Source organism: Oryctolagus cuniculus, chromosome 12, assembly GCF_051225735.1.
Source record: "Oryctolagus cuniculus isolate XC-2025 breed Fujian yellow rabbit chromosome 12, ASM5122573v1, whole genome shotgun sequence".
Lineage (NCBI taxonomy): Eukaryota > Metazoa > Chordata > Mammalia > Lagomorpha > Leporidae > Oryctolagus > Oryctolagus cuniculus.
Window position 1 is genome coordinate 5,285,376 of NC_142878.1, and position 72,089 is coordinate 5,357,464.

At 40.1% G+C, this 72,089-nt stretch overlaps 1 long non-coding RNA gene across 3 annotated transcripts; it reads left to right on the forward strand.

Annotated features, from left to right (window-relative positions):
- Positions 1-6,418: 6,418 nt before the first annotated feature.
- LOC108178853 (uncharacterized) lies at positions 6,419-41,407 on the forward strand. 3 transcript variants are annotated; one of them, XR_011380414.2, is made up of 4 exons: positions 6,426-6,555; positions 10,074-10,242; positions 11,741-11,838; positions 15,057-18,865. It is a non-coding gene; the product is annotated as an uncharacterized LOC108178853 (long non-coding RNA). The 3 variants fall into 3 exon arrangements; XR_016218679.1 differs by lacking the exons at positions 10,074-10,242; positions 11,741-11,838; positions 15,057-18,865 and adding exons at positions 39,150-39,267; positions 40,946-41,407 and having other exon boundaries at positions 6,419-6,555; XR_016218680.1 differs by lacking the exons at positions 11,741-11,838; positions 15,057-18,865 and adding an exon at positions 11,088-11,141.
- Positions 41,408-72,089: the final 30,682 nt, after the last annotated feature.

Sequence of the window (72,089 nt, forward strand, 5' to 3'; positions counted from 1 at the left end):
CCCACGTACACCCCTGTCCTGCCCTTCACTGTCTAATTCCCAAAACCCTCTGCCATGGTGTCTCAGGCTTCACTGCTTCTTTTTTTCTTTCCTTTTCATTTTGTTTCTCTTGTTTATACTTTTATTTTACTGTGATAAAAACACTAAACTTGAAATTTATCCTCTTCACAGATTTTTAAGTGTACGATTCAGTGTTGTGAACTCTAGGGAAAATGTTAAACACTAGCTCTCTAAAAATTACTCCTCTTAGGCCGGCGCCGCGGCTCACTAGGCTAATCCTCCGCCTAGCGGCGCCGGCACACCGGGTTCTAGTCCCGGTCGGGGCACCGGATTCTGTCCCGGTTGCCCCTCTTCCAGGCCAGCCCTCTGCTGTGGCCAGGGAGTGCAGTGGAGGATGGCCCAGGTGCTTGGGCCCTGCACCCCATGGGAGACCAGGAAAAGCACCTGACTCCTGGCTCCTGCCATCGGATCAGCGCGGTGCGCCGGCCGCAGCGCGCCGGCCGCGGCGGCCATTGGAGGGTGAACCAACGGCAAAGGAAGACCTTTCTCTCTGTCTCTCTCTCACTGTCCACTCTGCCTGTCAAAAAAAAAAAAAAAAAAAAAAAAAAAAAAAGAAAAAAAAATTACTCCTCTTACATAACTGGAACCTTCCATTCATCCATTAGAAACTCTCATTTCTCTCTCCTCTTGTCCCAGGCAAATACTATTCTACCCTGTATAATGGAATCATGTCATTTTGTCCTTCTGTGACCAGATTATCTCATTCAGCATAAAGTTCTCATTTCTACCAACACTGCATTAGGGCTCTGGTTTCTCCATATACTTGCCAACGTTCACTACATTGTTCTACAATAGTTATTCTTTTTTTTTTGTACAATTTTTTATTTATTTGTTTGAAAGGTAGAGTTACAGACAATGAAGATGGGCAGAGAGAAAGGTCTTCTATCTGTTGGTTCACTCCCCAAATGGCCACAATGGTCAGAGCTAGGCCAATCCGAAGCAAGGATCCAGGAGCTTCTTCTGGGTCTCCCACATGGGTGCAGGGGCCCAAGCACTTGAGCCGTCTTCTACTGCTTTCCCAGGCCATAGCCAAGAGCTGGATTGGAAGAGTAGCAGCCGAGACTAGAACTAGCACCCATATAGGATGCCGGCACCGCAGGTGGAGGTTTAACCTACTGGGCCACATTGCCTACCCCTACAATAGCTATTCTAATGAACATGAACCTATAACCATCAATGAGCTGAAATCTCACTGAAGTTTTATTGTTAAATTTTCTCAAAATTTTATTTGAAGTGAAGAGAGAGAGAAGAGAAGAGAAGAGAGATCTTCCATCTGCTAGTTCACTCCCCAAATGCCTGCAACAGACAAGAACTATGCCAGGCTGCAGCCCAGAGTCTGAAAAATCAGTACAGGATTCCTACATGAACTGCAGGAACCCGAGTACTTGAGTCATCACTTGCTGTGTCCCAGGATGTACATGAACAGGAAGCTGGATCAGAAGTGGAGTGGCTGCTCTATTGGAGTTATAATTTGCCTTTACCTAATGATTTGTGACACTAACTTCAGGAACCTTGTGGTCACTTGTATGTTTTCAGAAAATGTCTACTCATGTCCTTAGCCCACTGCTATTGTCTTGACTGCATCCCCCAAGGGTTTATGTCTTGAAATTTCATCTCCATTGTGAGGTATTAAGAGGGTGAAAACTTAGTCTGATTGGGTGGAGCCTTTAGGAGGCGATTAGGATTAGATAAATTCATCAGGGTGATGCTTTATGATTGAATACCAGCGACTCTATGTGGAGGTGGAGGTGGAGGTGGAGGTGGAGGTGGAGGTGGAGGTGGAGGTGGAGGTGGAGGTGGGGTGGAGAGAGAGAGAGAGAGACGGCAGGAATATAGACACATACTTGCTGGGCCTCACCTTGGGGTGCCCCGCACTGCTGCAGTGCCTGGGAACTCTACCAGCAAGAGGCCCATTGCCAGATGTAGCCCCTCAGTCCTGGAGTTCCACAACTGTGAACTAAATGAACTTCTTTTCTTTATAAGTATCCAGCCTCAAGTATTTAATTATGATAACAAAAAAAATGGACTAGTACAACCATGTTTGGAAATTTGGTCATTAGTATTTGCTATTGTGTTGTAGGGGCACCTTACACAATTTGGAAATTAATCCCTTATTTGGTCCACAGCTTATAAATATTTTCTCCTATTCCCTGGGTTCCCTTTTAACTCAGTTGATCACTTACTTTGCGGAACTTAAGCTTTTGATTTTGTTGCAGTCTCAGTTTTCTATTGTTGCTTTTGTTGCCTATGCTTTTGGATTCTTGTCCAAAATACTTGCCTACACCAATGTCATAACATTTTCCCTTACCTTTTCTTCTAGGAATTTTAGAGTTTCTGGCCTTACCTTTAAGTCTTTAACTCATTCTAAGTTGATTTTTGTGCATGGTGTAAGATGGAGGTCCTATATAATTCTTTTGCATGTAGATATCCAGTTTTGCTCCATGTATCTGCTTTCTTATGAACTATTACTGGGCTACTCCTTGTCAATTTTCTGAAAATTTTAAGTACTACCAAGACCTTTTCCTGTCTTGTTGCGTGATTAAATTTGTCACTGGGATACAATTACATTTCAAACTCTTTCTGGAAGAATATTTCTCAGGTTGCCAGTGGTACTTTGCATTTGACTTCTATTTCCCAGGATTTGAGCTTATGTACAGTTGTCTTAAAAAAAGGTGGTACTAAGTTCTTAGGCTCCACCTTAACTTGCTTGTCACCATTTTGAACAGTGGAGAAGGTGGGATGTAGCTTCACAAGCCCCAAGAGCAAGATCACCCTTTACATAGGCTCATTTTTTTAGAAGTAAAAAGTCTACATGTGTGTGTATAAAAATACACACAGGTGTGTGATTGTGTCTATGTATTAATGTACACACAGTTAAACATCTAATATTTGTACAAATAGGTTTATATACATGGATATATATGAATACATAAATGTAGTATGTATGTTGACATTGGAAAACTTCAAAAAATTCATGGAAAAATAGAATTAAAGGATAACCTCATTTTGGCACTAAAATTTTTTAAACCACACATAGTTTTTCTATAATACACATTTTCCATGAAAGTTTTGAAGAGTGTATAACTTTGAAGTGCTTCCTGAGTTACCTTTTGATTAAAATCTAAAATCACTGCTATCTTAATTTTTGTGCTGTTTGTCTGCAAAGCAAATAAGAAGTGACAACACTAGTAACAATTTCTTTAAAAAATAAAATCCATCTACCATTTATTCTAAAACACCTCATTGATTTATCACCAATTTGACAGTCTCAAACTCCGTAGCATCTTCTCTGGTTGCCTCTCAGTAGGCTATTTCCTTTACATTTGCAAAGAATCAGAGTCTCCAGCCAGATTGCACTGTGGTACCTGGCGTTCAGCTTCCAGACCATGCCCTACAGACCCGAGCAAGTGTGTGACGAGAAGACATCTCCATTTGTCTCTGTCCTTAAGAACATGAGTGGCTGTCTCTTCCCTTGCCTATTTCCTCCATGGAGAATTTACTGGCCCAAATTTTTATAAAAGCTCCTTCCACACTCCCATTTTCTGTAAGTGCAATTAGTTGCAGGTACAAAATTTGGAGCAAAGAGGCCTCTTGTGGCCTGTTGTGCCTGCAGTTATCCAACTGTGGCTGCAGTTTTTCAGTGCACAACTGATTGCACCCACAAAAGGAAGGACTAAACTTTGAAAATGGGTCCCTTTAAGACAGTTGAGGGATTGCATACCTCCGGTTGGAAAATTGCAATCTTTTATGGAGGCACAGCCAACACTTCGGCTTGCGCTGTGAGTCTGAAATCCAGGTTAGGCAACTCAGTTGAGGAAGAAGCTTGGCAGGAAAGCAGGTGCAGAGTCTCTCCACTTCACCTCTCCCCACTGGTTTCCCCTTGAGCTGCTGGTGGAAGACGCATCAGTATTCAGCATTTCTGACTCCGTCTCCTGCTTAGTTCACCAGTCACTTGCCAAAAAGGTGTGCAGAAAGAAGCTCGGTCACACTGTCAATATAACACATTTAACCGTCTCTAAATTTGCTTTAAAGAGACAGCTATGAAGATTGACTTTTGCAAAGTGACTCACTCCACCGTGCAGCAAAGGTGTCGGTTTGCTCCCTACTGTTATTAACTGTGTCACTGAGTACATAAGAAAGGGTTTTGAAGGAATTCCAGTGTGACTTCACTAATTCAATAATCCAATAACATAAATTCAAGTAATGGATATTAATACTATGTTCAAAAGATGCTCACAACTTTTCTACCTCTCTTTCTCCAACAGACAGAGCATGCATCCTGAGAGGCTCCTGGTGAAATAATAAAACCCAATTCTCATCTAGAAAAAAGAATCATTATAGGAGGATGGTAATTTACTTTATATGACCTTCAATTGATTATTCTGTGGCTGCTACACAAATATCACAGGAGCTATTGATCGTAAAACCTACCAAATAGATCTCTAATAGCTTTTACTGGGCAAAAATAATTATGCTTGCACTGTGGTCAAACACACATAAGCCAATGTGGAGGTATTAATGTATGGTATTATTACCCATCTGTCTGCGAGGGATGCAGGACTCTTCACGGGAACACACTATGTCTCAGCCCCATGAAGGCTCAATATCCAAGCCAACAATTACAGCCAGTTACACTGAAAAATTGATTACTGTAACTAAAAGCTAGGGCTGGAAAGCAGAGGCTGCAGCTTGCTTAATAAAAGTAAAATAATAACGAGAGAAGCCCTAATTGAGAAGGAATCCGGCAGCAGCGGCTGCGATGACTCAGAAATTGAATTTCCCTGCAGTGTCGGCAGCAGAGGAACTTTTCAGAGTCAAGCGCTTCCCATCCAGCCCAGATGGAGATCAATGATCAACACCCGTAAAAGGTCAGGATGTCTGATCAAAGGACAGATCATCCATCTCTCAAGGAAAAGTGTACAGCATGAGCCAGAAACACGGTGCTGCTGGCCACGCAGAGTGAGGAAACCGAGGGAGAGAGCAACCCCGGTTCCGCTTTGGCGAGCAGCAAGAGTACGCTGCGCTGCTATGAAATGTGTGCGGTGCTTCTGCCTTCATCCACGGCCACTCAGGTGCACCCGAAGTGGGTGGATGAAAGCCACCTGCTGAAGGGAGAATGTCTCCACCACGGTGGGTGCCTCCGTTCACTCTCAGAAGAACATTTAGACTTCCAAGTTCCCCAGCAAGTCTACCAAATAATAATACAAAGAGAAATCCATCAATAGCAAAAAGAATAATTTACAAAAAGACAAATTGCTATCAAAGTGCTTAAAAGAGGAATGGTGAATTTTTATGAGTCAGAAAACAGATGAGGATGAGTGAGTCACAGAAGAGAAGAGATAATTTGCTTACCAACGTGGGATCCCTGTCTACGAGTGAGGGGGAAGGAGAGAGGGTGTATGTGGGGGTCGTAATCATAGCTCATGCCACACATAAGACAAATATCCCATGAATCCCGTTCACGTATCCCATGAAACAGAACAAAATTGGAATGTGCAGCTGGAGGGCTGTACATTCCAGTGCCTGGAAAGGTTTTCCAAAGTCCTGAGGTCCAGGCCACACCCCGGGCGATGGAGTCGGAGAAGTGGTCTAGCCTCAGTGTCCCTTTCAGAAGCACCGGGTGGGTCTTTGAGGAAGTTCGGTCCCACAGCCACCAAGTCAGAGGAGCACCTTCTCAGCCATGGGAGGTCCTAACCCCGCAGGGACCTTGAACTTCCCACGGCCTCCCTCCCCCTGCGGCTGTAGGAACACAGCTCACTTGTTTGTTTCTCTTCTCTTAAGCTTTATCAGTTCCAGTTGTAAAGGCAGGAAAGCCTTTTTCATGATTTATGATTCAGAAGCAAAGCAGGGACTGGGGGGTGGTGGAGGAGTGGGTGAAGGTTGCTGCTGCGGTTTCTCTTGTTATTAATATTATTATTTTAAAAGAAATAGGCTTTAAGCTGCTCGCAGGTCTGTTTTCCAAGGTCTGGTTCCACCATAATCAACATCTACGCAGACGCAGCATATAGGGGGTTTATACTTGTCCTCAGTTGTCCTCAAATTACATGATAAAGTGGATGTTTTGAATCCTTTAGGCCACAGGGAGTTACGGGGCCCAGCTACAAAATCCATAACATGTTGTCAGGACTTACGGTTGCTGCCCTTGGAGCAGCTGCAGAACACAGCGCTTGCTACCCCTAGCGCCGCCAAGCAAGGGTTGCGCTGCAGATGGTTTGCCTGTTTGTAAAGCGAAGGTGTGCTTGTGATCTGGGGGTCCCTTGCCATTTTTGAATTGTTGCACTCTGTCTTTCCGGCCCTTGAGTTCCACCACAGGCTTTCATTTGGGGTCGTTCTCATAGCCAGAGGAGACCGTGTAATCGTCAGCCGTGTGTTAATATCTAGGTCTTGGGGGCGGGATGGTTGGCTGAAGCATGCAAGGACCTGTTCTGCAGACTCCACCAGAGGCACCGCGTGCTGTCCCTTCAAAGTGTCCCCAGTTATTCTTCCCCGCCAAAGGTAAGCACTGTAATTCTCCAACATCTTTTTATTCCAAGTGCTTGACGCATCTTAGCGTCTGCACATTTTAATGGGGTGGAGGCCAAAGCCAAGCCAGGCAGGCACCCAGCAGTAGGTGCTTCTTGTACCGCCCCGCTGCGGGGAGCCCACAAGCTCCCCTCCCCCAGTCCTCCACACGGTGTCTACCGCGTCGTTGCGAACCGCAGGCGACCCTGGGGCTGTGGAGCAGGAATTCTTCAGCTTCCAATACGCTCCACCCGGAAGGGAGCCCCGCGTGTCCGCAAGCAGAGAGGGCAGGCCCGGGCACCCAGGGAGGACACGGCGGCTCCGCGGGCACAGCCAGCCCGCCGGGCGCACAGTGGAGAGCGGAGGGAAGCGGCCAGGCGCCTGCAGGTGGCAGGTGCAGCCCCACCTGCCCCGCGATTGGCCGCGCGCGCCCGGGCGGGGCCCAAGCCGCCGGCACGCAGGACCGGGAGGGTCGCTCTTTTCCCGGGACACCGGGCAACGCCGCGCGGGACGTGGACGGAAGACGCCCGCGGCTTTCCGGGCGGACGTTTGCGCCGTCCCAGCAAGCCGGCTTTGCAGTCTTATCTATCATTTATGCGAATGATGCCCGTCCGTGTCTGAGAAATAAGATGATGTCAGACCGGAGCAGTTGCGTTTCCTTTTCTCAGGGAACAGTGAAACCGCGGAAAACAGGTTTAAAAAAAATTGGGCGGGGAAGGGGGAGAAGGCGGAGAATAAGTCTTGGATGCTCTATGCAGGATGGAAATCTAAGGCGGTCGGCTTTTAAATCCAAAAGAACTTTTTTTTTTTTTTTTCCAAAATAAAATGGAAGGCTATGTTCTGATACCCAGTTTGCACGTCGGACTGTGGGACATTTCAGAATTTATTTGGTTTTTACGTGTTTGAAAGTGCTGTGCAATTCCAACACGTTTGGTTTGACCTTGGGACAAGATGAGGGCGCACGGTTGTAGGCAGTTTGGTTCCAGAAACTCATTCGGTAGAGAGCGGGGATTGCAGCAGGGGAAACACACTCGGCACCACCCAGAGGTGGGGCGGGGAAGCGGATTATTGTCCCCAAGGCAGGCCGCGGCTGCAGGTGCTTCCCGGTGCCTCGCGGACGTCTCGCCTGCCAGGAGTGGGGTGCCGCCTGCAGCTGCGCCGACCCACAGCAGCACAGAGCACACAGCCGTGTTTCCCACAAGAACTCGCTTTAGAATACCCGCGACCACCGCCCCCACCACGACCCGTGCTGTAAGACAGGGCGCCCCGTGTTTCCAACAGCGGAGAGCCAGGGCGGCACAGCGCAGGTGTGCGTCACCTGACTGTGGCTCAGAGTGGCAGCTCGAGTGTGTGTATTTCTCCTTCAAATGCCACATTGAGAAAAAAGAAAAAATGTAAAGAAACCCAATAACCTCGAAAGGGCAACATAGCACATACCAAAATAAATAAATAAATAAATAAAAACACGTAGAGAAAATTCATTCATGCCCCAACACGTACATACTAATCAATTTTAAAAGCTTAATCTTCCATTCAGTGTATATGTATACAATGTTGGACATTTAGATTGCTTCTAGGTGTCAGTAAATAATACAGCTAGGAACATCTTAAGGCAAGATTTTCACATTTTGAATTACTGATTTCAAAGAATGTTTAAACCAGAATGAATGGGCCATGCTTTATGACATTTTGATAGTCTCTGCGATGGCTTTCAAGCAATTTGGCAAAAAAGTTGTATGATCCCATTCTGCCAATAGAAAAGTATTTTATCACATTTTTTAGCTTTAGTTGACAAAGACTGAAATTGGACAAGTGATGTTTTGATACAAGTCTGCATTGTGATATGTATCACATATTCTACAGTATGTTATAATAATCTCAGACTTTTAGGGATTAGGAAAAAATATTTGGTAAGGAAGCAGGTAGAAATTATTTCTTTCTTACTCATTTTTTTTTTTTTGGCCATTAATGATGTTGTCTCTCAGTTCTCTTTATTTAACATTAGTTTTCCTTTCAATCTTTTGAATGTGTGGCTACTTTTTAATTTAATTATTGAGACAGTTCTGATGTCAATATGTAAAAATAAAACTCAGCTTTCTCACGAATCAGGCTTCCATGGTGTTCATTTTGAACTAGGGTGGTAAAACTGGTTAAGATGGTTAAAGATTTGCACAGCAAGAAATCCTGAAAAAAAAAAAAAAAGAAGAAGAAGAAAAGGGGAGTTGCAGTTTGAATGATCCATTGGATTTACGTTCCCAGGAATCCTTGGCATTCCCTCCATGGTGGTACCTAAAATGAGCTAATGTGTGAAAGTCGCTGGTCTGAAAATGTGTGTTGTTTTCTTAAGTTGTGATGCCATCATTTAAGGATGCCTGCCTGAGTTCCGGCACCTTCCAAGTGCACCAATGCCCAGTAAATAAAGTAGCAGCCCGTGTCCCTTTTAGCAAAAGCTATATATCTGCTCAGACTTGTAATTTGCTCCGTTTATATCTTTTGCCCTTGAACTCTGGTTATTAACGCAATGTTTCTCCAAATGATGCCATATAACTCTGCTCAGAGCACATTCACCGTGACACCACGAAAACATTTCGAGGGCCATGGCCAGCTAAGGAAGGGAAAAATTGACTGCTGGATTGTGGGAGTTGCACCGCATTTCTCAAAGTGGAGCGGCTGTAAAACTATGACTGTTAATATTCAAATGGCGACAAAGCCAGCAATAGACTTTGCTAATATTCTCAGGTCTTCATGGAAACCAATTCAGCAAAGTAGCTTTGATTAACAAAGAAACAGAATCCTTCTACCAAGAAATGAACTAAAAAGGCATCAAAGGATTTAAGGCAGGCAGCCTGATTACGCTTCTTTAAAAACATATTTGGGGTGGGTTTCAGGGTAGAATTTTTGTCCTATTACAAAATGTAGATTGTACGTGTAATTGAACTATGGACCAGATTCTTTTGTGCCAAGTGAAATATACCAACTTTTGTTGTAAATAGCTTGCACCATATAGTATGTCTCCTGTAAGACATTTACACAAAGATATGATTTAATTCCTTTTTTATTTAAAAAAATAAAAATTTTACTGCTTAATAATGAGTGAAATTTTGGAAATGGACTAGGATTATTTGTGAAGAGAATGCACTGATTAACCAGTTTTATACTTCAGGGAATTTCACAGAGAATCTGTGCAACCTCCTTTGTGACAGAAATTGTTCTTCCACATTTTAGGAAAGGATGTTTGTAAAGCAGTCCCTTTCCCATGAAATGATAATGTCAGACATTTGGAATAATATGTCTAGGAAAGGGCTTGTGCATGTTCAGCTATTTCAAAATATTGTCTCTGTTTTAAAATAATGTCTTTTTAAAAAGTTTATTTTCTCAAAGAGCTATCCTATCATATATTCACATTAAAATGACTTTACATAAAAATCTAGTCTTTCTAAAAAAAATTACCTTGAATCAAGTCATCCATAATAATGGGATTTAATGTATATCCCTTGTTCCCTAACTCCTAGGCTTCACATATTGCAGTTCACGCAAAAATGTTGATGGGAATGAGAACGTAATACGCCATCAAATACTGAATTTCATGCTGAAACAAAAGCTACCATGAACCCTTTGGGCACACGTCTATATTTTTAGTACTTTGACTGTGTGCCTTTAGAAAGCAATAAAGGAACACTGGTAAGTACGCCACTTGACAACACAACTTTTTAATCACACAAAACATGATCTGCGTACATTTGCATGAGCAGATATACCCATGTAGGTATTGCCAACAGAACTCAAGGAGGCCAAGAATCCTAAGAATCTCAAACACACTTAAAATGTTAGCTGTTCTGATTTGAGTATTATTTCTGGAGGAAAACGAATTCTAGGCTCCAAGTAAGATGCATTAAGAATATTTTGGAGAGCAGTCATTTCATGAATATGGAACTGCTTATCTTCTTCTTACCATCTTGCTAATGAATTGCACCTAAATTAAAGGAGGTTTTTCCACTTTTAATCAATGAGACAGATCATATGATCTGAATCTGAGGACACTGTTTGGTTAAAGAAGATAAAATATGGGTAAGGGAATTTTTAAATTTTTTTCCGAGGATTCTAAGAATGTGTACTTACTGGATGAGCAGACTCCTGATGCAGACAAGTTGACTTGCACAACCCATCTATGAATTCCCACATGGTGGGCATCTGCCAAATGCCTCCAGTCTATTTATTGAATTGATGCATAAATGGGTGGGTGGGGGACAGCCAAGTGCTTAGGGCATCCCATATCATAGGTATTGAACCCAGTTTGAGCTCCCAACTCCAGCTTCCTGTTAAAGCAGGCTCTGGGAGGGCAGTGGTGATGGCACAGATAATCAGGTTCCTTCTACCCACATGCAATCCCAGATTGAATTCCTGGCTCCAGGCTTCGGCCCCAGTGACTGCTGAGGACATCTGTTGGGTGAAGGGGACTCTGAATTCTCTCTCTCTCTCTATTTCTCTCTCTCTGCCACTCAAATGAATTTTTTTTTTAATTCAAGAAATGCACAAACGGATGCAGTTGATGGCTTATTGTCATGTCATTTGATTGAAAGGTAAGAAAATTATGGGCTTTATAATAAGTATTAGGTGGTTTTAATTAAGGTAGATCATATGCTTTGACTTCTTACTCCCCAAACTGCAAAATGGTTCTTTTTCCATATCTCATTCACAAAATCATGATCCCATTGAGATAGTAAAACTCAGTTTGAGACCCTGGACCCTGTGTTCTCTTCCATTGTCACTGCTAAATAATTGTTAACATGCTTATGAGAACAAAACTTGGTGCTGTTAGATACGTATTTTCTACAATTTGGAAATGGTGTTATATTATTTGCAAGAGACTATGTATTAGTAGTTGATGAAAGAATAGCAGCGTTTATTAACAATTCTGAATTCTCCTCACTAAAAGCATTTATATACGTTGCAGATTGTTTATGGTATAATTATACCAACCATAGTTGCAGAACTAAGTTCCAAGAAACTATGAATAATATGGATCTCTGATTCTGTCTTTCATCTTACTATTTTTTCATTTAAAGATAATCGCTTCAACTATTTTAAGTGTATTCTCTCAGAATTCACTTCTCTATTTCTAAGTTTTGTGCTAGTCTTCCTCCTCCTTCTCTCCTCCTTCATAATGTTGTTATTTCAGTTTTAGGAATTGTTTATTGGCTTTCACTAAAGAAGCGGATTTCCCTCTTCCTTTACGAACCCAGCCCCCAACTGTGCCTGTGTCCTGGTTTTCTGAAGGTAGTTATGTTGTACTTCTCAAATTTCTAACATTTCTTTGTGGTGAAACCATTCAAGACTCTTTCTTTTAGTTTTTGCTTAGGGAAATCTACAGGACACTCTCATCTTTATAACACCTTTTACAGTTGGAGGTGGTAGCATCTTCTAATGTCTCCCCAAGGATACTAATGATGGCTATGAAGCATTTCTTCTTGCACATTCTCTTTCTTCAAGGATTATACGCACATTTTTCTCTGTGTTTGTTTTAGTCTAGTATTCATGCAAAATGTCAGGTGATTATCGGATTAAAAATGTAAGTGACAGCTCTAGCCCTATGTGTGGAGTTTGTGCTTCATTTTAGGGCCAGGTCTAGCAGAGCCATTGCATTGATGAGCTCACTATCAACCCCTTGTATATTGACCTCACAAGGGAAGACGCTGGAGATAAAGGCCCAGTTCCCGAGTTCTGCTTTCCAACGGGAGAAGGCACTCATGTGTTCTGTATCCAGCCTATTAGTGGTCACGTGAGCCCCTCTCCTCTTTCTTCTCTTTGTTCCAGACCAGGTAAACAGACATCTCCTGGATCCTCTGCTCTAGCCAGGAGTTTTCAGTGTTTTCTTGGGGTGTCAAAGGCGAGTTACCAAGCACCCTCAGTGAAAGAGGGTCTGCAGGGCTCACTGCCTCGCTAACAGTTTCCAACTGAGCTTCTGCAGTTCAGTGCCTGCATTCAGCCTGTGCCTCCAGAGGCACCTGGTGCCATCAGCTCCCCTTGCTGTTTGATCCGCTCGGGGTAGTGTTTTCAGCCTCACTAAGTCACTCAGCACTCTTGCTTCTGTCTACCACTTACAGCTTTCTGCTTGGTAGTTTTGTTGTCTTTTCTCTGCTTTATTTGCTCCTGAGAAATACTGTTGATCAAAACAAAGCAAACCAACAGAATCTTTAGATGTATTTTAATAATTTTCAGATGGCAGTGATTTTATATGTATGTGTTCAAGTCACACATCATCTTCATCCTGAAACCAGTTGTATCTTTTCTTGTTACAAATAGGTGATAATGTACTTTGTTTAATCTTTTACAATGGAAAGAAAAAGACATTTTTCAAGAGAAGAATCTGATTATTTGAGATTAAAAAGCACTGAAGTATTGAAATAGTCAGTTATACTGAAGTACTGTGATTTATAATTTTCTACCTTCTTGAAAGATTTTGAGTTTGCATATTACATGTCCTGGTGTTTTCTTAAGATTATCTTAATATTTATACTTTGAATGCTTGTTTTTGAAGTAACATGTAATTAATTATTTCAGCAATCGATTATTTCTAACATGGGCAAAGAAGAACTGAAAATAAAGCAAAATAGGCAGAATGAGTGATGCAGAGTTCAGTTCTGCACTGGCCAACAAAGTAAAAAGCATCACACATTAAAGAAGATTAATTTCTATTACGAGATTATTGAAGGGTGAAAATTGAAACAGGAAAAATAGATTGTAGAAGAATTATATTCAAAGATGTAAGATTTAATTAAATCAGTTATGCCAAATTCAGATTGTGTATACAAACTATAATACACTGAGACCTAGACCTAAAAAACACATAAAAGATTAACATAAAGTCACTATTCAGTGTCAAATATGGAGGCAACTGTTCTTCTGGATATGATTTTTTATATTCTATTTGAGTAAGCCTTCTAACTTTAGAGTGACTTATTGAATTAAACTCAATAAATTCTAATTAACAAGAAAAGTAGTAGGTATCTAAGAATGTTCCCTAATATCATTGCTTTCATGAGTTGTACATAGTGGAGTAAAAATTGAAGTGGATATAAAATAAGATTTTGAAAATATTACCAACTTTAATATCATTCTCATAAGCTTCACAAGTCCAGTGCAATATATTTTAAGCCTGTGAAGGTCAATACAAAATGACAGATTGAAATACTGTACGTGACTTGCAAAAGTCATTTTTGGGCAAGCTGCTTCCCAAGACTTAAATTAAATTAAAGTCTACCTTGCATCAGACAATTTTTTTAAAGCTAGATTGTGGCCTCGTTTTCAAAGGAATGTCACTTCTATCCCTGGTTGTCAAATAGATATTACCATCCTGAGAATGAGGCAGGTGGCATGCAGCAAATACTGATTAAGTGCTGGCTCTGTTCCTTGAAGAAATGATTTTTTATCATTGGAAATTAAATGCCAACATTTTTTTCTCACACAGTTTGAAACTTCTTCCTGAGGTTGTGGTTAAGAGAAGGGGTATGCCCTGGTGTTTATCAACCCAAAGATCTGAGCTGGGCACGGTTGGGTTCAAATCCCAGGTCTTCTACTTTCAGCAAGTGACTCAGCCTGTCTGTGGTCACCAGTCACCTTCTTTCTGAGAGGGAGATGCTAACTGGCCTTGGCCAGAAGTCACTGAGGCATGTGTCGCTATCCTGAGCTATGAGAGAGCACATACATAACCAGAGAAGCTTGTCCTATTGACAGTTTCACCGGGAAGTATTCTACCAGATAAGATTAAGAATGGTATTCAAAAGTTCATGGAAGAGTAGACATGTGGTGCAACAGTGAAGACACCCCACACACCAAACCAGGGTGTCTGGGTTGGAGTCCTGGGGTCATTCCTGACTGCAGCTTCCTACTAATGCAAACCCTGGGAGGCAGCAGGTGATGGCTCAAGCACTTGGATCCTTACCCCCATGTGGGAGATTCAGATGGAGTTATATGCTCCTTTGGCCTATCCCAGCCCTCTGTTTCAGGCATTTGTGGTAAACCAGTAGATGAAGGTGTTCTCTCTCTTCTCTCTCTCTCTCTCTCTCTCTGCCTTTCAAGTAGATAAAATTAAAAGCAAAACCTTAAAGTTCATAGAGTCCTGGGGCATTTCCCATAGGAAATGCATATTGCAAAAAAACTATGCATGAATTTCACATATTTTTGTATCAAAGATAATTTCATCTTTCATTTCCATTTTCCAAAAACTTTTTAAAGTACCTTCATAGAACTTTGGTGTCATGGGTTTCATAGACTAAAAGTGTTAGAGATGAAGAGCCCAAATGACATATTTTGTGAACATCAAAGTAGTTCTTGGAGCATGATTCCAGTATTTTGCCTCATCTAGGACCCTCATTGCCTGATGGGAACTGCCAAAATATGCAAATCTCTCTCTTCTGAGCTTTCTCAGAATAGATCTGATCTAGAGTTGAGTTCTTGCCTTTCACCTCTGTCAGTTCATTCTGTTTCCCTTCCAGTAGTGGCGCCTACTGAGGAGAAGCTGAACTCCGGTGGTCTGCCTGGCCCTCACGGCTCACTAATCAGCCTCTGGTGCTGGAGGAAGTCATAAGGAGATGGATGGGCTGAATCTGAGCCTTAAGGTGTGCCTGTTTCAGCAACACATCTTCAGGCTAGGTTTATTCTTATAATGCACACATAGAGGGAGATTTGGGTCACATTTTATTAAATCCTTCCTTCTTTCTTAATTTTAAAATAAAATGTACTGTTATCTCTGAAAAGGAGGAATGAGGCTGCTTGCTTAATTGCCACTATGAATGCACAGATGATATCTTCAAGAACTTTACGAAAAATGTGTATTATGAAAAAAAATCCACACATGATTTCAAAACTATTTTTCATGGAAACAAACATTTTTTAACTCAATTTTTTCACAAACTTTTGAAATTCCATCATATATTGGATGATTTTAATCTGATTTTTAGTCACTACAAGACTAACACCAACGCAAAGATATAAAGGGTCATCGCACTAACATGTGGCTTAGTCAGTTTGAAGGGACAACCCAGGTATGGAACTTTGCCATCCACCACAGATCTGCTCAAGCCCCCTACTTCCCAAGAGAAACCAAGCATTTCACTGCATTGTATTCACTTAAAAAGTAAAGTTGAAGAGTTTAGGCCTTCAAGCTTTCCGGTCCAGATACTTGAAAGTGAGCACCTCACCCATGGGTACAGTGACAGTACCTGGAGGAGCAGGTGGAGTGTCCCCTGAGGTGCTAGAGAGGCCCCTACACTGTGGAAGGGACAAGGGATTGCAGGAGAAGCTGCCCCAGTCAGAGGCCAGGGTGGGCTCCAGTACTCTGCAGCCTCTCATGTTTGAGGAGAAGAGTTCAGTGTTAGAATATCCTTGTTATTTATTAAGTAATGGTGATAGTAAAAATTGTAAGATTTTAAGTAGACTTCTTTCAAAAATAAGAATGTCAGCAATGCATTGTATTTTAATAGCTAATTTTTTTCTTCTTTGTTGTTACTGATCTATTACACCTGCAAATTTGAGACGGACTCCACAGAGGACAATAATTAGTTCATAGAAGGGTGACTTATGCTTAGCTGTTCATATGCCCACTGGGATGCCCACATACTATGTGAGGATGCCCGGCTTTGAGTTACATGTCCACTCTCACTTCCAGTTTCTTGCTAATGTGTAGCTGGGAGGCAGTGGGATGGTTCAGGTAACTGGTTCACTACTACCCTTGTGGGAAACTTGGACTGAGTGCCCAGCTATGAGCTTTAGCCATTGTGGGCATTTGACAACAGAACCAGTGTGTGTGGGCTCTCTGTGTTTCTATAAATAAATAAATATAGTTTTTCAAATCATGAAAATGTCTTATTTTAAATTATTCATGAATCTCAAAATTTTCTTCGAGATTGGTAGCAATTCTTCATATATTCAGGACACATGGTAGCACTTGGGCAATATATGTTACATTCTTCCAAATTGTCCCTTGCTCTTTGTTCTATGCCTTCTATTATCTGGAACTATGAAATCGTCATGTCATCAGTGATGATATGATCATCTCCTAAGGTTTCTGGTCACCAACATTTCAAGATTATAAAATGTTGTCCAAAATTGTATTATAGTATTTTTATGGCTTAAATATTTGTACCTCTATATACCTACCATACTTTTCTCTTCTGTGAAGCAGAAGTTTAACAATTTTTTTTAAAAAAGGATTAATAAATATTTCAATTAAAAAATTACCAGATGCTTTTCCTTTTTCTGTGAATTTAAAATGTACACTCTCCATGAATACATTATCATATATACATAGGTCTATTTCTATACATTTCTATACTTTTCTTCATTATTACATTTTCTATTATTTTGTGACTAATACAGTGTTTAAACTACAAGTTTGTGGAATTAGAGTATTTCAAATTTTTTTGGAGAGAATGGAATTAAAAAATAACACACGTTTTTCAGTTGTAGGACCCTCTATATTTTACTATCTAAAAACAAGGTGTCATTACTCTGTGGAGCTTTCCTCACTGTACTTGTTTTATAGAATCAATTTGTTACTAAATGCCCTATTGCAACTTAATTTTAATTGTATTTATAGATGCATTTTAAGAATTGTTATCTTTAAAATATTGAATTAATCTACCTGAAATAGTTTTCACATTATTGAGATTCCTCTAGTTTATTTGCTCAAACTTGCCTTTCATTGTTTTGCTCATACAGTCATTTCTTATTTCCAATTAATTTTATTCTTAGGCATATTATGTTTTTATTGCTATTATGAATGGCCTTTTTACGTACATTATATGTTCTAATTGATCACTCTTGTCTTAGGAAAGCATAATGCTTCTTCAATATTGATCTTGTATCTGGTCATCATCTCACAAACTATATTATTCTCACAGCTGAGTTTTAAGTTCTTCTCTTATAAATTCTTGGTAAATGATCATACTCTCTAAATTATAAGTCTCTGCTTTTTCCACTTTAATATTGTTTTCTGTCATGTTTTCTTCACGTACTACACAAACCATAATCTCTAATACCATGCTAAATAGCAACAAAAATAGTCAGCTGCTTTTTCTTTTTTTAGATTTATTTTACTTATTTAAAAGTCAGAGTTACAGAGAGAGGTAGAGACAGACAGAGAGGTCTTCCATCCGCTGGTTCACTCCCCAGATGGCCACAATGGCCGGAGCTGCGCTGAATCTAAGCCAGGAGCCAGGAGCTTCTTCCAAGTCTCCCACGTAGGTGCTGGGGCCCAAGGACTTGGGCCATCTTCTACTGCTTTCCCAGGCCACAGCAGAGAGCTGGATGGGAAGAGGAGCAGCCGGGGCTAGACCTGGCACCCATATGGGATGCCGGCGCTTCAGACCAGGGCTTTAATCCACTGCACCACAGTGCTGGCCCCAGAGAGTCAGCTTCTTTTTGTGATTTTAATGGGAATGTTTGCAATATTCCAGAGCTGACTATAATATAGACTGCGCATTTCTGGTTGATACACTCTTTCTCCTCCTTGTCCTCAGCTTCCTCCTCCTCCTTCTTCTTAGTTTATATTGTGTTGCTCTTTTTCATTGAAACCATCGAAGTCATTTCTAGAAATAACAAAATCCACTGGTTCAGAGAATGCATTTTGGAGTTAGAATTCTATATGTCTTCAATGGCTGTACCACTTCTGCCTCATTTATTTTATATGAAAAGTTGAGGAAATAGTAAGATCACTTCCACTGGGTTATTTCAAAAATTAAATGAGCTCACAATGAAAGTGCTTAAAATGGTGCTGAGTATATGATATTCAATAAAAATTACTATTTCTATTATTATTATTATCATTATTATTGTTACCACTATTATAACAATGATCATATACTTTTCACTGATGCTTAATGTAGTGACTTTTATGAATGTATTTCCTATTGTTAGGCCATTTTTACATTTCTGATGCAAAACTGTTTGGACATGATTCATTTAATTCTCTGCTGTACTTCATGATTTTATATGTTTTGTAATAGATCTTTTGGTCTTCGGTTTTCTTTTTTGTGAATGAGTGAGTTTTCATATGTGTGTGTGATCTTTATACAAGTTTGCAATCAAGACAATACTAAAATTATTTAATGAATTGGGAAATTCTTGTATCTTTTTATGCCTCTGGGCACTTCCTGTTGCATCGATCCTTATATTAAAGTTCTATAGAATCACATTTAGGGACATTTAGATGGCAATCTCTTTAGGCATCTTCAGTTATTATTGGTGTGTTCAGATATTCTTGTCTTGATACTTTGCATTTTTTAATAAATCAATCACTTTTTCTGTAATTTTTATTTTTGCCATGACGGGGTACATAATGACCTCATGTAATCTAACTTATGCCTTTATCATTGTTGATTCATTCTTTCTCCAGTTTAAAAGTTTGAGTTACTGTATTGTAGTGTTTAGATCATATAAGTTTAACCCTGTTTAGATCATGTATGTTTAAACTTTCTTTGCTTCTCATGTTTCATCATTTCTCTGATTCACTTATGAGTGAATGAGCAATGATAGATGAACGTAAAGTACATGCCCAGAAGTAGAGCACTGAAATTGTTTTTCCAAGGATGGAAATACAGATTTCTCCCTTCTAGTAACTCACACTCTGGCAAAGAAGTCAGCTTTAGAAAAGAGAGATTCATGTAAGAAAGTTGCAGGTAAGTTGGGGAGGCAAGGAAACGGAAGGGAGGGAGGAAAGGAGGGAAGATGGGGAGGAAGAGAGGGAGGGAGGGAGAAACAAGGGAGCGAGGAAGGGTAGGGACACAGGAAGAAAGAAGAAAGAAAAGTTAATGCTAGAATAAAACAGAGATGGAGTTACTACAAGTTTGAACAAGCTTCCATGAAATGACACATCTGTTACTGAGGGACAATAATGATTGTTCTACTTACTTCGAAGTATTGTCATAAGAAAGAAATGAATTAATGTATGATAAAAATTTTGAAAAACAGTACAGTAAGATTAAATACAATAGGCCAGGTGGGTGGGATAAATCTTAAATTTCCACATGCAATCAAGAACACTGCCACTCTCAATGTCAGCTTCATCCCTAATTGTGTCAGATCCTTTTAAAATAGTAAATACCAGAGTGCTCATGTCAACCAAGCTAGACCCAAAAGATAGATTTCCCCCAGAATTTCTAAGACATAGCTGGTAAGCAAAATAAACGGCTGGGGATGTGTGAGCTTGGAACTGCCAGGGGACCTATGAGAAAGATGGTTTACAAGAATGAGCTGACAAAAGCAGAAATGAGGGCTAGAGAAGTCTAAAGTCAGTCTTATGCTCCCCACAGCTGAGTCACACAGGACTATGCACTTTGAAGGACACAGGGCTGCTGACTGTAGAGGAGAGATTTCCCCGAGACACAGCTCTAGAATGAATGGGGAGATGACACAGCTCAGAGCACTTCTAAGCCAATATCACCTGTTTATGGTCATGACAGTTGCTAAAGCTGGACTAGTGCATGACACATAACCTATCTACAGAAAATGAACAGAAACTTAAGAGTATAACTTGTGTAACAAAACTGAGTCTCAGCCAATCACAAGCAGCCAAGCTTCAACCAGTTGCAAGCAAACACTTACCTGTGGCCAATCAAGCTTCTCCTATGCTTTTCTCCTCTGTGCTGCCTACGAATATAAATTATTGCCCACCGTTGTAGGGGGAGCTCACTGAACCTCTGAGTCTGGTCCTGCATGCCCCCTAGTTCATGCATTACATTGCTTTGCTCAGATAAACACTATTAAATTTAATTAATTTTTTGTATTTTTCATTCACCATATTTCCTCCTTCCTGGGAATCAGCATTATGAGTCAAACTTGCAGTTCCAGCAGGTGCAGGTTGTAATTCAGACACAGGTGTGCTACACCAAGACAGACAGAATTACTCAATTTCTTAACGAAAATGCAAGTTGCCACTTGTTTCCAAGATAAATCCTTTTTTGAAAAGATTCATTTATTTATTCGAAAGTCAGAGTTATAGAGAGATCGTCCATTTGCTGGTTCACTCCCCAGATGGCCACAAAGTCAAGGGCTGAGGCAGGCTGAAGCCAGGATCCAAGAGCTTCTGCCAGGTCTCCCACGATGAATCCTTGAAGGATAAACTGAACTGTCCTCTGGAAAACAAAAAAAGGGACAGTGGGAAGAAATTCAAAGAGAAGAACCTGCAGTAGAGTCAAATTGCAAAGGGCCATCACTGGTGCTTCTGCTGTTAATATAATGGCCAAGATAAATCAGAAACCTGAAGTTAGAGTGGCTTGACCAGAGAAGCTATCAGGCCGCCATGGAAGCAAAAAAAAAAAAAAAAACAAAAAAACTAAAGAACTCGTGAAAACGCAAAAATGGCTGCAGCTGAGGCTCCCACAGGGCAGCATCCGGGCAGAAGATCCTAAGGCTCAGGAAGATTCTGCCCTGTTAATTGGCTGGAAACGCTAAGCTGGTGCATCAGATCCTTAAATAAAGATCCACTTATGAAATAAAGTGTTCCTTTTCACATTATTGAGTAAACATTTGCAGATGACTCACGAAGCCATACACAGAACACTCCTCTGTGCAGAGCTGATGCATGTTCTTGATGTTTGCCTGTCTTGTAAACTCTTGCTCCCCCTGTTTCATGGAGGAGAAAGGAAATACATTTGAAAACCATCTGTGAGTCTCCATGCCACAGCATGCTTTGGACAGTTTCTTCTTTGATGATGCCATCATCTTGGGAATGTTCGTACTTCCAGAGATACGCCTACACCCTTTTCTCCACATTGGTGTCTGCCCATGATAGCACCACTGATTTTACAGTCAAGGCTCCAGGACAGCTGAAATCCCTGAACTAGGAGCACCTCTCTTCCCAACAAATTGCTGCCTTGGGCTGTTTTCTGATCACACAATGCCCAGCATGAGAGCAACATGCCCTCCTCCGAGTCACTGCCACATGGCTCATCTTGTCCCAGGATGGGGTTGTGCACCTGGTAGCTTCTACTTCACTCCAGGACCCTGCACATCTCCTCACAGCTGGCTGTCCCTCACTCAGTTGCCTTCTTGCACCCTCTCCAGGGCACATTGGAGCATTTCTAAGTTGGTTCTGTGGGGAGCAACTGGGAGCAACTCGGACTAGACTAAGTTACTGGAATTAAGACTTATTCTATGCATCTGCTTTCCCACAATATGGCGCTGAGAAGGGAAACAGCTTCTACACAGCTGCCTCCAGTTCAACCAATAAACTGTAGGACCTACTCCTGATTGGAGGAGAGCAGCGTACTCGGCGTGTGGGCAGCAGAGTTGGGATTGGCGGAGGAGGACTATAAAGGAGGAGAGAGACGGCATGCACGAGGAACATCTAGGGGGAACACCTGAGGAACACCTGTGCAGCCCCCGAGAGAGCCGGCCGGCGGTGTGCCGCTCCCCCGCGGAAGTGGGGAATGTGGCAGGGGGAACCGCCCTTCCACGGAGGTGGAAGGGTCGGTAGCCAACCCGGGAAGAACCAGAAGAACCAGCAGCAAACCCGGGGAGGGCCGAGCAGACGAAAGAACAGCGCAGGGTCCTGTGTCATTCCTCCATGAAGACGGGGAGCGACAGGTTCTACTCCATGTGTAACTAAAAATGGCTTGAGAAAAGTCAGCAATGCTTTTTTACTCTGTAGTTCTGCTACTATCCCAAAATGAACTGGAAGCCCTTGAGGTGGTGGTTTTTGAGCTGTGAGGTGACCGCCTTCCATTCCCAAATGCTGAGCTGCACCAGAGCACCTGTGTAATTGCATTCCCTTCAATTTATCAGATCTAGTTTTTCTTGGTATAACTTGGAAAAGGTATATTAGGGTTCCTATGGCCACCTTCCCCTTGGATCTTGCAGCTGTCTTTTCTCCCATGCACTACAGGGCTAGGACCTTCCCTCTTCTTGCTATTCTCTCCTGTTTCCTGATACCAGTCTCAGGGCTGTGGCATCACCTCTGTTGGGATGGGAGAGGGTACTACTTGAGAATGGCACACTGTTTAAAATGTTTCACTGGGGGCTGGCATTGTGGCATAGTGGATAAAGCCACTGCCACAGACACCAGCATTCAATATGGGTGTTGGTTTGAGTCCCGGATGCTTCACTTCCCATCCAGCTCTCTGCTAATCACCTGGGAAAAGCAGTGAAAGATGGCCCAAGTGCCTGAATGCCCACCACCCATGTGGAGGACCTGGAAAAAGCTCCTGGCTTCAGCCTGACCCAACCCTGCCATTGCAGCCATCTGAGGAGTGAGCGAGCCAATGGAAGATGGATCTCTCTGTTTCTCTCTATCTCTCCCTCTCTCTCTGTAACTCTGACTTTCAAATCAATCAATCAATAAATATTTTTTAAAAATATTTCACTTTGGCTGGCGCCGCGGCTCACTAGGCTAATCCTCTGCCTGTGGCACCGGCACTCCAGGTTTCAGTCCTGGTTGGGGCGCCGGATTCTGTCCCGGTTGCTCCTCTTTCAGTCCAGCTCTCTGCTGTGGCCCGGGAGGGCAGTGGAGGATGGCCCAAGTTCTTGGGCCCTGCACCCACATGGGAGACCATGGGGTGGCACCTGGCTCCTGGCTTCAGATGGGCCCAGCGCCCTGGCCATAGAGGCCACTTGTGGGGTGAACCAATAGAAAAAGAAACATCTTTCTCTCTGTATCTCTCTCTCACACTAATTCTGCCTGTCAAAAAAAATATTTCACTGGTTTTAAAATACATATTTACAGTGGTCTCTGTTTAAAGTCATAGAGGAAACTGTATTCAGTTACAATGAACACAGGACTGGAGGAAGATTATGATCCTTCTTGTAAATAGCCACAAAGCACAGCACTTAGCATTGTTGTCAGTGCTCTCTCACTGTGCTAATGTATGGCCATAGTGCTCGTCATGTGATTACAAGGTAGTCACAACAGGGTAATTAAAAGATGCTCCACTTCACTAGGGCAGAGATTCTAAGGGATATGCTAATTTTCATCTTGACTTACCATCTCAGGGAGTGGTTGGGAATATGAGAAGTTGGTTCTCAGGGGAGAATTGTGTCCCAAATGTCATCCAAACATGAAAGGGAACTGAACAATCAATCAAGACAATGATATTGCTAAAAGGAAGCTACAAAGGAAAGAAAGGGACAAAGGACTGGTGATTTGATAAGTGAGTTGGAAGTGTTCCAGAACCTACACAACTGGAGTTTAGAAACAGATGCATGAAGGACTCGATGACGTATTGGCAGGTGAACCAGCGGAGAGCCAAGTGACCATGTGATCTGTGCGTCTCAGCATGTGGGCATACAGGCATTCTGTGGGCATCTTACAGGTTAGAGGATCTGGAGCTCGGAAGGAAAAGCAAAAATAAGGGTTCTGAGGTTAACCTCTGCGTAAAGATGTTGCACAGATCTAGAAATTGTAACACATTTTCATTTTTTCTTTATTTTTTTTGACAGAGTTAGACAGTGAGAGAGAGAGAGAGAGACAGAGAGATAGGACTTCCTTCCATTGGTTCACCCCCCAAATGGCCGCCACGGCCGGAGCTATGCTGATCCGAAGCCAAGAGCCAGGTGCTTCCTCTTGGTCTCCCACACAGGTGCAGGGCCCAAGCACTTGGGCCATCCTCCACTGCCCTCCCGGGCCACAGCAGAGAGCTGGCCTGGAAGAGGAGCAACCGGGACTAGAACCTGGTGCATATATGGGATGCTGGTGCCGCAGGCGGAGGATTAAGCAAGTGAGCCACAGCACTGGCCTCCACATTTACATTTTTAAAGTTCATTTTTCTTCTCATCTTTTTCTGAGTATTTTGTATGTTATATATAACAGCAATTTGATTCCTGACACAACACTAATATTTAGTTTTGTGAATGTGGCACTGGCTTGTTTTCTTTTTTGTTGTTGTTGTTGTTGTTTGTTTTTATTTGAAAGTGCTTTCCTGGAGGCTTCGGAGATTTTATAACTCGACTGCAAGTGAACCTGCCACTCAGGTGCTCTCTTCTCCCATGGCCTGACTCAGCTCCACAGGGAGCCTGTAGTCCACACCTGAGTTCTCATTTGGAGAAATTCAGAATTCACTTCATGATGGGGGCTTTGTCAGCAAAGGCCAGTGGTAGTTTTATGAAGATTTCCCCAGCAGAAGTATCTCACCTGAACAGTTCTGTTAAGAGAAGTTGGCACCTCAGTGTGCCCTGGGCATCAGTGAGTGTTAGTCCTGCAGTGCCAGTTGGAGATGTGCAGTTTGGCTGACAGCTGCAAAGCAGTGACCTGAAACAAGCAATAGAATGGGATGTGGCAAGGCAAACCAAGAAACCCAGAACCCAGACACGGCAGAGTGAGGAGAACACCAGAGATTGTTAACTGCACCCGGATTCTGCCACATGCCAACTCCATGACCAAGTTACTTGCTCCCTGCCCTGGACACCTCAATTTTCTAATCTGGAAAATGGTGAGAATAAGTTCATATTGTCAGAATTAAATGACATTACACATACATAATGTCTTAAATATGTATATATACATATATATTTCTTATAATGGAAATTTTTATAAAACCCAGTGGCAATTCTACTATTTATTACATGAACTAGTAAATGTTCCTTTGAGCTTCAATTAGGATTTCCAGATAAAATCCCATGATATTTGTTTATATTTGTAGATCAGAGAAACAATAAATTACTTTTGGTATGACTAATGTCCAATGCAATATTTGGCATATGTTTGCACAAAAATATTTTCTTCCTTTATTTGGGCATCCTGTATTATATATGGCAACCTTGAATGATGAAAGACTGCAGATCCGTTACAGGGTGATGATGAAGAAGCCATAAACATCTACACGCAAGAGTTTGGCAAAGTGTAACCTGTAGTTCAGACATTAGGGAATGCCCTTATTATTAGCATGAGTATTGTAGCCTTCACTGATTCACAAGTTAGGGTGATGAATGTACAGTGAAAGAGAGGAGAAACTGCACGTTACAGACCAGTTAACCTGTTCGCCTCTTTGGAAGAGCAGGCACCTCTGAGTTACCTACCTCAGCTGCTTGCCTTTTCTCATTACCATGCAGGTGTAGATCTCACTGGTAAGTACTTTTTGTACTTGGAGTACGACGAGGATTGTGAAGGGGATTGCCAACCTTTATACAGGCAGGGTCATTTCCTTTTAATTAAATTTCTAGACATGCAATTTGCCTTTTCCGATATATGAAGATTTTCATCAGCTTTTTCCTCATATAGTGGCAAATCACAAATAGCTTATTACAGGAACAATCATAGGAGGAGCCGTTTGGGTGCCCACTCATGCCAAACCTGCATTTTAAGCACAAATATTCTTTCAACAGGGAATTACAACTAAAAAGTCAACTTGTTAAAATGACTCAAGAAATTTTTTTTTTAAATTTATTTAAGAGGTATTTAAGACAGAGAAAGGGAGAGACAGAGAGAAAGGTCTTTCATCTGCTGGTTCACATCGCTTCTCGGCCTTTTGGCTAAGATCAAGTGCATCTGCTGGTTCACTCCCCAAAATGGCCGCAATGGCTGAGATGAGTCGATCCAAAGCCAGGAGCCAGGAGCTTCTTCTGGATCTCCCACGTGGGTGCAGGGGCCCAAGCACTTGGGCCATCCTCTACTTCTTTCCCAGGCCGTTGCAGAGAGCTGGATCTAAAGTGGAACAGTCGGGACACAAATCAGCACCAATATGGGATGCTGGCACCACCACAGTGCCCCTGAAAAATTTTTTTTAAACTAACTTTTTTGTTTCTTTGAGAGGCAGACAGCAAGAAAGAGAGAGAGAGAGAGAGAGAGACAGACAGACAGACAGGGAGGGAGGGGGAGAGAGAGAGAGACAAGGAGGGAGAGAGAGAGAGAGAGTGAGACAGAGGGAGAAAGAATATTCTCGTCCACTGGTTCACCACCAAATGCCACAACAGTTCAAACTGGGCCGAGACCAGAGTCAGCAATCAGGAAGTCAGTCTCTATGAGTGGCAGGGACTGAATACTTGCGCCATCACAGCTGCTTCCCAGGATCTGCACTGGCAGAAACTTGGAGTCAGGAGCAGGACCTGGGAAGTGACCCAGACATTTCTATGTAGAACATGGTATCCTAACCGCTAGCCTCAATGCCAGTCCTAAAGAGATTCTGAGCTGTCACAAATCAGGTACATTAAAGGAAGAGAAAATTCTGTTATTTTCAGAGAAAAGAGCATAAGCTATTCCCATATCTTCTCCTAGCCAGAGAAATGCTACAAAAAAGTGGTCTCCTGTGTAACTCAGGCACTATCTTGCTATAAAATAATTTAGGGGAAAATACAACTTGTACTGCCACAATTTATTAGTTGATTCTGTCCCTTTAGAAAAATTAATAATGCACTGTCAAAAACAGAGAAATCCATTAGTTGGTAGGCTGTAGTTAAGGGAATTATCAACCATAAAACTATTTTTTGTTTTGTTTTGTTTTTAAACCAATTCTGTTAGCTTCACATACACCATATCTCAGAGATGGGCGATTTGCAGAGCCAATAGCTGAAGCAAGCAACTTAGCAATTTCCTAGAACATTCAGAGAAATAAATCTCTGGGCCCCCTTGGCCTTTGACTCTGAGATGTAGGAGCCGTGGGAGGAAAAAGCCTGCACTGAGCACCTGCTCCTCTGTGCACCTTGCACAGAGCTGAGCAAGTCCCACCCCTGAGTGCAGTTGGCGTTTTCTCCCTCTGGAGTGTAATTCTCAGCCGGCAGACACAGCAGAGAGGACAAAGCTCCTCCATGCATTGACACGCGGGCCATCGCATTTATGGACACATATTGAATATAAGATCTTGCTATAGAGTCTCCCGCCACAGCTTGAAGCCAGCCCATCAGTGTCAGGTTCTGTTAAGTCCCGGATGCCACCACTTTGCAGTGTTTCTGATGGAAAAAGGTCCTGGCAGGGCCAGTGTTTCCAGGGGAGTTCGCTCTCTGATTTGCCATCAACGCAGACGATGGGAAGTGTGCTGTGAGATTTTCTGACTAGTATTTAAATGGTTACAGTTTATCTCATCTTAAGGATCAAGTTGATTGAACCTGAGATGAATTGGAACTAGATGGTGTTTACAAGCCTCTTTCCTCAAAGCTAGGCTTCCAAAGAAAGAAAGGCAAGAGCTGGGATTTCCAGCTGACCTTGGAACCATGAATGGCCAATCCCAATAACAATAATAGCAAGAATAAACAATCATGAATATTGCAAATGCACTATCTCTCGTGCTGGGAAAAATTAATTTCCTATTTGAGTCCCATCTCATAAATACTCATAATGATGTATTTAAACCCAGACTCTGTTAAATCCCAAGCTCACAGTACCTGAGCCAACAGCATGAGTCTTGCATTTAATCGGTTACTGTAATAAACATATAAAATGTTTTTTTTTCATGAGAGGACAGAGCAGTGGCTACATAAAAGGACATCAAATGACACATCCTCCATCTCCCAGCAAATAAAAAAGCCATCAGCTCATAACAAGGCGGTGATAAAAGGTGCTGAGGCCAGTAAGATTAAGACTTTGTAATAAGGTTCGGGCGCCAAAACTGACAGCCATTTTCTTTTATATTTATCATGTCCTCACACTGGGGTGAGAAGCCATGGCTCTGTCCCATTGCTGGCTAGAATTTATAGCATCTGCATTATTAGGAGATTGCAGTGAAATGGGGTAGAGGTATGGTTTTCTGAGAACGTTACGATAGCCTCCTACATTATACACTTGACAGGTTTGTCAGCTCTTAGTAACAAGCCTTGTAAAGTACTTTAATATCATTAGCACTATTTTCTTAATGTGTCTGCTCTCCTCGCAGCCTGAAAATATCATATATCATAGGCTGGAGGGGAGCGTGAACCTCAATCTCCCTTTTCTGGCTGCTTAAATGTGATCTTATGGTAACATGTACAGTTGATATTTTAATCAAAATAATGCAGCCATTTTCCTTTATTGATTATCAAGTAAATATGTATAAATATGTAGTTAGGGGTGGCCAACCCTTTTACAGGATATTGAAAATGCATAACATATGGCTTTCTGGGGTAATTTTGTGGCCAGCTTACTTCAGGTTATCTGTTTTGTGCCAGAAGGTTTTCCATTCTGCGCTTCTTGATGCAGCATTCTGGGGATTCCACCTGCAGGGGAGAGGAGACCCAGGCAGAACTCACACTCCAAGGATGTTTCAGGCAGGCAAATGCTAAGTTAGACGCCTTTGACATTTCTGCACATCCATGTCTCCCATTTTATAAGCTAGCATATGTTATAATCTGTTCTGTAGTTCATGGTGTATTTCTAAAGGCCTCACGTTTATTTTGGGTAAATCCTGTAGGGCTGCTTCTTGCATTCAGAGATGAGTGTATTGACTTAAAAATGCAGAGACAGAAGTCCTTTGAGTTCATTCAAGAGTACAAGAGTTTCATAAATGTTTTAAATTTCTTTTTTAGATTTATTTTATTTATTTAAAAGATAGAATTACAGAGAGAGAGAGAGAGAGAGAGAGAGAGAGGAGAGAGTGAGGTGTCTTCCATCCGCTGGTTCATTCTCCAAATGGCCGTAATGGCCTGAGCTGAGTGAATTCAAAGACAGGAGCTTCTTCGTGGTCGCCCATGTGGGTACAAAGGCCCAAGGACTTAAACAATCCTTTGCTGCTTTCCCAGATGCATTAGCAGGGAGCTGGATTGGAAATGGAGTAGCCAGGACTAAAACAATTGCCCGTATGAGTTACTGGTGCTGCAGGCCGGGTCTTTAACCTGCCATGCAACAACATTAGCCCCAAGTGCTTTAAATTTCAAAAATAAGCATTTATTGCTTTGTGGATGTAATAAAGTTATAAACTTTGTTTTTATCTCCTTAGATAGGATACACATCTTGATAACATTATAAATATTCCCATATTTATACATGGTTTCAATCATAAAAGTTCATTTATACATGGTTTCAATTATAAAAGTTCAATTATGGCCAACAATAGTATTAAATCAAATCAGAAATAATATGGATACACACACATATATAAAAATAGGATTTTATTATCATCAAAAAGCCTGAATCAACTACTTTTATAATTCAAAAGAAAGAGTCAAATGCAAGATTTAGAAGGTTGGACAAATGAATCTTTCATTTCCCCCATCTTGTATGTAGATTTCTGTCCCTGTTGCCATGTGGCCTCAAAATGAGTGTCTCTCTGAAAAACAAACAAGCGCCCCATGGGGACTAGCATGGCATCTTGATCTTAGATGTGGAAGATCTCAAGTCAGTAGCACAACACATAAGTAAATGGGCACCATGATGCAAATAAAAATGACTGTCGACAAATTATGTTATGGAGTCTACAATACTTATCATTAGCAACTTTAAATTAGTAGTTTGGGAGACAAGGAAAAAAAAGCATGAGAAGAGCTTTGACATTCATCTCCATCTATACATATGATCTTGAAATTCCTGGGTTGTGCAAATATTCGAAGGTATGTTTCACCCAATGGCATTATCAGGTGAGAGTTTTCAATTTAAGAATTTTATTTCAGTTTGGAAATATTCTCCAACATCCTTATATCTCTGCTTCTTTTGCCTAATATAGATGACAGACATGATTCATATTTTGGACCACTTCTCTACCTACCTGAAGAAGAAGACAGGAAGGAGTCAAACCCATATTTGTATCTGTTTTCTTAGTCAATACAATAATTATCTGTGATGGATTAATTATATAGTAACAGGCTGATTTTTCTTAGAACGGAAATGATTAAATCATTCAGTTTTCAGTAGGGTCTGGTCTCTACATGAGGACCTAACCTAACCTCTTTTGGACTATTTTATGCCTTTTCATCTGAAGGAAAACCATTAATTTGATGGCTGAGAAATTGTCCTGTGAACGTGCTCCTATTCACACAGTCTAGTTAACACAAATAGGTTTTTAATATCTGTCGACACATGACTGTTTTCCATTAGTCACATAGATACTCATAAAATCATTTAGCTTATTTTTTGCTAGAAATCATTATGAATTAGACTTATTTAAATCTGTAAATTTACCAAATGTTTAACATTGAATTCTATGAGAAAAAAAATACCTTTTATTAGGTCTATGTGAAACCTGAGTAACTAATTAATATCTTTGAGGATTTTTGGCCAATTGAATGTCCAAGCAGCTATATAGCTTTTCTATGCATATATTATTTTCTATATAGGATAATGTCATGACATCTCAAAAACCCCTTTGGAAAATGTGCAAATGATCGACAAGTATATGAAAAATATTCAACCACATAGGAAAGTAGAAATCAGAATAATGAGATATCATTTCACCTCACAATGGCTGTCATAAAAATATTCAAAAATAATAACAAATGCTGGTGAAGATGCAAAGAAAGAATTCATATACTGTTTGTGGAAATGTAAGTTAGGACAGTGGAAAACAGTAAAGAGATCCCTCAAAAGCTAAAAATAAAATTACTATCTGATCCAGCTTCCCTATTACTGAGTATATATCCAAACGAAATGAAATGGTATACAAAAAGAAATCTTCACTCCCATGTTTACTACAGCACTATTCACAATAACCAAGATATGGAGTCAGTCAATGTATCCATTGACGGATGGATGGATAGAGAAAATGTAGTACACATATACAATGAAATACTATTAAGTCATAAAAAAGAGTGAAATACTATCCTTTGTGGGAACATAGATCGAATTGGAGGACATTATATTCAATAAATAAATCAGGCACAGATTTACAAATCCCACACAATCTAAGTCACATGTGGAAGTTTAAGTGGTTAATTTCATAGAAATAAAGAGTAGGGTAGTTATAACTAGGGACTGGGAAATGTGATAAGGGAAGAAGAGGCAAGTTAGCTGATGGATAACAAGATAGTTGTACAGAAGGAATATTCAATGCTTATTCAATATGATATTCAACGTTCTATTCCACAGTAGTGTGACTATAGCTATTAACAGTTTATTATGTATTTTATGAGAATTAGAAGAAAAGCTGTTAAAACATTCCTGAGACAAAGATGATAAGGAAATGGATTTAAAGCATGCATTGAATTATCACATTGTATCCCATAAACATGTAAAATTATTATGTATTAATTAAAGGTTAAGATTTTTAAAGTCAGTTATGCCAATACTGTGAAAACCTGCGTTGAAGAATCACAGGTCTGCACCATCTGTTGCTACTGAATGCCTTAAACAAACGTTTTTATCTGGGGAGAGATTGCGCCTCTAGATGATAGCCAATTCTTAGAGATAGCAAAGGTCTCAGTCAGGAAAATGACTTGAGACACCAACTCAGCAATCCAGAGCCACAGCTCCTCTATCCAGTATGTGCTCATACGGCAAGGGACACTGTTCTCTGCCTTAACCATCCTAGAGTCAGGCCCAGACAACCGAAGACTGCACTAGCCTACAGCCTACCTAATTATTCAAATAAGCTAATCCCTGATGATTCCTCTTGTTCTACCTTCGAATTCCACAGAGCTCCTGGTGCAGGCTTTGGCCTAAGCCTTTCCCTTGTCTCTCCTCCTGTGACCCTTTGCAGCAGGTGCCATGCTCCCCGTCTTTAGGACCTGTGAGCATACCATTTTTGCTTTCTTGAATTTCCTCTCTGCCTCCTCTTGTGATGACACCTGGCTGATCACTACATAAAATAACATCAAATTCATGAATAAATATTCCAGAATTTAGAGATAGAAGGAAATTCTGACATTAACATGCTGCTCTTTCTGAATCATTATAACAAGGAAGAGGAAATCAGAACTTCACTGTACAACCTCCATTCCTTGGCGTTGCTCCTGGACAAGAGCTGCCAGATTCTGTTTTCCATATTCCAAATGATGCATACAGTGAGAAAAGATGGGTTCTTGTTGTCTCCCAGTCTCATGTTCTAATGCACCTCTCCGACTTCACCTTTTAAATTCCTAAGGTTGTAGGACATTCCCAATGGTTGAGATTGCTCTGGAAAAATTCCTGGTCAACTGTCCTGGCTTTGTTTAGAATATTCCACCAAAAACCCTAAAGTTAGTTAAAGACATTTTAGTTAAGTGTTACTCTAAGACTCCGAGGCAAATGATTCTATAATCAGAATGTTACTTTGATAATTTATGGCCCTAGATTTAATTATTTATTCAACAAGTATTCTCATTGTTGTTACCTGGTGAAGAAAAAGAAGGATGAGAATTCAGCATTGTACCAAATGGAGACTATGTTGATAGAGCCATCTTGTAGGACACTTAGACTTTATCTAATCACTTGGAAATGTGTGTACTTTTCAACATGGTAATTTGATTTCTAGATATATACATACAGACACTCTTATACATGTGTCCAGAACTATTCAAAACAGTTTGCAACTAGAAAACCCAAAAGTTCATCAGTGGTAGAAAGGAAATGTATATTGTACATGTTTTTTTTTTCCCCAAGGGAAAGTACACATTAGATAAAAGGAATAAATGACTATATAAATGAACATCAATGAATCCCAAAAACTTACTGTTAAATAAAATAGGAAGACAGAGAAAGATATGCATGCATGATCAATTTACATAAAATTTATAAACAAGAAAATCTAAATTTCAAACTGTTAATATGTACGAATCTGTGTTTGTGTGTCTCTGAGAGATGGAGAGGGAGAGAGAGAGGAAAAGGAGAGAAAGTAAAAAAATAATAAACAGAAGGATGAGAATTATTAACACAAAGTACAGAGTAGTGGTACTATGAATGAGCAGCCTGAGGAATGGCAGTGTGATGAGTGTATAGTAAAGGTATTCCTTAAGACACAGGCAATGAAATACTTCTTAACCTTGGGATCCAAGTATAATGATGTTTCCAAAAATACATTATTTAAAGTGTGCATAGATCATGTACATGTCTTTTTGTGAAAATTTCAAAATTTCAAAAAGTAACCTTAGGTAAATAGAGGCAGAGAGCAAAAGAAGGTAACTTTGAAGTTACATCTCTTCTTTCTCATGTTTTCACTAAAAATCCCACGAAACTTTCACAATGACCATCTCATATTCTTTGGTGTAGGAAAAAACAGACTGCCCTCTAAACTGTTCATGTCACAAGTAAATATGTATTTTGGAACATGTCAGATTTAAATTAAAGCTATGTAGACAGTATGTAATAAGTGTGAATATATATGACATTTCTTATGTTCTATGTAGTTTCAAAATATGCTCAATGGTTAACAGTATATCTGAGCATGATTGCCAATCAATGATTCAGACATAAAAGTTAGCCAAATGTAGCTCATTGTTTTCTGTTCTGGTCTTGCTGTAAGATAATTTTCAGGCTACAACCGACATGAGGCACTATCATCTCAGTGTGTCCCCAATATTACTGTAAGGTCATCATGGTTGTATAACTTTAGGATATTTAGGTAAATATTATTTTTAATTTTAGAATAGTTGAAATTATTTGAATAGCTTTTTTCTTAAACCATTTTCTTTTTTGACCAAAGGAAGTAGAAGGAGGTGTCAGGTGCTCCACGACTTGGTGCCCTGTAGTAAACACAAAAAGCATACAAAGCATAATACCTTCTAGAATCATCATTCAACAACCCTGAAAGGCTCACATAACCACTATTTCTCCCTTTCTTATAAAAAAAAAGATTGATACACAAAGAAGGTAAAGAGTTCACCCAAAATAGGTGGACAAGCTTGAGAATGAAGTGTAGCAGGCTTCCCCCTACATTCCTCACTCCCATTCTCCTGTCACACAAATGGGCAGAAGGCTGATTTTTTTTAACATTACATGTGTTATGCCTGCAAATAGGCAAAAGGCATTGCATGATATTTACCATGGTTCATGCACGTTATTAAATTATTTTGCAATTTCTCATTATGAGTAGCATTTCCTAAAGGTAAATCATGCTTACACCAAGCAAATATTATTACCGTCTCTTTTAGTGAAGACAACAAAGGGTTTTTAATAGAAACTGTAAAATATTTCCTTTAAACCACTTTTAAGCTCCTGCATTCTGGGTGAGACTGACATTTCCAGGAGATGATTGTCATGGGCTTATTTCCATTTTCCAGAGTCCTTCTTCATTGTAGTAGGCTGGTAATTAGTGAAGATAAAAATTACTATTGGATAATGCAATGCTTCAACTGTCATCTTGCTGGAGTGGGGAAAAAATGATTCCGTAAAGTGAGAGCCCAGTGGTGCAGTTGTATTGACTTTTATGTCATGTTTGTTTCAGTTTACTAGTTGCAACAAGTTCCACAGCTCCTCCTGGTCCAGAAGGTTCCGTTTGCTTTATGAAAATGAAGCTGTCTTGTTTTCTGGTTCATAAATCATTGTCAAGCGGAGCTAGATAACAGAAACAAGTTCAGATTCCAGAATGATTATCCTTAGATATGATGTATTAAATATACAGAACACAACTTGATTTTCATAAGCCAGGTTGACTTTGCAGGACAAAAGCTGCAGGGGAGAATCCTCTCCCACGGGGGTGGGGAACAGCCTGCTCCATCTCACCGGGTGTGAGATGTGTGTGGCAGGGAGTGGGAGGAAAAAAACAGCTGCCTCCCATATAAAGACACATATGCTTTCTCAGGCTTTCTCTCTTTTATTTACCTGCTGTAATCCCCTTCAGCATTGGGTGCCTTTTTATTTTATCAACAGTATAGGAAGCATCTTCAAAAGAGAAGAGACTTCCTTCTTCTTCTTTTATCTGCCATTTCCCCTCGGATGCTGTTGGGGTGGTGTGTGCTGTCTTTATAGCCTAACCTCTTCCCTCTGAAATTAGCCTGGCTTGAGTTGTAGCCTGGGAGGGTCATAGCTCATGCCAAGGGAGCTTCCTGCTGCTTCACTGAAACCCATTTAAAGACCATGGCAGCACCATCAGAAGACTCAAAAAGAGTCACGGGGATGTCCTGAGATTAGCAGTGTCCTGTGAATGACTCATGGGAGAGATCACCTGCACATCCCTTGCCCATGCTGACCTGTCTTTTGAATGAAGACTTCAGGCCTCCAAGTAAAAGCAGATGCCCTTGGCTGAGAAAGGACAAGCTACCTCTGCAAGAAATGAGTTTTGCCTCTCCCCTCGCCCACCCATGTACTGGACCGCTTAGTTACTCCTGGAGCCCCATGTCCTCTTGAAGAGATTCTCTCTCTCAGAAAAGTGCCTTCTCCCTCTCACCACTGGGATCCTGACTTTCTGGGATTCTCTGGAAACACAGCCTTCATTGGTCCCTTTTTACACCTGCTCCAATGGTAATCAGTATTAGTTTCATTAGAAGTGCTTAAAGCATTAGTCTTCCTTGGAAAGACCAAAGTTCCAAGGAAGGGTGTTCAGGTAGGCACACACAGTTGTAGGCTGGTGTACATGCACCGTAGAGTTGTATTAAGGACGTGGAGACAGAGTGTAAATACAAACAGAGAAACATGCCCAAAGTATTTGAACTTCTCAGTACATCTTATTCTTGCAAGATGTTTCGGTAGAGATCAAAGGTATAATCAATATTTAATTCCAATTGGATTGGATTTTCTTCCTTAAGATGGAAGGAGAGATCTCCATAGAACAAGGTAACACAGAAGATAAATGTACTATGTATTCCCTGCTTTATGAAAAAAAAATTCTCTGCTTACCAGGAAACCTCTTTGATTTTCTTAAGGTAATACATTGCTTGGAGAAAGGTTCTGAGCCTACAGCCATTCCACAAACACCACATGCCTTTTTCAGTTGTAGTACTTCACCCATCTAACTGATTTGCGCATCTGGGATCTTTACTCATTTATTCATCAGGAAAGCACAGTGAGCAATTGGAAAGACTTTTTATTAAACTTCGGTAAATGCAGATGCCCAGTGGGAGTCTTCATCTTGCATGGATTCTCTGAAATATCCTTGGACAGCTGTGTGCCCTGGATGATGATCACAACTTGTCATTCCTCTGTCCGGCTTTTAGATTTATAATTGTAGAGCCAAATATCTGCTTGAGCTTTGGAGTATTTTTTTAACATACATGAGATTTCCGGAACGTGGGCTAACTCATGTGGACTTGGCACCTTTCACACGTATTTAGACATTTGTAGCTGTAATTTTGTTTTCCACGCTGCTGCTGTGTAACCTTGGTTCTCCACTCTTTAAGAAGAGTGGATCCAAGGAACAATCGATAGAGAAAGCCTGCATGGTTTATTTTCTATTATGTATACCTTACAGGTCGTTGAGTCAAGTACTGTGGCAGGGTTTCTAAAAGGCTGGTGATTTTTAGGAAAGATCATCAATAACATATGTAGCCGAGCAAGCTAAAATAATTACAATCAAATTTCATGCTTCAGGGCTTAAACTGATTTCCTGCAAGGGTCATGAAGGAATTGTGCTGTTTTCTCCAATGTGCACTGCATTGGGTAGATGACCCACCTATTTCTTTTTCGCTTGGTTTTTCCCTTTGTCCTGAACCAGAAGTACTGATCATACGGTTGTTAAGAACACAGATGGATTTGTCCCATGCCTCTTCTCAGTTGCATCGCACCTGGTTTCCTTTCTTAGTTATATCCAATTCATTCTCTCTCAAACACACCATAGGAGCAGTGAAAGAAACTGCCTTTATGTATGTTTCTTCTCGGATCCACTTTTAAAGTTCCCAGATCTAGAAGAGAGAAGTAAGTTGGCTTTCAAGTGTGTAATTTTATTTTATTTTTTAAAAGATTTATTTATTTGAGAGGCAGAGGTACAGAGAGAGGGAGAGACAAAGAAAGAAATCTTCCATCCATTGGTTCACTCCCCCAAATGGCCCCAAGGGCCAGCGCTTGCCTGGGCCAAAGCCAGGAGCCAGAAGCTTCTTCCGGGACTCTCATATGGGTACAGGGACCCCGGGACTTGAGCCATCTTCTACTGCTTTCCCAGGGGCACTAGCAATGAGCTGGATTGGAAGTGGAATAGCCAGGAATCAAACCAGGGCCCATATAGGTAGCCAGCGCCACAGGAAGAGGTTTAACTTAATACACCACAGAAAAGGCCCCAGCATGTGATTTTAAAACTCACTGGAGAACATGTTTTCTCCCCAAGACCCTGTAAGCTTGTCGACTTCTGGCACTCTTTTTCACTAATCTTGTCTCCATTTCCCAGCTAACTTTTGCCACTGGCTCCCACTCATTCAAAAGCCTCAACCAAAACAAGCACCTGCTCCACTCGGGAACAGCATCAGCATCATGGACAACACGTTTTTTACCATCACAACTGATTTTTCAGAAGGGTGGGCTGCAGAGGAAGGAGTAAGATGAGCAAATGCTTCTGCTGCAAACTTCAACTAGAAAGCTTTGAGCCAATTACTTCTGCATATCTGAGCCATTCTGAAACTTGGGTACGCCTTGGCCTGATAACAATTGTGAATACTCAGGACTTACTTTAGAAAAGATCTGATGTTACCACGTGAAAGCACGTGTTTTAGAATACTCAGAGCAGTCAGAAAAATAAAACATCTCTGAGTCCAGAGCTTGGTGGTGGTGGTTCGGGGGAGGGGGAGGTGTATTTTTTAACATTTTATTTAGAGCAGGAAAATATCCCCAGTGACCAGGAAACATCTACCCATGGCTGTTGGAGGGAATGGGCAGTGCAAGAGCCTGGGGTGTTATCAGTGTTGTGACTGTAGGGTCACACCCATCTGCCAGCTGGAAGAAGGTTCTGGGGATTCTGGTCAGACTTGAGCGTGGAGAGGAGAATTTTTCTAAAGCTACCTGTGCCCACAGACCTCAGGATGAAGACTAGGAATGAGGAGATGGCATGTTCCCCAGAATCGTTGAGTGTATTGGGACACTATCTTTCGGGTGAAAGTGCAATGTGTTGACTACAACCACGTGGTTTACAAAGATATCATCCGTGACATGGGTCGGGGGGATGTTGGACAGAGCAACAGAAAGGGGAGATCACTTTCAGAGCCACTTTTGCCTAGAATGTCTGCAACAGTCAGTCTGCACTCAGCACACAAGCTCCTCCGCAAGCAATTATGCTAAAGAACACGACGTGTCCCAACAGCAATGGTCTTTCTTCTTTTTTGAGAGCTATGAAGTCGTACAGCACACTTTCACCAGGTGTATTCCTTGTCCCTTGACTATATTTTTAAAAGTGTGGCTTTTTCTTTTTTTCTTTTGTTTTTTTTTTGGTCTTCCTTCCGTTGGTTCACTCCCCTAATGGCCACCACGGCTGGCGCTGCTCAGATCTGAAGCCAGGAGCTGGGTGCTTCCTCCCAGTCTCCGATGCAGGTACAGGAACCCAAGCACTCGGGCCATCCTCTGTTGCCCTCCAAGGCCACAGCAGAGAGCTGGACTGGAAGAGGAGCAACCAGGACTAGAACCCAGCACCCCAACTGGGACTAGAACCTGGGGTGGGGGCCCCACAGGCAGTGGATCAGCCAAGTGAGCCACGGTGCTGGCCAAAGTGTGGCTTTTTAACACAATGGAATTTAACATTCTTTCTTTTCTTTAAGTATGCCGTCTACAACACAATGGCCAGATATAGTCACTGTCTTCATCTTCTAAAACCTTTCTTTAAAAGTTACCTTGAGTGATGAAAACTCTATAGTAGAGGAGAGAATATATCATGAGACATCCCAGGTACACAGTCCTCCATAGGTGACTCTTTCTGCTTGCTTTCTTCCCATAGTGTAAAAACACTCTGGGAGGAAAGGATTTAATCCCATTTGGTGGATGAGGCTACTGGGATTCTGCCTTCCATAGACACTGCCCCAAAATGCCACTTCAGTGGACACCCAAGTTCACAGGTAAGTGCCATCTATGACAAAATAAAGCATTTCAATTCCTCAAATGACCTTATAATGACTTGGCATGTCAACCTTCAAAAATAATTTTCTGTCATTCCTATATGCTCTTCTTTGAAAACTGCGTTTAGAACCCACACAAATTTTAAATCACCCTGAATTTAAAGGCACAGTGAAATGATTAAATTTATCTTTTAAAGATATATTTATTTGTTTGAAAAACAGAGTTACAGAGAGAGGGACACATACACACACACACACACACACACACACAGAGGGATTTTCGTCTGCTGGTTCACTGCCCAGATGGCCACAATGGCCAAGGCTGGGCCAGGCCAAAACAAGGCACCAGGAGCTTCTTCAGGGTCTCCCATCTGGGTGTCAACACGTGGGCCATTCCTCTGTTACTTTCTGAGGCATTAGCAGGGAGCTGGATTGGAAGTGGATCAGCTAGGAATCAAATCAGCACCCATACTGGATACTAGTGTCACAGGCAGTGGCTTTACCTGCTATAGCACACCGTGGGCCCCAGTTCACTTTATTAACAGAGGCAGCCTAATCTAACGTGAATGCAGTAACCCTTTTAGATGTCGTCTCTTGCATAAATGGCTATTCAATAGACCTACAATGCTTGCTTTTCTGCGGCTTGCATGGCATGTCTCCCAATTGATTCTCTTACAGAAAAACGTAAACGTAGATTTCTTTGAATGTAATTAATGTCTTTGGAGAGTGTGCTTTGCAGTTCACTGCGAATCCTGTGCACTCTGCTCAGAGGTCTCCTCTCTAGAAGACAAAATACCCCTTTTTGTTACAGTGTCCGGAGGTTCTGTTTGTTGACTTGTGGGAGGAAACGTGGGTTTCTCTCGAAAGCTGGCTCCTGTGTTCTCAGGGGTTATAAAAATGGGAATCATTTTTATTGGCAATCCACTGGAATAGTGCTGAGACAAATGGAAACTTGAAGATAAGGATCCTCTGAGGTGAGAACATGCAGCTGTTGGGAATTGCGAGAGAATCGGACCAATAAAGGAAGTCACTATTTTTCCAGGCCTGAAGTGAGTTATAGGGCGAGACGGGTGTTGTATATTTATGCAAGGCAGCAGCAGGGAGTTTAAGCGGCTGTATATTGCTGAAAGAGCATCATTCACATTCAGGCTGAGACAAAAGGTGGAAATGAAGTAACATCCTGGCCGAAGGAGGCCTTGCGACAGAATAATAACATTTCAGAGAGGGGGGCTGTGTGCTAGGCTGCCGGTAGGCCTCAAAAATGAGGAAATGATCAAGATGCCTGTCGGGCCTTCAAAAAACAGTTACACACACACACACACACACACACACTTGGGATTAAGGTCTGGCCAAGCGTCCTTCGGAAGGAAGGTCATTTATCTTTCACAGAAACGCGTACACAATTACTTGCAACCTTCATCAGTGTAGTCAGCAAGATAGGTTTGCCAAAAGTACTAATACACACACACACACATCAGTTCACATGTTACAGTTGGTCCCATTTGGTATTTATTAAGACCGTGCACTGTAGCTCCATGCATCAGTGTGGACACTCATTCAGGACAGTATTTGAAGACCTCCAGTGGTTCTGCTGCTTCAGACATCCAAAGGATGGGGGTGGGCTGGGGGAAGAGACTGTCTTATCTCTTGTGTTTATTTATCGTGTCCTTTTGTTTAGAGGAAGTTGCAAGCAGAAGAAAACGGTCATGAAATTACACTCCTCTGGTGACAAATGGTGAGAGGATGAGACCAGAAAAAAAGGCCAGAAATGGAGGAAGAGAAGAGTTTCAACATTCAAAAAATATAAATAGCTAGTCTATTGGACTTTTGAAAAAAGCTGTTCTTCTGTCTAGTAGAAATACCCAGGGTACACTGCGTTGCTAATTAAGATGTCACAATCTTTAAGTGGTACAATGTAGTAAATATCTCAGAAGCTTTAATTTAAGCAAAAAAAAAATACTACAATGTAAAATAAGACTCTCCTCCACTTAACATTCAATTAGAATGGTTGAATTTTCAGGGCCATGATGAAAAATGCATTTTATTCTTAAAGTTGACTTGTCTTGGCTACGACTGTGACAATTATGGGAAAAAATAAGTGAAATTAAAAGGCTTCATATAAAAATGTTTATGTTGTGTGCCATGGATGAGATTTGTGAGTTTTCTTTATTAGAACTAAGTAAGCTAAGATGTCAACTTGATTTTATGCTGGAAAAGCACGTATTTACAACAAACAGGATATGTTGCTTAAGTTGTAAAGAAAGCAAAATCACAAAATGAGCAAACTTGCTTCCATTTTTCACTTATTTTTTTTCCTCTGCCATTTTACAGACAACACCAAATTATCATGAAAAAAACAAAAACAAAGCAAAGCAAAGACTGCTGGCCTGAAATGATTTAATTTCCTCCATGAGGCCTTCTTTAAAATTGCTACACTCACTATTTCTCTTATGCCCGAGGAGTTTTCACATCCAACCCCAATATTATCAGAACGTGGTATTTAGCAACCTTTCCGATGGCTACAGGCAAGTAAGGCTAAGAATGGACCCAGGGCCCTCGCAGTCAGAAAGCACAGTTTGCAAATGGGAGCAGTGCGTGCTGCCTTCACAGGTGAACTTATCAGGCATAGAGCTGAAGCCACAGATGTCTAGGCATGTCAGCCTCAGCACATCCGTGAAATGATCCTACTTGCCAATTTCCTATTTTTCCACGGGGGATATCTTAGGGGCTGGGGTCATGCAAATTTATTCCTGGCTTCTGAAGCATCAGGTAATGGCCACAGCCAGAGGCAGGAATCCAAAACCATCATCCCACAGCTTTGAGCATGTCTGGAAATGCCTAATGTTGTGACCACACACCCCATCTCATGGCACGCCTGCCTGGTAGTAAAAGTGCACTGGTGAGGAACATATTGTAATAGGTCACTCGCTGAAGCGTGGCCTGGAAGTGCTTTAAGAAAAATGCCATTTGCACAGAATTTGAGCTCCATTGAGAAAAATAATATCGTAAACATAGATTGTTCATGTTCTCTACTCTTGTATTCACTGTCTCTCTTCACTACACACACACACACACACACACACGCACACACTTTCCCATCAGTATGAATTTGTTAGGCTAAGAATTGCTGTAGTGATTCATATAAAAAGAAACAGAAGCAGAGAAAGGAAAGATCTTCCTGTCTTTGGCTTCTCCTTTAAATGTTTGAGTAAGAAACAATCAATTCCATTGCAGGCACCCATGTGTTGTGGTGTATTGGAAAAAAAAATCTCCACTTAAACACAGATTTTAACCTTTCCACCTTAGCCGCTTACATTTTCTTTGCTTCGACTCAAAGCATTTAGGTAAATTAGGATGAGGTCCCTCCATAAAAATGCAAGGGGATCAGTGAAACTTTCATCTCTAATTTATTCATGAAGGAGCGAGGTCTTGCCTGGCCGGGCAGTGCATCATGCTGTCAGCATGACTTTCTTTCTCGTGGAGAAACAGACGGAAAGACAGGACCCCGGGAGCTCTGGCACTCCCAGTAATTGGTGTGAGAGTAAAAACACCAGCACCTTCTTGTGTGGCTAAGTGAATGTGAGGAGAACTTTCAAAAAGGAGGGAGAGGACTGAATTAACATGTACATGTGTGTAAGTGTATACACAGAGATGTGCATTATAAATATTTATTCATTATGAATATACTATATGCACTATTTTATATGATATATGTATGCATTCCATTATCATACTGTATGAGCACACATTCAATTCAAGGTAGAAATGGATGCAAAAAAGTATAACAATGTGAGATAAACTTGAAGTAAATTTTCTAAATCAGCCTGTCTTCTGCGCTCCTGCACCATTGCTGTTCTAACTTAGTGTGCACGTGGGTCTGTGGATGGTTGGCTTTAACAACGATTGTTCCTGGGCATGAGGATTCAGCTTCTGTTTGCCCTCTGTGGCCTGGAAAACACATATGTGCACATCCATGCCTCCTTGAGCATATTCAGGTTCTAAAGATGTGTTGGCCATTTAAGCACTCCCTCATTTTCTCTTTCAAACTGGACTGTCAGTTTTTAGTATGTTTAATGTTGTCTCTTAAAAGTTCCTCATCTTTTTTTTTCCTTCCTTTTGAGCTCATTTCCTGGTTTGTTTGTTCTCCTTCCTCCACTTTTCGATGCTTTTCACATCAGACAGCTTGTGGGAGAGGAGCCTCAGCCTCACAATGCGAAAGACCGTATTCCAGTTGATGAATAGGTTGCTTGGTTTTGCCATTCCCACCCCAGCATTCAAAAATTATCATCTTTTATACATGTGAAAAAGGGAGGGGGTGGGGCCTGGCATTAGTTCTTTTAGTCGTCAGGAAATTACAAAATGTACACTTGCGAAGTAAGCAATTTTTGCAGTCTGCCTGCACATCCATCTTTTTAATGAGCCTTGTTTATAACCCGCCGCCATGTTTCCAGTCACCTACCCTGTTTACGTCTTTGGCCCCTTTAATTAAGAGAAGAACCAGTTAAAAGAAAGTAAGAAGAAATATTAATATGATCTGATTAATTCAGCTAGCAGGAGGTTATGGGGTACCAAGGTTATTATAACCTATAAAGGCAATGTGAATAAAGCTGTATCCATTTGTAATTTTATTAGGCAGAGCAAATTAGTGAGTCTGCATAGCAGTGACAAAAGACCCATTCCTGTTCTCCCTTACCCCCTACTGCAAGGGCCAGGTGCCCAAAGGTAGGCTCCATATTAGGCAAATGAGATCTGATAAATCTCAGCTGCACATCTAATGAGAGCCTCCAGAGCTGGCGCTATGGTAATTTGGAAAGATTAGCTGGGGTGTTTGTGTGTAGTGGTTAAAGTCCAGTGAAATAAAAGTGAGGTGGGTGGGAAGGGGGAGTGAAACCGAGCAAGGGTTAAACACAGAAAGAAAACTTTCCTGCAAGCAGTAAAGCAAGGAACAATAGATCTTGGGCAAATTGCAGGAAACAAATGATAGAGTACAGTTTTTTTTTTTTTTTGGGGGGGGGTTGAAGTAAATTTTTTTCAACAGAAACATCTGGGGTAACTATGCCCTTTCTAGTAAATAAAAGTGATACCATCCACCTGTGCAGCTTGGCCTCTATTCCAGCCTCTCTGATATCAGCAACTTCCCCTTGGTCCACTTTTATGGAGTTAGAGAGTTGCAAGACCTATTTGTGGCATAGATGTGGATAAAGAGAATTTGATGTCAAAGAAGGCACACCTGGGGATAGTTTTCAACAAAAATGATTTAGTACTTGTCGGGAGGAACATTCTCACAGGCTGGTCTGGGAACTTTGAAAGGGGTTTCCTTATTTCAAAATCTGGTCTAAATGAATTTTCTTGGGTTTGCAGTAAACAAACTACAGTTTCCCTTGTCCTGTTCCATCTTATCAATCCTTGTAAACTTGAATTTCAGATTTCCTGCTTATCTGCTGTTTGTTCCGTCTTGACTTCTCCTACTGGTTGTACGTGACTTTTCTACTATGAATGTGACTGAGCGCATGGGGAGCCTCCCATTCCACTGTGGAACAGGAGTAGGTCTCTATTTAGTCACAGAGAAACCCTATCCTGTCCCAATACGTGAACTTCATTGTGATACTTCTCAGCCTGATACATAACCTAAACAAGCACAAATTTTGTAAGGGCCCATCTGAGTGACTAAGTTCCAGTTAGAAAATTAATATTTTTATTATTGGTGGAGCATAACATTGAGTGTTCTGCTTGTTTTTCATCAAATTTGCTTTTAAGATTTATTATTTAGGGCTGGCGCCGCGGCTCACTAGGCTAATCCTCTGCCTTGCGGCACCTGCACACCGGGTTCTAGTCCCGGTCAGGGCTCCAGATTCTGTCCCGGTTGCCCCTCTTCCAGGCCAGCTCTCTGCTGTGGCCCGGGAGTGCAGTGGAGGATGGCCCAGGTGCTTGGGCCCTGTACCCCATGGGAGACCAGGAAAAGCACCTGGCTCCTGCCATCAGATCAGCGCGGTGCGCCGGCTGCAGCGCGCCGGCCGCGGCGGCCATTGGAGGGTGAACCAACGGCAAAAGGAAGACCTTTCTCTCTGTCTCTCTCTCTCTCACTGTCCACTCTGCCTGTCAAAAAAAAAAAAATTATTATTTATTTGAAAGGCGGAATTACAGAGAAAGAGGGACTGAGAGAGAGAGAGACAGAGACAGAGAGAGAATCTTCCACCAGCTAGTTCACTTCCCAAATGGCCACAATAGCTAGGGTTTGGTCAGGCTGAATCCAGGAGCCAGGAACTCCAGCTGGGTCTCCAACGTGGGTGACAGGGGTCCAAGCATTTGGGTGATCTGCTGCTGCTTTCCCAGGTGAATTAATAATGAACTGGATGAGAAGTGGAGCAGCTGGGACTGAAACTGATGTTGATGTGGGATGACCACCACACAGGCAGTGGCTTAACCCACTATGCTACAATGCCACCCCCCATCAAAGTTTTTAAATCAGCAAAAATGGTCATTTCCTGTTTCTAAATATTTATTCCTTTATTTTCATCTACTTGAAAGACAGACTACGACAGAGAGAGAGAGAGAGAGAGAGAGAGAGAGAGAAAGGTCTTCCATTTACTGGTTCCTGTCCCAAATACCTGTGAAAGCTGGGACTGGGCCAGAAAAAACCAGGATTCTAGAACTCAGTCCAGGTCTCATGTTAAGTGGCAGGAGCCTAAACACTTGATTTATGCCTGTTGTTTTCCAGGATGCATTAGCAAGAAAATGGATTAGAAGTGAGGCATCTAAGATGCAAACCAACATTCCAAGATGGGATGTGGCAGTCCCAAGTAGCAGTTTAACATGATGCATCACAACATGGGACCTAAATATCTTTTTGAAAAAGAAAAATCATACACTGGGTAATAGCAGCAGTATTGTTACAACAGATGCCTTCAGAACTCCAATAGGAAAATTACAAAAAATTACAAAAGCTGCAATTATTTGAATGTTTTAAGTTATATTAGGACTAAGTACAAACTATGTTAAGTAAAAAGAATAAGTACACTCTTCCTTGCTCTGCTATGGTCTGAATGTTTGTGTCTCCCAAAATTCACATGTAGGAACCGACTCCCCTGTGTAACAAGAGTGAGAAATGGGCCTTTGGGAGGTATTTAGGTCATGAGGGTACCTGGCTTGGGAATAGACCCACTTCTAAGCTAGTTTCTGTGTTATTAAACAGTGAGAATAACCAGCTCACATGAATGTGGTAAAGCTCTGTGAAATAGCATATGTAAAGAACCAGGCACTCAAGAAATGAACACTGTTGTTAGGATCATTATTTGTAGAAGATTCTACCCTAGGGTTTTCCACAAGCAGGATAGGCTGAGCAATTGTAAGTTGGTAATGGGTGCCTTACTGTTTGGTGACAGTGTTTTGTTCAGGGGGATTTGAGGTCTGAAACCACACTCAGGGGTGTGAACTTGTGACCCATGGACAGTGTGGGGCCTGTGCGCTGCAGAGAGGGGTGGCCTGGTGTTGTTCCTACTCCATACCTACTCTGGGGTAGTGGTCTTTCCGGAGGAATCTGTCCATTCCTTTGGAAATTTGACGAAGCCTATAAATGTACCTTAGAAAAAATAATTCTAAGTGAATAATGTAAAACACATGCTAAATCATAATTATTGAAATTATAAAATAGAAATCCATGATACTATAATATGTTTCTTTATTCACACATTAAATAATTAGACCTGTATCAGGTCTAATAATTGCCATCATGTCAAAAGAAGCTACATATTTATGCTTTGAAGTATCTGTGGCCATGTAAAGTAATATAAACTTTGTTGTAGCACTTGGTGACAAATCACAGGTATTGTTAGTACTGCTATAGTATGCTGTCCAAATTTATAATGAAAGGAAGTTTAAGTTAGAAATTAAAAAAAGAAGTTAAAAAAAGTTAAAAAAAGAAGTTAGTGAAAATAAAGGTGCAAATTTTGTTCAACCAATTTCATGGCCCAATTACTCTAGAATGCCAGATAAAGAATTTCTATACTAGAACTCTATGTTAAGAAATTCTGGTCTCAAACCTACAATCTTTTTTTAACTTAATCATCTTAGTATATTATAATTTTCCAAAATCACCCTCCACCTATGCCTTTCAGCAAATACTCTCAATTATTGAAGTTTATAAATTCTTCAAAAGTTAAAGTCATGGATTCCTATGGATACTTAAGTTGTCCTCCCATCAAGTATCAGACTAATATCATAATTTTCATAGGATTTATGTTTCCAGTGGATTGCAATATCTTGGCAAAATGTTAAAATTTGGCCAGCGCTGTGGCTCAATAGGCTAATCCTCCACCTAGCGGCGCCGGCACACCAGGTTCTAGTCCCGGTCGGGGCGCTGGATTCTTTCCCGGTTGCCCCTCTTCCAGTCCAGCTCTCTGCTGTGGCCCGGGAGTGCAATGGAGGATGGCGCAGGTGCTTGGGCCCTGCACCCCATGGGAGACCAGGAGAAGCACCTGGCTCCTGCCTTCGGATCAGTGTGCCAGCCGTGGCAGCCATTGGAGGGTGAACCAACGGCAAAGGAAGACCTTTCTCTCTGTCTCTTTCTCTCACTGTCCACTCTGCCTGTAAAAAAAAAAAAAAAAAAAAAAAAAAAAGTTAAAATTTAAGTGGTAGTGAAATTTGAAGGTGATCACAAGGTAATTCAGATTAAACTATGACAATATTTTAGGAAATGAAATGTGTTTTAAGAAATCATATGCGTATAGTGCCTTAAGTCTTGGGAAACCTCATATCCATTTGTGCAAGGTCAAAATAAACTTCAGCCGGACGCAGACTGGGGACACTTAATTAAACATAAACATTAAAGCTTTTTGACATTGACTCCTATTTTCTGATAAGCAAAATAAATTCATTCTCATAGATATGAAACAATTCTTCACATTGTTGCGTTACATGACCAGAGGGTTTATCCGTAGCTGGGTGTATCAAAACAACTTAAGACAGACTCATGTGTGTCTGCAATTAGGGAAATAATTTAGATTAGGAATCCATTGTAAAGACAGGATACTGTCTAAATGAGTGCTTTACAATTGTATTGAATGCTATTACTCCCCTGTGAAAGAAATACCTCCAAAGGGATAGCTTTAAAATAAAATACTGTTCACTCTCTACAAATCTTAGGGCTGATTGAGAAGGAACTGAAGATGAGATTCTGCTGAATTTGACCTTTCCTGAGTAGACACACTGGTGGCTCTCTAATGCTTGTTTATGTTTGCATTACTAAAAAGATTAATTGATTGTTCAATAAATTATCACTTTACAAATCGAGTTAGTCTCTAAAACAAACTACCAATCACCTTGTTAACATGCAGATATAAATGAATTGTTTTCAGTAGGATAACCACTATCCCCTATGTAGGTGTGGCAATTAGATTATTGATTTTAGGTAAATGTCTGGTTAATTATGCAATAGGCTTTATTCCTTCTGTTAATTAAGCTACTTCTCTCTTAAGTCAATAAGCTAGCCTCAGGAGAAAAGAGAGGATTCCCAGTGGAAGCGTCCAAGCTTGTCCTCAAAACCAGGAGCAGAATGTGAAGTCCCTTGTCTCCCTTCAAAATGAAGCTTCCAGTGGGAGAACTTAAAAGAATAAATTGTCTCTCCAGTTCACTCATTGTACAATTCTAGAATTGGAATTAAACAAAAATCTGCATCCAATATTTCTTTGAAAAGAAATTACTACCCACCCTTTTGCAAACTTGCCTAGGAAAACCCAACTGTCCAACTCTCTTTTGATTTAACACTGACAAACTTGCCCTGCCTTTTAGCAATCTGCACCCAGGACTCAGTTTCTTCCACAATGGTGTCATTTTTAGCAATATTTTAAGCATTAACCTGATCTACCAAGAAGGTGGGCTGTTTCCAAAACTGTACTGGGCACCAAACTTCAATGCAAGTCAGAGCATCCTCACTACTCATATGCTTGTCCCTTTGCTTCTGACCAAAGATGGATCCACTAATGTTGACTTTTCTCCTTTTCTATTTGGCTTTTTTTTTTCTTCTTGTTGTTTGTTTTCTTTTTGGGCATGGAGTGGAAGATGGAGAAAAAAGGACAGATCAGGGATGGAGAGTAACTGTACCTGAATACTTAGAAACTGAACTTGGTTGCATCCATTATTATAAGCGGGTGACACTTTAACACCATAATTTATTGCAGATCTGGTTTCAACATTAATGCCTCACATATTTCCACTTTTCAAAAAATTGCTGTATTTTTTTTCACATAGAAGAGGTAAAATACTGATTGAATAAATGAATGGAAGGCTGGGAGCCAAATTGAGTATTTGGGAAAAGTCCTGATTAAATTCTATGAAGAAAACTCAGAATCTCCCAACTATACTACTTTTCTTCTCTCAGGCTTTGACCTAAGAGTAGTGCACAGATACAATAGCTTCCAGGTTAGACACTAGAATTTATTCAGTGCTGTATTTCAGACACCAGTCTACAATAAATGGCATGCATTTTTTAATCCTCAGAAACACTTTTGACTACACACTTTATTTTCTTCGTTTCACAAGTGGAAACTGAGGCAGGGAACCTAATATGACACAGTGATTAAGAGATGGGACAAGGACTCAAACTCAGGGAGTATGAGCACATAATCTGCCATTTCAACAACACCCAGACAATGGTGACGACTCTGTAGGTCCCTCGACTGACCGAAGGATGAAAAGTCCAACTGTGTAACCTGATTTTTTTTGATAAAACTAACAGCCAGTGTGACCTTCTTTCCTTTGCTCAGTCTGAAGAGAACATACAGGTGGCCATTCTTTCAATCACAACCTCGCGTTGAAGAAGTGGCTGGCATTCTAAGGAAGCAGATTGGGTGCTGGCCACAGCGCCTCTTGTGAACCCATTCGTAGCGTCCCTCCTCCCACTAATGACTTTAGCACTAGAAACATAAATAACACATAAATAAAAGTTGTTTTCTTCTGAAAGAATTACTTGTTCATAGCACAGTAGTGGTTACAGAGAAAGTACATCACACTTCTATTTGGATATTTCCTAATTAGCTTACAGCAAAGTTGGACATGGTCCCATTGACCACGGAATGACTGTTGCTATTTCTTCAGAATCAGGATATTTCCTTTTATGGAAAAAGTTGTAATTATTAGCAGAATTCTGATCTGCACTTTTTAAAAATATTCCCCATAGAGGAAACCTGGTAAAAGTTGTTCTGGTGCTTGCACGAAGCCTGTTATACATAATTTTCTGAAGCTGTTTTCAATCATGCAAATGATTTTTTCCTTTGCAATATGCTAATGCAATCTGATTTATTTCAGTTGTAAAAGTTAATTACAATGTGTTTGTGAGTCCCTAAAGATGATGTATTAAATGTTTATAACCAGGATTATTAAAATGTCCTGTCTCGATTACAGAGCTTCTCTTTCAAACACTAGAACTAATTGTAGCCTTAAATCACAACAACCTCACCGTTAAAATTAACACAAGGGCAACATTGCATAATTTTAATTAATTTTAATTTGGCCAAAGCAAATTAATTTTTGTTTTCTAGAAGGACAGCTAAACTCTTTTGTAGCTTGCTTCCACCGAACATGGAGTTCATAAACTTCTTTTCTTCCTGGCATTTTCATTCTTCTGAAGATTGTGCCCTGGGATTGATCCCTGTTTATATTTTGGTTCCAATTTGCATATCTGGGTCTCCCCTCTCTACATTTCAGCAAAGACATACAAGAAGAATGGAATATGTACAGTACCGTGGTCAAGGAGTCAGTTTTTCACAGTGAGCTTCGGTATCTTTTTAGCTCAGGTCTTCATAAATGACAGCGTGCAATGCCTGGGATGGGAGGACTCTGAGACTTCTGTCTTTAGCACCCATTAAAAAGGTGCCAACACCTCTCTAAAAGATTGCAGAGCAATTTTCTAAGGTGTACATTCTTACATTTCCCTTATGTTTAACACATTCTTAGTCTAGAGCTTTCATACGAATTGCTCATCTTTCATTAACTAAACCTTCTCTTCTAAAATCAGAGTATGCTGACCTTGAAGAAGAGTGACAATAGGATAAAATCCTACTTATTCCCAAAACTAAGGCATCCTCTGAAACTCTTCACTGAAACCCTTTATTTTAATGAAAGTTGTTTTCAATAAGGGATATCCATGACAATTAAGTTTGAAAACACATCTTAGAAAGTCCATCCCTGAAGCCTAAAAGATCAGTGACAATAACAGTGCTTTAGATCAGCGCTATAACATCTCCTTGCTTCATCTGGTCAACCATAAGCTTTAAATGTTTTAAATAACTAGGCATATTGTTTAATCTCAACTTATACATGGATAATTTAGGAGGAAGTTGGTTTATATTTTGTTGATCATCTAAATTTTCATCTGCCTACCCATATCTACAGGTATTCCTTATGCACTTGATAGACCACAATCTTAAAAACAGCCTCATTACATGGCAAGTTATTAATAATCACTTAGAGACAAAAATGAACCACAGATTTAGTACAAATAAGTTTATGTAACTGAATCTTAAACATAGCAAAAAGAGTTTGTTCAAATGATTGCATAGTCTTCAAGAGTTTAAGTGGCATCGTCAGCAACTACAGAGAGCATTAGGCGTACAATAGCAATCTCCTGGAATGGAAGGTGAAAAGGCTGTGGAGGGGCTGGCAGCACTGTGGCACAGCTGGTCCAGACACCACTTGTGACACCAGCATCCCATAGCAGTGGTGGCTCGACACTGGCTATGCTGCTTCTGATGCAGCTGCCTGCTAATGTGTCTGGGAAGGCTGCAGATGAGGGCTCAAGTGATTAAGCCCCTGTCACCCATGTCGGATATGAGAATGGAATTCCTGGCTCCTGGCTTCTATCTGGAGCTGCAAGAGCCATCTGGGAAGTGAACCAGTGCTTAGATCTCTGCCTTCCACCCTCATCTTCACTTCCCTCTCTGTCCCTCTGTCTTCCATAATAAACACATACATAAAGAATTTCCTTAAAAGGCTATGGAAGGGACATTGGGGGATTGCACATTGGGGGATTAGATAGCCTATACCAAAATACAGTCATGACTGAGAAATAAGTTCTCATGTTCATCCGTATTAGGGTGACTATAATTCATAATAATTTATTAGATATTTTATAAAGAATTAGAAGAGAGGAATTTGTTCCCAATACAAAGAAATTATGCATTTTTAGGAGAAGAGAATTCTAATTTCCCTACTTTGATCATTATGCCTTGCCCATGTGTATTGAATTGTCACACTTTCCACATAGAGAAGTTAATTGTTCTGTGTCAATGAAGTAAATGAAAGGAATCTCCTAGGCAGGCTGGAAAGCTCCATCCCTGCCTTCCTTGGGGAATGAAGTCATTGTTTTCTAGCTGTGTGTTCATTTCATCACAATCCCTCCTTCCTGGTGCTCCTTTTCAGAGGTAAATCTTTAGCACCTACATCTGTCCTGCCCGATCCTACTCTGAATGTGGCTTACTGAGTGGGTAGTAGATAATTGACTAAATTAGACCTATGACATTTACCTTAATATTCTCAGTTTGGTCTTGGAAAATTGAGCTATTCTCTGCATGCGGCAAAGCTCAGAACTGTGGAAAAGCCTGTTTCAGTCCATATTGTGAATCCATTTGACATGTAATCAGGATGTGCACGTCAGTCAACCATCATTGCATAGACAATCAGATTCAATTATCTTAGTAAGAGAATTTACCTATAGGTAAAAACACTACTCTACATTTAAATATATCATTATTTATATGTAAAAATTACATCGCACCCATGAGATCATGAAATTTCAAATTGTTGCTAATTATAAAAATAGTTTGGTGAACAATATAATCTTTTTGGAAATTTAGGAATAATCTGTAAATTTTCCATTTCTATTCAGTGAATTTTTAAACAAACCTAATGGAAGATACATAATGTTTTGAAAGACCACTGAAATCATAAATTTAGCAACTGGTAAATGCCACTTTTATCTCGTTAAATGTGCACCATAACAGAGAACATGTATACTTTACTTTGTGTTTATTTTTTTAATACATGAATACGTTCAGAGAACTTGGGACCGTTTAGCAATTGCCTGCTTCTACCATTGCACTGGTGAGTGTGAGGCTGGAGGAATTACAACAGGTGAGCCTGAGAAGTTAGGTCTGCCAAGATTTGAGCACACTAAGGTTGGGAACATTGCTTTATCTTTGTCTCTAAGTGCTGACCATGATTCCAAGTGCCTTTGAGCTATTCAAAATATTGTTGTGAACAGAAACTACAAGAGAAATTTTGTAAATGAACTCAGTTACTAGAAAACTGTAAGATTACTGTTGGGAAGACATCCATTAGACTCTTAAATGCATGGAAACCCACCTGGTGGGAATTAGTATGAGTAAAAATCAATAGAGGATGCTCAGGTTCATAATAAAGCTTCAGGAAAAAATGCTATTGGTTCATTCTTTAATGTGTAGCACCGACCACTTATCCTGAGGATTATGCCGTAAACAGGAAGCATAAATACAAGAAAGTTTTGAATTTTTATATTATTTTGGCAATACCTCAGTTTTGAAGAATTGATTTCATTTTACTGCATTCTTTGTTCTTCCTAAAACTACATTTCATGGTGTGTATGTGCTGCCCCAGGTGGGCTAGCGTTATCCAGTGTTTGGGAGAATTTTCTTACTAACTTTACAGACCACACTCTCCGGCTTAGGTGTGCCAAAAGCCTAATGGTTGCCAGTTACGTGTAAGAAAACTCAGCCTACAATTGGCTGAGTTCTTTCTGCTCCTCCAGTGAAAGGATCCTGGTAAGAAGAATGAACACATTGCTTGAGGCAGACACCCATGGATTGGAGAAATAAATCTCACTTTGGCTAAATATGCCAGTGATGAGACTGCATTCTTCAAATGCTGTCAGTGCATTGACTTTCCCCCTAAGTCTTGTGGTTACTGCTGGTTCAGACCTGGGTGGTTTCACACATGGCAAGGAGAGGTGCCCTGAGACCACAAGGGTCAGCTTATCCTAGCAAATGCTTTCAGGGTCATGGAAAGGTGTCTCCTTAAAAGCAATTACATTTTGTTTGATGATGCAAATATTCACCTGATGGGCTCTAACAATAGCTGTCAAAAATTAAGGGTCAATTTTACAAAATTATTGGGTATTAAATCACCGCAGACATGCATTCTGCCTGGAAGGATCATTGATGGCAAAAAACACCACGGAGTCTTCATTTCCGGGTTCAGCTCCTCCACTGGTACACCTGGGAGGTGCACAGGACAACGCCCACTTCTCATTCCATCCTCTATGCACAGTATAGACAAATGAACAATACATTTCAACCAAATCCATTAGCCTTTTCTGGGTATAAGTGTTAAATAATTGGAATTTCAAATTAAAAACAATACGCAAAAAGAAAAAATAATGAAATGATTATGTGTAAACCTAGCAAAATTATAGAAGTTCTATATGAGGAAAAGTATAAAACTATCACGAAAGACATCAAAAAAGACCTAAATAAATAGATAATTTATGTTCATGGCTAGGAAAATTCAATATAATTAAGACATCATTTCTTTCCAACTTAATCTACAATTCAATGGATTATCAGTAAAGTCCCATTAAGCTTCTTCTATTTATGAACATTAACAACCTAGTTCTGAAGTTTAAATGCAAAGAAAAAAGACTCCAACTAATCAACAGAGTATTAAAGAAGAAGAATAAAGCTGGAGGACTGATACCACCTAGCTTCAAGGTTTACTGTACAGCTACAGTAACCTAGACACTGGTATTAAAGAAGGTACATAGACATAGTTTAGTGGAACACAATATAGAGTCCAGACATAGACTCATGAAAATATAGTCAACTGACCTCTGACAAAGTCATGATCACAAGTCAGTGAAGAAAGGATACTCATTTAAACAAACGGTGCTGGAACACTGGACATCCACAAAAAGAAACAAACAGAAAGAATGAATGAAAGTGACTCAGATTTTACATCTCACAAAAGTAGATTGAAATATAAAATGCAAAACTTTAAGGTTAATAAAAGACAGCACAAGAGAAAAACTAAGGGACACTGGATGTTTTGATCATGTTTTAGGTACAAAATCAAAAGCACACTTCATAAAAGAGAAAACACTGATAATTTAGAAATCATTAGGAAGTAAAACTGCTCAGCCAAAGACAATCTTAAGAGAATGAAATCACAAATCACAATCTGCAAAAGAATCTTTGTAAAAATATCTGATAATAGACCATTGTCCAACATATATAAATAATTCTGAAGACTCAACAACAAGAAAATAAACAGTCTAATTTTTAAAAGAGGCAAAGAAGGAAACAGGCATTTTTTCCTAGCAGCCAAGACACCGGTGTCTCGTTTGAGAATGTCTCGGTTCCATTCCCGGCTCTGGCTCCTGATTCCTGCTAATGCAGATCCTGTGGGGAAGTAGTGATGACCAAGTAATCAGGTTCCTTTCTTGTCTCTCACACAGCACCAGCATCGTGTTCCCCACTTTTGGCTCTGGCCCTAGCGGTTGCGTGCAAAGAGGGAGTGAACCACAAGATGGGAATTCTCTCTCTCTCCCTCTCAAACAAATTAAAAAGTAATTTAAAAATTTAAATTGGAAACAGACACCCCACCAAAGAGGATACACAGATGGCAAATAAACATATGAAACAATGCTCAAATAATATTTCATTAGAGAATTGCAAATCAAATTGATAATGACATGCTTCCACATTTGTATTAGAATCATTAAAATCCAAAATGCTTGACAACAAAATTGAGGGGGATGCAGAAAAAACGAACACTCATTTGTTGGTGGTGAGAATGCAAAATGAGACATCTCTTTGTAAGAGAGTTTGATAGTTTTTTTTTTTTAAAGTTTTATTTATTTATTTAAAAGGCAGAGTTACACAGAGAGGGAGAGACAGATTTTCCATCCTCTGGTTTATTCCCCAGATGGCCACTATGGCTGTGGCTGGGCCAGACCAAGCCAAAGCCAGGAGCCAGGAGCTTCTTTCAGATCTCCAGCTTGGGTGCAGCGCCCCAACCACTTAGGCATCTTCCATTGCGTTTCCAGGCTCAAAATGAGTGCCTGCATTGCAGGCAGTGGCTTAATTCACTATGCCATGATACTGGCTTGACACTTTCTTAAAATTAAACATACTTTCACTGTATGATCTAGCAATCAAGCTTTGTGGTAATTACCCACATGACTTGAAAATCTGCATCTGCATAAAAATTAGTACATGAATGTTTATGTCAGTTTTATTCAGAACTGACAATTTGGGGATTAACTACGATGTCACCAAGAGGTGAATGGATAAACTTTGTGGTATATCCATAGGGTGGGAGATTAATCAGTGATGAAATGAATTAAGCTACCCAGACATGAGAAGATATGAAGGAAGCTTGTAAGCATATTGCTAAAAGAAAGAAACCAATGGGAAAAGACTACATATTGCATAATGGTAACTATATGACATTTTGAAAATGTAAAACTTTAGAGACAGTAAAAGGTCAATGATTGTCAGGGTTGGAGAAAGGGAGAAAGAAAAGATGGAGTGTAAAGTATAGTTAAGGCAGTGAAAGTGTTCTACATACTGTAATAGGGGATATTTGCCATTATCGATTTATCAATACCTGTACAATGCATAGCACAAAGAATCCTTCTGTAATTTATGGACTTTAGTTAATAATATTGTACCCATGTTGATTTATCAATGATAATAACTATAGCACTCTACTAAAATGTAAATAGGGGAATATGGAGTTCGAGGCAGATCTATCAAGGAATTGTCTGAACTTCCTGAACAACTTTTCAGTAAACTTGAAAACGCCTTGGTGTTGCGGCAACATGTGCTTTGAATCAAGAGCTGTGCAGCTGGAGATGCCTTCGGAGCTGTGGCTGGAGGAAGGCCGCGGAGGCATGCAGCTTTGCTGAGGTCCGTTCTTCCTGGTCTTGAAATGGGACTGCCTATCTGTGTTCACATCAACAAACATTGCTGAGCATGTTTTAAATGACTGGGGCCTCTTTATCAACTTAATGCGAGATCAGGAGATTTTCCTGGTCCCAGCTTTACGAGGGGCATGTCACACTAGGTTATAAGGAACGGTGCTGTAAGTGACCAGAAAACTCTCAATTTCATAGCTAGGTTACATGGCTACAGAGATATTTTTTGTTTATATTTATAGGTATTTCCTACCAAATTCAAAATGTTTTTAAGAATATTATTGAATTGTTTCCCATAAAGAGTATACCAATCTAATTACTAGCAATTTATGTGTCTGCTGATTTCACCACATTTATGTTATCACTTCATATTATCTCATCTTCAGTCATAATGTGATGAGAATAAAGTAGTAAATTAATTTTTGGTTTGATTACCATATTGGACACTATTGTAAGTTTATTGGCTGTTGGTATTTCTTCTCTCAGCAATCTGGTTATATGCTTTATTTATTTTTCCACTGGATAAGCAATATAGTTTTATTTTCTTCTGATTGACTTAAAATACTTTGAAATGCTTAAATGCATTATTTTCAGAACTAGTTTTCACATTATTTGTCTTTTAATTCTATTACTGTGTAGGATGTTAATTGTGTTTCAAAGCATATAAAGCAAAAGCTATAGCCTTTAATGCAGAAATAGAAATTATGAAATTATTTTTGAAAAATTTACCAATCCTATCTCAATAATCAACAGGTAGACAGAAATTCAGTAAAAATATAGGATATTTTAATATCATTATCAACAAATCAACCTAGCTGAAAATTATAAATATTCCATCTAAAATAGGAAAAAGTGTTCAAGGAAATTTGGAACATTTGAAGCAAAAGAGATTATATACTGGGACACAAAATAATTCTCAACAAATTTAAAAGAATTAAAATTATGTGGTAAGTAAACTAGAAATTACTAATAGTATATATAGAAAAATGCCAATATATATATATAGTTAAAACACACTTCCTAGCCTACCCATTGGTAAATAAGGAAGTTAATATGGAAGTAAGAAAATATTATTAACTGAATAAATATGAAGCACTAACATATTAAAGATTTTAAGAAATAGTGCTTAGAGAAAGTGGTTATATAGGACTATATACTTATGTGAAAAAAACAATGATAGTAGCTTCCATCTTAATAACAATAACAGAATGACTAGATACATAGATCAATAGAACAGAGTAGAAAATAAAGAATCCAGAAATAAATTTATGCATGTGTAAAGTTTTGACAAAAATGATAATTCAACAGAAAAATAAGACACATTTTTCAACAAACAGAATGGGCCAGTTCAATATTCATCTGCAAAACAACAAACCTTTATTCATATCTTATACCATACACAAATCTAAGTATAAAGCCAAAACTTAGAAAATCTCTATAGGGAAATATGGGAGATAATCTTTCTGACTTTGAGTCAGGCCAAGATTTCTTCGATAGACCATAATGAAGCACAAACAAAGCAGACATATTGATAAAGTCCACTTTTTCAAAATTACAGACTTACAGCTTTTGATGGAGTGGGAAATTGGTCTAATAATTAAGACACTGGTTAGGACGCCTGCATTCCACATTAGAGAACAAAGCTTCAAGTCTCAGTTCCATTTCTAATTCATATCCGACTAATGCGCAACCTCGGGGACAGCAGTAATGGCTTTAGTGGTTGGTTGCATCTCTACCACTCACTTGGAAGACCTGGATTGGATTTGCAGATACCACCTTCTACCTGACCCCAATTCCAGCTTGCTCTCTATCTGTCTCTCTCTCTCCTTCTCAAAATAAATAGACTTTTTTTTAAAGGACATGACTAATAAAATGAAAAAGACAAGTAACATTCTAGGATAAAATATTCCAAAATTACACATCAGATAAATATTTGGTATCCAAAAATTGAAAAGGAACACTCATAAGAAGAAAAGAATCCAATAGAAAAATAAAGCAATCATTTTATGAAAAATCAGGTAAACATTAGCATATCTACAAAAAAAAATCAGGTAAAGATGGCAATGAGCAAATGCAAAGCTGCTCAATGGTGTGTTATTAGGAAAACATAAACTAAAATCAAAATGAGATGCTGCTATGCGTCTATTACAATGGTTTACTAAAACGTCACAGCAGCAGTGGGGCAACTAGAACTCTTGACCATTGTTAATGGGGATAAAAAACTGAATCAATCGCTTTGGAACTACTTAAGCAATTTGTCAACGGATAATCTAAGATTCCACCATGAGGTTTTTCCTTATGGGAAGCCAACACATAAATGGTTGTGCATTCACGTTTATAAAATGTTTATAAAGTACAACTGTTCAAAAGTGAAACAATCCAATATCCCATGTGCTGGTGAATTAATATACAAACTGGTGTAGTCACAGAACAGAATATCAGCCAACTAGTCAATACTAATAAGTTGTGGCCTCCTGATACAGTAAATAATATGGATTCATCAAAAAAATATACTGACGAAGGGAAAGTGTCTGCTAAGATACCCATACACTCCAGCCTTATCAATTCATGACAGCAGAGAGATCCAGAAGACATGGGTCTGAATGTGCATGAACAGGAAAATTATATCAAATTATGTTACATTGCCATGATAGAATTCTGCATGCTGCTATGGACTGACTGTTGTTTAACCCTAAAGGTCACATGCCAGAACATAGCCCTGTGTTAACAGTATTAAGTGACCAGGTCTTTGGGTCTATATATGAGGTCTCAGCTTCATGGAGAGAATTAATGCCCTGATAAAAGAGTTTGTCCCTTTCTACTGGTGTTCTTTATAGGCTGGATTTTGCATTATGTTTCTTGAAGCTGTCTTGTCACCATATCAAGTCAGGCTACCTAAGAAGTAAAACAGAAATGACGAGAGTAATATACTTTTGATTACGTCTTTTTAAAAGAGCTAGAGAGCCTTATCTATTTTAACCATTCACACTTCCCATTTGTATGACTCACAAAATCCCAATTTTTAATTTAGATGCTATAAAATGGAGGTCTTTCATTGTCAATTCAAGAAATTTCTTCTAACTTTTCCAATTAAGTCCAGCACAGGGGAGGTCTGCAGCTGTGAAAACAGCTGGAGAAATCTGATTGGAGGCAGGGAGACAGAATATTTATTGGGAATAATGGAGTGAGGACACGTAGGACACAAGACTTTCTGGTCATATTTTGCCTGTTAATAGCATCTTTGTAAGCAACAAAGAATAGGTTTTCATTACTTTTATTTATCTGCTAGAAATCAGACTCTATACAATAGTAGTATATTAATTCAAAATATTCAATATCTGGAAAGATCACATGGGTTAGCAATTTTACTTTTACCTTTTCAACATTGCTTTATTTGAATGATGAAATATGTCCATTGAGCCCTAAACAAAGGAACTTTCAATCCCAACCTCAGTGAATGTGACAATTTCATTTATCTTCCTCTTCGCAAGGAATGGCATAAATATAATTAGCATTGTTCTACTGAATCTATTTTGGTTAAAAAAATATGCAATCAGTTGCCTTCCTTTCTAGCTAAAGGTACATGTGACCAGAAAGACCTCTCCAAAATAAGGTTGTTAGAGTACTTAGATAACAGATAAGGCTATTCTGTCCAAACTGAAGTGTATGCAAGAAGGCAGTGATAGCCATCTTGCCAGAGCCCAGTGTTTCTAGATAAACATTTCTGGTTGTGGATGATTTTAAAACACGTATCTGCTTTCCTGTGTTTCTTCTATTCACTATTATTGTTGAATCCAATACTAAAATTGGAATTTGTGGCAGAGGAGTAAGTTGTTCTCCATAAGGGTTATCAAGACCATACTATGCAGTTTTCCTCTTTCCAGAGCTTTAATTGTACTGGTGATCTCATGATTAACTTGAATTGTGAGAAATAGGGGGGAAAAAAAGAGCAGCCAGAAGAATGAGTTGGGTTGTGCAACATGGAATTGTTATGTCATAACTGCAACATTTCTCATCGGAAAGTATCTTCCCTAGCTATGGGAAAAAATGATTGCTTAGAAAAATCAGAAGGAATGAGACTCTTCTCCCCTCATTCCCTCACATTTTTGCAGAGTAAAAGAGGCAAAGAACTCCCATGTCAGAGTGAATCACCAGACTGGAATTCACACATAGCATAAGATGAGGGGGCTAGAGCTACAAAATGCCAGATGCAAATGTGTTGAAGTTACAGCACATTTCCTAAAAGGCAAGTTAAGTCACTCCCATCCCACTCACTCTTCCCAAAACCCTGGTTTGTGTCTTGTCACCTATACTATAAACAAAGCAGTAACATTCATAGAGATAAATAGGGAAATGTAGAGACAAAGTCAGGGAATTGGATGGGGGAAAAAAAAGACAAAAAATCCTGTGAACTTGAAGCCAAGAATGAAAATCTTATAACGGCATACTCTGAGATGTGAGAAGATTCCTCAAATCTTGTTAAAGAGAGTTAAGTCAAACATATTTCTATCAACACTGATTCTGAGAGAGTTCCATAGTCACGCAGTTGATTCTACTATGTGTCTTATCAGTGGCTGTACCGTGCAGGCTGGAAGGAAAATCTAGAAACCACATCTGGCAAGAATAAAGCAAATCCCCAGGAGGTCTCTATTAAGGTATTCATTCAACTAACAGGTGCCTCCATATTTGTATCGAGTATGCTTAAATCCAAGAGTTTTATAGTAAGAGAACATACACGTAGATAATTATTTTAGACATATTTTCTGATTACAAATGTGATAAATGTATAGAGTAAAAATCTTAGAAAATGTGAATACACATATATACTACATAGAAAAATCTGAAAATCATCCTTATAGGACTATGCATTGTTCTTTTAAAAACCAGGCGATGTGTTATTTTTTTAAATAAAATTTGATCCATTCTTACAATATCCAAAGGCAAGTGCTTTAAAATGATATTGGGAAGGTGTTGCCAAATGGAGGAACACACATAAATAAATCTCTAAAAATAGAGGGAAAGTGAAGATTTGTTTTCAACAGTAGTTATTTGTAACATGGGGAAAATTAAAGAATTTATAAGAAGTCAGAATGATTATTGGCCTTATATAATTAGATTATTTAACTCTCATTAAAATTCTAATAAATTTTTAAAGAATTATTTTATTTATTTTGAAATACAGAGGAGTTACAGAGAGAAGTAGAGCCAGAGAGAGAGAGAGGTCTTCCATTCCACTGGTTCACTCCCCAAATGACCGCAATGGCCAGAGCTGAGCTGATCTGAAGCCAGGAGCCAGGAGCTTCTTCCAGGTCTCCCATGCTGGTGTAGGGGCCCAAGGAGTTGGGACATTCTCTACTGCTTTCCTAGGTCACAGCAGAGAACTGGATTGGAAGAGAAGCAGCCAGGACTAGAACTGGCTCCCATATGGGATGTCGGCAGTGCAGGCTGGGGCTTTAACCCACTATGCCATAGCGCTGGCCCCTCTAATAAATTTGGGCTTTACTTTTATATGAGTTTATTTTTTAAAATTTTTATTTATTTATTTATTTGAATGAGTTACAGAGAAGGAGAGAGAGAGAGAGAGAGAGAGAGAGAGAGAGAGAGAGAGAGACCTACCATCAACTGGTTAACTCCTCGTGTGGCCACACTAGCGGGATTGGGCCAGGGCAAAGTCAGGAGCCAGGAGTTTCTTCTAGATCACCTACACTGGGGTCAGGGGCCTAGTCATTTAGGCCATCGTCTGCCTTTCCTAGGCAATTAGCAGGGAGCTGGATCAGAAGTGGAGCAACTGGGATTGAACTGGTACCCTTTTGGCATGCCTGCGTGGCAGGCAATGGCTTTACTATCTAGAACACAACACCGGCCCCAGTGAGTTTATTTTTGTCTTACAGATTTAGAATTTGTTAGCTGAAATCTGTACTTTGTAGCCTCTGACAGGAATCTGCATTGCAGGTAGTAAATAAGTATTTGAGAGATTATCTGAATCAACAAACACAACTGGCTGATTTGACTGAGTTATGGAGCACTGGTAGGAGTTGAAGCTGGAATGGTAGAAAGCAGTGTCACTCAAGCATGTACAGGTGTTACTTTGAAGTTATTGACAGGCTTCACGTAGAAGAATGACATCTATATGCATATTTTAAGAGATATCCAATGAACAGTGTTCTAGAAGAGGAGGGAGACTCAGAGGGAGATCCGTTGAATTAAGCAAGGACACTTCTTTCCACCATTCAGAACACACTGGTCAAAATGAGGACCAGCATTACAGCAGCCACAGGGATGTTAGGCAGGAAACACACAGGGGCAACATTTGACAATGGGAATAAAAAAATAGAAATGAGAGAAGAGAGTAAGGAAATGGGAAGGGCTCAATAGATGACCAGGTGCCAGCTCCCTGTGTGATACACAGTGATTCAAATTGAAAGAGAGAGCAGCCAGGAGGAAAGACTTTATGTTAAGAATATTATGAGAGAGTTAACTTTGGAGAACCCAAGAATGGTGCGTCTTTATCCTAATATGATCATTAAAATATATGCACATATCAAAATATTACATTGAACCCCAAAAATGTACAATTATTGTTTTTCTTTCTTTTTTTTTTTTTGACAGGCAGAGTTAGACAGTTAAGAGAGAGAGAAATAGAGAGAAAGGTCTTCCTATTCCATTGGTTCACCCCCACATAGCAGCCAAGGCCAGTGTGCTGCGCTGATCCAAAGCCAGGAGCCAGGTGTTTCCTCCTGGTCTCCCATGAGGGTGCAGGGCCCAAGCACTTGTGTTATCCTCCACTGCACTCCCGGGCCACAGCAGAGAGCTGGACTGGAAGAGGAGCAACTGGGACAGAATCTGGAGCCCCAACCATGACTAGAAACTGGGGTGCCAGCGCTGCAGGCGGAGGATTAGCCTAGTGAGCCACAGTGCTGGCCCCAATTATTGTTTTTCAATAAAAATTTAAAAAATAAAAAAAGAATATTATGAGTTCATCTTTAGGGAAGATTGGGGGACATTGGAGACACAAAGTGAACTTAAATCTGGAACTGGATTTCTGGACAGTTATTATTATGTTACCAGAAATTTCTAAATGTGTATTTTTTTATACAAAGGGAGAAAATTTAATGTATTTCATATATACAGTCTTTTTTTTGACAGGCAGAGTTAGACAGTTAAGAGAGAGAGAAATAGAGAGAAAGGTCTTCCTATTCCATTGGTTCACCCCCCACATAGCAGCCAAGGCCGGTGTGCTGCACTGATCCAAAGCCAGGAGCCAGGCACTTCCTCCTGGTCTCCCAGGAGTGCAGGGCCCAAGGACACTGCACTCCTGGGCCACAGCAGAGAGCTGGACTGGAAGAGGAGCAACCAGGACAGAATCCGGCGCCCCGACTGGGATTAGAACCCAGTGTGCCAGTGCTGCAGGAGAGGATTAGCCTAGTGAGCCGCGGCTCATATATACAGTCTTAAGAACATAATGATACTTCCTTCCTTATCCTCCCTCCTTTCTTTGTTTATACCCTCTCTCTTCCTTATTTTCTTACTTTTCTCTTATGTATGACATAATTTCACTTCACTTTAAAGTCAGAAGCTTAATCCTTCACTAAATAAAGAATTCAAGTAGTAAGTAGAAAGAAAAATCTGTTTCTCAGAAGTATAGACAAGGGCTATAAACAAACCTAAGCATTTTATATTTGATCTTCAAAACAACCAAATTATATGCATTTTATAAATGACAAAAATGCAAGTGGATGGGCTAAGCATCAGCCCTGCGTTTGCATGACTATAAAGTAATGGAGCTGAAAGATAGACCTGACAGTTTGAGACATTAGTGTGCATTCTTAACCACTGCATGATACTTCATGGGAAAAAAAATTACCAGCATTATTACCAAAGTAGATAAAATTCTGGTAGAGAATATAGGATTAGCACAGGAAAAATTTTAAAAAGACAAAAGAAACAGAATCCACTGGAACAGCAAGAGATGAAAAAGTGAAGAATAATAGAAGCAGCTGGAGAAAAAAATCCATAAAATTGAGAGGTAAAACAAAGGTGCTATATTTTGATGAAAGCCCAGGACAGGAGTAACTGTTTGACAGTTTGAGAACTAGTGAGCAGTGAAATAAGACCAGAGCAGAAAAGCATCCAACATCTCTGGGTCAGGAAATTGACAGTAACTTGGAGAGACACAGCTGAAAACTGAAGGAATGAGGAAATGTCGTCTGGTTTTTCAAGAAATTTGACTGTGATGGGAAAGATAATTTATGGTTATTACATTGTTTTAAAAAATCACATTTTTAAAAAATGTCATGATAATGTTAGCATATTTCTATTTGGAAAGTAAAGTCTCAGCAGAAGGAGGGTATTTAGGATCAAGGGGAGTAAAAAAAAATCATTCATAGAATGCATCTTCAGAAAGACCAGAAGATAGAGGCTCCAAAGGAAAAATAGGGAAATGTAGAAATTCCTCTTTCTTCGTCTGGAAAAGAAAGATGAAAGAGTGGTTCTAGTTGATATTTCAGTAGCAGACAGTTAAAAGGTTCAAGCCTGAAATTCCAAAATTTCTATAAAAAGTAGGAGGTGAGATTACTTGCCACCAGGAAGGCAAGGAGAAAGGGAGCTCTGAAGACAATGATTGTTACACTTGCTAGCTGCCAGAAGGCGGTACCATGGGCTGCATGGCTCTAAAACCAAATCTATTTTCTCACAGTTCTAACCAGAGTCTGAAGTCAAGGTGTTGGCCAGTTTGTTCTCTCCTAGGCTCCTCCCCTTACTGTGTAGCTGGCTAGCTTCTCCCTGTATCTTCACATGCTCTTCTCTCTGCATTTGTTATGTCCTCAGCTTTTCTCATAAAGAACCAGTGGTACAGCATTAAGGCCCACCCTAATGACCTTGTTTTATTATCTCTTCCAAGACTCTACCTCAAAACATAGACAACCCTCTTTATCTGCATGTTCTACATTCATGGATTCAATCACCAAAGAACAAAAATATTTGGAAAAAAATTGTCTCTGTATTGCACATGTACAGAATTTTTTCCTTGTAAATATTCCCTAAATAATACAATGTAAAAGCCTTTTACAGGAGAGAACAATCCAGCATGGGAAGCGGGATACACAGCAGACTCATAGAATGGCAGATGTCCTAAACAGCACTCTGGCCTCAGAATCAGCCCTTAAGGCATTTGGATCTGGCTGAAGAGCCCATGACAGCATTTTAGGCATGGAAAGCTGAGACACTCTGGAAAACAAAACAAAACAAACAAAAAAACAAACAAACCTAAATGAAAGATCTCTACGAGTGAGATCCCAGTGGAAAGAACAGGCCATCAAAGAAGGAGGTACCTTTCTCTGAAGGGAGGAGAGAACTTCCACTTTGACTACGACCTTGCCTAAATATAATCAGAGTCAGTGAACTCAAAAGGCTTCCGTAGCCTTGGCAGCTCATGACAAGAGCCTAGGGTGATTACTGATGCCATAAACAAGAGTGTCAATTTGTTATGTCACAACAGGAGTCACTGTGCACTTACTCCCCATGTAGGATCTCTGTCCTTAATGTGTTGTACAATGTGAATTAATGCTATAACTAGTACTCAAACAGTACTTTACACTTTGTGTTTCTGTGTGGGAGCAAACTGTTGAAATCTTTACTTAATATATGCTAAACTGATCTTCTGTATATAAAGATAATTGAAAATGAATCTTGATGTGAATGGGATGGGAGAGGGAGCAGGAGATGGGAGGGTTGTGGGTGGGAGGGAAGTTATGGGGGGGGGGGGAAGCCACTGTAATCCATAAGCTGTACTTTGGGAATTTATATTTGTTAAATAAAAGTTTAAAAAAGACTTTTCCTAGCAATTACATTATATTATGTATTATAAGTAATTCAGAAGTGATCTAAAGTCTATTAAAGGATATGTACAGGTTAAATGCAAATATTACATGATTTTATATAAGACTTGAGCATCTGGTGACCCTAAAACCAATCATACCAAATATAGAAGGAGGGTTGTACACATTCTAAGGTGCTGGGGTTTGGCACTTCAACAGCATGAACATTTATCAGTCCCAACAGTATGACACAATTCAGCTCACAATGTTGATAAAACTCTCAAATAACTGCTGGAAAAAGTAAGACAAGTTGTAGAACAATATGTAGGTATTACAGTGGTACAGATTCTAGTTGAATTTACAAGCCACAAATTTGTAAGGAGCAGGCAACTGAAATAATCCACTGAGTTGGGTATATGAGTGGGTGATGGGCAGGAGCAAGCTGTTGAGGGCATCAAGAAGTAAGGAAATGCCCCTTATTGCCTGGCTAAATATGGGAATGAGTGAAGAAGTGTGGGATAGACAGGGAGAAATTCAGGGGCTAGACAGCCTGGGTATTATCTATAAAGCTGTAAGGAACAGAATTTGAAAGCAGAGAATGAAATAGTTCAGTTTTAATGAGTAGCATGCTAACAGATGGTGATGAAATCAGGGTTAAGGTCATTGCACTACTAACGGAACAGAGGTGAAGGCTATTTGCGTTAAGGTCAAGATCTGAGACTCGGAATATTGACTGTGTCATTCCTACGGATAATGAAGTTGTCTGGGATGTGATTCAGAATTTCCTGTGAATAGAAAAAAGTGGTAGGGGTGTTGGTCATTGACATTATTTAGCATGATTTTCAAAAAGAAGGAGTTTTAGGACCAGATAATATCAACACCAGTGTGATTCAAACAGAGCTCGCGATGGAGGTTGAATTTGGCTCCGGAGCTCCAAACATGGCTACCCCAACAATATGGTCATGTATGGCAGCCCTTGATATTTTTCACTTCAAAGTTGGCTCAGATCCACCAAGTCAATAGCTTTGGTACACTGGTGAGGAGCCTGAGTTCTGGAATCAGACTGCACAAATTCAGGTCCAGCTGCTATCAATACAGGATGCCTGACCCGAGAAGGATAAGTTACTTAACCTTCCGGGAACTCTATGCCCTGTGTTTGAAATGGAAAAAGTATTTACTTCTATTTCATTCATAAGGATTTAAAGGTTAAATGAGAATTCATTTAGAGCCCCTAGATCATCACTTAGGTTACGGAAGGACACAATCCATTTTGGCTCTTGTTGTTTCTGAGCCTACTTCATATTCTACACCACTCACATGTCCATGTTTGCCACTTGCTACATTATATACTAATTGTTTGAGATTATGTCTCTCTTTTAATCTGTGGGTTCACTTTGGCACTTTGCATATTTATCCTTAAAAAACAAGAACCTGCTCTATCACAATACTTGGTAGTAGCATGTTGAAAACATTAATGAATGAGAGATATTCCTGTATTTGAACAAAAGACACAGGGAAAGATATTCTTACCTAACTGTTCCCCTTTTCAGCCAAAAGTCATTTTTTAAGTTGATTTTAAGCAGGCTTACCTTCTACAGAAAAATAGTAGCAGGTACACTGGAATTTGTTGATTTAAAAAATGCTTAGATTTATAAATACTAGACTAACTATGGTTATGCATTTTATGGATATACTACTTTACCTGGAAAAATGTATTTATCAGCTGAACCTATCGCCCATTGCTGCACAGCAGCCATCACAAGACCCTGAGACACAAGAAGATCCCTTTGTTTCTTCAGTTCTGCTGAGGGTCAGCTTGGGCTGAGCAGTCATGCTGGGCTCAGCTGGGTTTCTCTGCTTCACACACTGTGTCCAGAGAGTCGTGCCTTCCCCCTTCCTTACGGCTCTGAGTCTGGTTTCCTCCATATATAATACAATCCTTCTGGGACCAGGCTGAAAGACCTTGGAGGAAAGTTTCATGCTAGATGGCAGAGGAATGACCAGGCAAATCCAAGGCACAAATTTGCTAAATTTCAAACCTTGTCAAACTTCCTAACTTTCAAGGAGATTGTGTAATCCACAGTCGAGGGGTAAGAGCATGCTCTGAAATCTGGGAGGAACCACAAATTTACTATGAGAGTAGTTTTCATTGCCATCATGAAATGCTCAAAGCTGGGAAATTCATTAAAAAAAAGGCAGGGGGTGGCAGGGTTTAGCTCATGGTTTTGGAAGCCAAAAGTCCAAAAATGAGTGATTATTTGTTTTCAGCATATGACAATGGCATTATGCTAAGACTATGGGTGAGAGGGAGACAGGACATAGCAAAGCAGATTGGAGGAAAGGCCAGTTCTGCACTCCCACTTTTATGTTAACAACCCTCTTGTGAGCATTTACCAGGGTCCCTCAAGAGTTGCATGAATGGCTTCTGAGGGCAGTATTTTCAGTGATTTTAATAGAATTTGCTAGGGCTCACCTTTTAAAGATCCCAACACAACTTAACATTGCCATACTGAGGAACTAGCTTCCAGAGCATGCACCCTTGGTAGACAAACCTTGTCCAAAGCATGCCAGCTACTTTGTGAACGCTGTAGTTATGAGAGGAGAGGACAAATGTGACCAATCCTTCATTCCTCTCCAGATATCTATCAGCTCTGAGTTATTTTTGGGTCCAGATCAGCAAATAAATGTTAGATAACATTTACTTTACTACAAGGGAGCAAAACAATACATTTTAGGAAAGGATTCAAGCCAAAAAATAGCAGTGAAAATGAACTGGAACTTTGAAGTTTTAAAGCCCCACTTAGTACTGAAATACTAGATTCTGTGGTGATCATTTAACTCATGCTGAACCCAACCACCCACTCCTTAGACACCCTCCAGAACTCAGTAATCGCGTGAATCCTGTTTGCAAGGTAGAGTGCTAGTGTGCAAGTAACAGATACAGTAAATCATCTAAAAGTTATTGAGCAGCTAATAACTGAATTGAGGAATAATCTGGACATTCACCGACAGGGAAATATTACAGAGAGGGAATATGGCTCTTGGATGCAATAACAGTTACCACTGTGCAAGATGGTCATTTACCATCTGATAAAGAAAGGCATTTAGCCCCCTTGGGGTTATCTTTAAAATGGAAAATGAAGCATATCCAATGTTTTCCTGTAAATCTCGATTATAATTATAGTCCGAGTAACAAATAAAACACATTTATTTACAAGTAAAATGATAATGCAATATAAATAAATATAAATAAAATTATTGTGGTTATCACATGGAAGTTATTATTGTACTTTAAATAGGACTGTGCAAAACTGTGTGTGCAATGTACTCCTCACGGTGGATAAAGTCTCCAGCATCTAACGGAGGTCCACAGGGATTGCTTTCTTTAGACATCCTTTCCCTTTCAATATATACTGAAAAACTGAAGAAAATGTGCCCTGACTGAAAACTGCATTTTTTTTCTCTTAATTATTTGGAAAGAAAAAAAAATTCCCTCTTTATATTTTTGTGCCTTTCGAGGTACAAAGTGGCAAATACATATTCTTAAAAACTATTCACTTTTGCAGTTCAAAGGGTGAAAGACCTACAACTGGACTGTTCTTTCTTCAGGGGACACAAGTGCAGATGATATGTGTCCCCGGGTGTCAGAAATGGGACGATTTGGTGGGCCAACACACATAGGTCCAGAGACTGTGACCCGACACTTCGGATGGAGCGGCACACCTTCTGCTCTGCTTTCTCCTACTGGATGTTTCTCTGGAGAACCTAGACTAATACAATGACGATGTTGATGACAACAGCAATGATGATGGTGTGGCATAAACACTCTCTGTGTGGAAATGGCCTGTATAATTCTGAATTGGGATCAGACTGAACTTTTTGAGATGTTCTGTGTAAGTGAATTGATAAAACACAGTAGCAAGAAGAGGCAAGGTTTCCAGTAGGTATTGTTGCTGCTGATTTGCTGCGGTCACTGCTTCTACTCACTTCACACAGATGATGAACGTTGTGGCCCATGATACTGAGGCCAGCAGCAACCTCACCAGGACATGGGAAAATTCAGCTAATTGGGTTTACCAGTTCTGAAACCATGTGGAACGCCAGCTGGATTTTTCAAGTTTTCCAGCCTCAGGGCTGGTTATACCAGACGCGAAGGTAACCTGCATCTCTTGGGGGTGTTACAAAGTTCCTGCTTCAGGTGTCACCTGGCTATTTCAACTTTATCTTTTTTCGAATAAAATGTATACACGCCTATGCCCCAATTTATTTTATGTATGTATTTTTTAAATAAATGAAAGCATATGGCTTGAATAGTATTTAAAGGTTCCTTTATTAGAGTTTGGAAATATACACATGTTGGTACAGTCGTATCTGGATCACTACAAAACATATATTAAGTATGATTACATGGGAAGCTCTAAGCTGAAATGAGTCACTATGTTTGAGTGCTGGCTTGAATTCCCCATGCTGTTATTCTACTGGAAAATGTTATCTCTATCACAGAAATTAAATAAATGAAATAATTGATTTTCCTTTTGTCATAGAGAAATTACGTGACATTTTCTTCTCATTACTCCAAAATAATTTGTCACCAAGCATAATTGCCAAAATGGGCTGATATATTGTGATTTTTTCTTTGCACAATTTCTACTTTCCTCTTAAATATATGTAGGCTGTGTGCTTTCTTATATGGCTACCTTCTGTGTTCTGTGCTGTAAAAGCACTAATTGTTCATACACCAAAGATGACTTTTGTGTTAATTTTGAAACTTGCTTGACATAGAGTGGAGAAGAACTTCTTAGAACTGCTTTTTCTGAAGATCACTCTTTACAGATTCCCCAAGAATGCCAGTGACCTTTCCACTTCCAGTATCAAGAGAAGGATGGTGGGTAGCACTCAGATTTTTCGGAAGACTTTAGAGTTATCTATTCCACTTGGTACTGTTAGCTCAGCTCTGCAGTATTGTGGGCCATGCTATCTCAGAAGTTTATATTAAAATGGAAAAATATCATAATGTTATTTTCATTCTATTATTATGAGTATCATAATAGTTTACTCAGTAATTA